This window comes from Phalangium opilio, unplaced genomic scaffold (assembly GCF_054372755.1).
Source record: "Phalangium opilio isolate 3A_F unplaced genomic scaffold, DU_Popi_V2 ptg000002l_1, whole genome shotgun sequence".
NCBI classification, from domain to species: domain Eukaryota; kingdom Metazoa; phylum Arthropoda; class Arachnida; order Opiliones; family Phalangiidae; genus Phalangium; species Phalangium opilio.
The window spans coordinates 11506843-11578931 of record NW_028324144.1 but is presented as its reverse complement, the minus strand read 5'-3'; the positions used below and the strand labels follow the sequence as shown (position 1 = coordinate 11578931).

Here is a 72089-nt window from a genome sequence, read left to right as displayed (position 1 = left end):
CCAAAAAGTTTTATTCCTTATAGGAAAATATGAAATATAGGATTTTGTGAAAGAAAAAGGGTGTTTTATGGGAAATATAGTACAGAAAATCCTCATATGTGAACCAATTTAGTTCTAAACTGTGTAGAAAAGTCTCAACGAAAAAAATCAGATTTTACTTCGAAAAAAAACTTATTGAAAATACTATGTGTAAAAATTCCAGAGCGAGCGAAGTTAGCTCCGCAATTTCGCTGTCTTTAAATTTTATCTCGATGAAAGAGCCAAATTTTGACAAATTGGCATTTAACTATACGAAAACTTTGACTAAGTCAAGAGTATAGGATATAAGACTAAGTCAAGAGTATAGGATATAGGACTAAATCAAGAGTATAGGTTATAATACTAAGTCAAGAGTATAGGATATAATAGAGACCTTTCATGAAATTATAACATAATATGGGATAGGTTCAAATATATAGTATTTTATAGAAAATAATGGACCGCTGGGCTCCCTGCAATATAAATAGACTCCGTTTGGTTCAGCACAAGACTCCTGGAGAATTCGGTCGCTCCAACCTCCTATTTGCAGTCACTGATTGGCGTTTCTAAGCGATGCCAAGTGGTTGGTATTAAAAAATCCAGCCTGAAAACATTTGCGCACCTCCGTTCTGAATATAATCTTGCTACATCCATATATATAGTAGAAAATGTTTATGAGGAATTTAGGCTATACAGGGTGTTTCTGATAAGTCTGCCATAAATCAAGGGGCGTGTTCTTTGGGTCAAACTGAGTGGAAAGTGTCAAAGAACATGGGGTGTACAAGAATTTGCAACGAAGATATGGCCCCCCAAACATTGGCCCCTAAAACAAGAAAATATTCGAAAATGTAGACTAAAACAAATTCAGCCTTATCAACTTGTTTAGAAATAATGAGACAATTTCAATAGTTTCCCTCTAACATCGTTATTGAACTTTCACCTGGCAGAAGTGTATTAAATGAGTAGAAGTATGCCTACTCTAGTAAAGTAAATTCAAAGTATCATGGTACCTTTCGGTTGGTATTACTTTTATTCTTAACAAGTTAACATGGACGTTACAGGTATTGTTCAAAATGTCCACCAACGGCGTTAAGACAAACATGAACCCGTCTTTCGAAAGATTCTTGGACATGTTGGAAGATTCCTGGCATGTTCCTGATTGTTTGACAACCTTCAATAATTCGTCTTCGCAAGTCTTCCTCATCGCGGACTTCATTCTTGTACACGATGTCTTTGAGATGACCCCAAAGATAGAAATCACGGACTTCATTCTTGTACACGATGTCAAAAAAATCTTTGAGATGACCCCAAAGACTTTTTAGCAAACCACCGTTTATTGTTTACGTTTGTGAATAAAAAACAATGCTGACAGTCATGACGCAAACGTAAAAACTAAACGGTGGTTTGCTATAAAGTAACGCGATGTTGTTGATAACGTCACAGTATCACTTCGAACGAACGTGTGGTAGTACAGTATGGCGTATACCAATGCAGAATATGCAGACATGCATCTCATGTATGGACTGGCGCAGGGCAATTCAGTGGACGCACAGCGGCGATACCAGGAACAATTTCCGCAACGACGCATACCAAATCGTCGTACGTTCGAGGCTGTTGACAGGCGCTTGAGGGACATCGGACAACTACAACCCAACAGCGTTCGAGAGCGAGACATTCCAGAAGACATGGAGGAAATCGAGGAAGACGTCCTTGCCATGTTCGATCAGGACCCCTCGACAAGTACCAGACAAGTTGGACGACAATTACATGTTAATCACGTTTTGGTCTGGCGAATTCTCCGCGGACATCAGTTTCACCCGTATCATATTCAAAAGGTGCAAGCTCTTAACCCGGCAGATTATCCAAGACGCATCGACTTTTGCGAGTGGTTTTTGGCCAGAGTAGAGGACAATCAATTTCCACGGGTCCTTTTAGTAACCGACGAGGCACATTTTTCCCGGGATGGAATTCTGAACTATCAAAACCACCACGAATGGCGCCAATTAAACCCACACGCAACTAGTGTTAGAAGTCACCAACAGCAATTTTCTTTAAACGTATGGTGCGGCATTGTCGGTAATCATTTACTAGGTCCGCATTTTCTTCCACCCAGACTAAATGGTGAAGCATATCTCACGTTCTTAAGAGACACTTTACCTGAACTACTCGAGGACATACCGTTAGCATTACTTCGTGACATGTGGTTTATGAACGACGGGGCACCCCCACATTTCAGCCGTGCAGTTAGAGAACATCTTAATGCTACGTTTAATTTGAGGTGGATTGGGCGTGGAGGACCAGTTGCGTGGCCAGCCAGATCTCCGGATTTAAATCCGTGCAATTTCTATCTTTGGGGTCATCTCAAAGACATCGTGTACAAGAATGAAGTCCGTGATGAGGAAGACTTGCGAAGACGAATTATTGAAGGTTGTCAAACAATCAGGAACATGCCAGGAATCTTCCAACATGTCCAAGAATCTTTCGAAAGACGGGTTCATGTTTGTCTTAACGCCGTTGGTGGACATTTTGAACAATACCTGTAACGTCCATGTTAACTTGTTAAGAATAAAAGTAATACCAACCGAAAGGTACCATGATACTTTGAATTTACTTTACTAGAGTAGGCATACTTCTACTCATTTAATACACTTCTGCCAGGTGAAAGTTCAATAACGATGTTAGAGGGAAACTATTGAAATTGTCTCATATTTCTAAACAAGTTGATAAGGCTGAATTTGTTTTAGTCTACATTTTCGAATATTTTCTTGTTTTAGGGGCCAATGTTTGGGGGGCCATATCTTCGTTGCAAATTCTTGTACACCCCATGTTCTTTGACACTTTCCACTCAGTTTGACCCAAAGAACACGCCCCTTGATTTATGGCAGACTTATCAGAAACACCCTGTATATTCTATATCGATATAAATACAGACCTAATCGTAAATAGTGAAATAGACTAAAATAACTCTATTATTTCAACAACAAAAGGCCATTTATATTTTCCTTATAGGGTAAAAAGAGTGAGCGTGGGGGACCAGTCTCGGCCGACTCACAGTGGCACCCAAATTAAACGCAGCTTCCCAGGGGGGGGCTGAGCCCCCTCTCATTTTTCCCCGTGGGGGCTCAGGCCCCCACTGCCCCCACATGATCGACGCCCCTGGCCGAGATATCTTCTTAGACGCGCCGGTTCGAGATAGAATTCTTTTTGACTGCCGAGGAGCACAGTCTCTCCCCGCAGATTACTCCGAAATTATGGACCGCGTTGTATAATTTTGCCGCGATATCCCAGAGTGGAACGCGTTAAGTATTTTTACACTTTTTCTTCTTTTGATCTCAAATAAAATCAGTAACCTGAGCGGAAGGTATGAGTAATTTCTCTAATTAAGATTCCCAGTCGGATTAGGCTTATTTAATTTTAGAATCCCCGTTTTAAAGACTTAACGTTGTCACAAGGTACCCCTTTGTTAATCAGGGCTACCTAACGTCCTTTAACGGAATTCCCCTTTAGCGACCGGCCAAATTTAATTTCTCCCAAGGGCATTCTGTTGCAAGTTTAATCGTCCTTATGTGCCGCCCACTCACGGCATGGGCAAATAGTTTAAACACCGTGTTTAAATTGAAGCGAAGTTGTGCAACGATACAATATTCGCTTAGCATATTGCTAAGATTACGATTAAAAGGGTTTAAGGGGAAACCTCACTACAAAGAGGAATAAATATAATCACGTGGTCCGGGCTCGTTACCCTTTCTTTCTCTAGCGGGGTAATAGTCTTTACCGGGAAGTTCCCGGATACTGTTACCGCGCTTATGAGATGTGCTCTCTCTAGCGTGGAGCAATGGTGTCAGGCGGTTAACCTCACCGTTAATCCTGATTAATCAAAAATGCCTTGATGTCAAGTCCTAAAAAGTATCGATAAGACTGAGGTTATCACTTGACTGAAGGATCAGATATTAATTTTTCTTTTTTATTGAAACTTAAAGGCATGCTTAAGAAAAAACAACGTTCCATTACCGTTTTCCGTTGAAATAACTTATTTTACAGGTAATCAATTTCAAAAATTTACTTATCTCGGGTTTTCGGGCACAATAGCTGGTTAAATAAAAATCTCTTCATACTCTCGACTAGGAGTAAGAATCTAGTTTTGCATATTGGATAAACTACTGGCTATCTAATTTAGTCCTTGCCTTTTTAAATAACGTTAGTCTGCTCTGCTTTCTGTGTGTTGCTGTCTTCTTGCAAATTGCAATCATGGTGACTAATAAAGTGAATAAACAAGTTGGGAAAACCAAAATATTACCTCTCCGTGTCGAGAAGATTATATAAACTTAAGTATCCAATGAAAACGTCGACCTTTTTGCCCTCATCCTTTCCCGCGCTTTGCGCTTCCGCATTTCATCCTTACTCTCAACATTATCTTCCTCCATTTTACATACAAAAATCAAATACTCACAAAAAGAAGTGGCAAAAACCTGCTGGCTCTTTACAACCACTTAATTTGACTTAATATCCAATTTCCAACAACAATAATATACCGGTAGTTTAATTGACAACCTACTAGCATCGAAATTCTCATTAAGAATGGCTCCCGCGGATAAAAAAGGCCAATTTTCAACTAGGTGGGCGTTATCTCATTAGATTTGAAAAGTATCATTTGTCTTTTTTACCAATGCCTAACCGTTTGGATTTTTTTAAAGCAATCTTAGCATAAAAAAATAGATGTTTTATATTCTTATTAAGAATAAAACAAGAGGATAAAAAAGGTCTGTCCTCTCGTATTTTTTAAGCTTTTATCATGATTACTCTATACAACAGTAACAAGGAGTATAAACCCATTAGTGGAAGCAGTATTTTTTTTCGAAACAATTTCGCTTACGTTTATCCTCTCTAGACTTCGCTAAAAACGTATTACTCCTACGTACAATATTAATAGACAGGCAAGGATTCATACCGTTAAAGAAGGAGCGCAATATTATCCATATTTTCATTTCATATACAGAGAAAAGAAATTATTATGTTTTTGAGAGGAGCTTCCCATTTTTGTTGTTGTTTTGAAAAATATATCGCAATGCACGGGCCTTGATAAATAAAGGAGGTAATGAATGAAATATATCACAATGCACGCGCCTTGAAAGATATAGGAGGCAATGAATGAAATATATCACAATGCACGGGCCTTGAAAGATATAGGAGGCAATGAAGGAAATATATCGCATGCACGGGCCTTGGTAGATATAGGAGGCAATGATAATCTCTCTCTTTGCACGAGAGGTTTATCTTTAATAATTAAATAAATATAATTATTTTTAATTATTTTAATCTTCAATAATTAACATTAATAATAGTTAAATCGTTTAACATAAAGTTATACCTATTATCATCTCAAACTTTGCTAATATTGACATTTAAAGTGAAGGGTACCCCTCTTGCCCGCTTTCTTCAAATTTTGGGGTATATATACGATTCGTTTCCATTATAATAGTAGGGAAAAAGCGCAATTGCGAAAACCTTTGGTGGCCGATCCCACCTTAGGGAGGCTAGACGTTTCTCGTAACCCTAGCTGATCGCCGCGTATATCCTAAAACCAAACGATGATAATGGAGTAGAAGCCAATGATACAGATTGGTGTCTATGTGGAATAGACGGAAGACCAGTGGATGGTGGTGTTTAGGAGCCAGTATGTACAGACTGGTGTCCAAGTGGGATGGACAAAGACCAGCAGAAGATGGTGGTGATTAGAAGCCAGTATGTACAGACTGGTGTCCAAGTGGAATGGACGAAGACCAGAAGATGGTGGGGTGATTAGAAGCCAGTAAGTACAGACTGGTGTTCGTGTGGGATGGAAAAGACCAGAAGATGGTGGTGTGAGAACTCAAGTAGAGGAGCCATTTCCGTGACTGTGAAAGCAGTTCGGAAATGGCGAACACGTTTGCTCCGATACGCAAACTGCGAACGCGGTCACGTGGGTGTAACAACGGACAGACAGACACACAGACAGACACACACACACACACAGACACACACACAGACACGGCCGTTACAGAACCTCTCCTGGACTACGTCACACGGAGAGGTAAAAAGCTAAATGGATTAGTGGAAAACGTGTTGTCTATTATAAATATATTAAATACACAATAATTACAATAAAACTACAAAAACATAGGTTACTATGGTGCCATTTGAACTGTGGCACCATAGGCAGGAGTCCCAGTGTGGGAAATAAGGATTTTTTTAAAACTGGACCTGTGGCCAGTAGAGCCTAGGTATTTTAATTAAAAAACTGGCCACGGTGCCACCAACCACTTTTAGCCTAAAAAATCAGGCTTTCGTAATTTAGGGCCAAATTATCTATTCTGGACAATATTTGCTAGGGCGTAGGCTTAGTAGGTTAGTTTTTATAGTTATGGGTATTTAAAAATATTGGAGTCTTAAATTAAGAACTATAAGTCTTTATTGAGTAATGCTAAATTAAAAAATTCGGCCCGAAGGGAGGGAGTTGACACTCCATTGCTATCTTCCCATAGACTCTAATACAATCAAAGGCAGCAGGCTGCCTTTCCCTAGAGACCAGACCCAAACAAGACTACCGAGAGATTATCTTCCCTTTAGCCATGCTTTAGCTAACTGCAAAAATCACTTCATCTACAGATTCTACACTGTGTAGAGAGTAGACAGACATACGAAACCCACCCATAATCCCACTCACACATACACAATTCAGGCCAAACAAGCAAACAGCATAGAAGCAAAGACGAGACAAACTTAGGGATTAACATAGTATTTATTTAATGATCTAAAATCTTGAGGGGGAAAAGTTTGAATTAATTAAGTGGCCACCAGGGCCAGTAGACCCCAAAGCGTTTAATTTTTAAACTGGCCCAGGTAATTTTTAAACTGGCTATTGGCCTGTGAAAGTGCCTTATTTCCCACACTGGGCAGGACTTCTATCCCAGCAGCACTGCTAGCAGACGCTACCCCGCTTTGTCGCCAACTTAATGATAACGCGCATGCGCGACCGTTAAGCCGATCAAAAAAAAAGTATTCATACTTTCCTCTCATTCAGAAGACGGGGGGCAAAGCAAGGAGAGAGAGATATATTTAACCAGCTATTCCATTCCCCCAAAACATTTTATCATTACATTAATTACTTTTGAGAGAGTACGTGTTTGGCATTGAGTTTTAAAAGGTTCCCTCATTTGTGCCCGTCATGCTTCGCAGTGGATACGTTTTAAAACAATGGCGGAAAATTAAGTAGGGACAGTTGATTTTTACTCGTGGTTATGAAAAATGATGTAATGTCTAGTGTACTTCAGTCAACAGTCATACTGTTCATTCTCATAGCTCAGGACATGATTAATGCTGCTCACTATTTCTCTCTAGATTCAAACAATGGTTAGAGACCATTCAGTGCCGCAGGTCGCACATGAATATATTTCAACTACAGTTTACATCAATTCTCCGTGGTCGTACTATTAGCGGGTTAAGCACTAATTTGTTCAGAACATGTCTCGAAAGTGTGCTTGTTGTTAGTTTTTAAAGCAGTGTTGCCAATGTGTGGGTAATTTCCCACATCGTGGGAGATTTAGGTTTGGTTTTAGGCTCTGTGGGGAAAAAGTAATATTTTTCCGAAATCAATCAAATGTCGGAATTTTCCTGTTCAAGGGTTAATAGTGCAAAATTTTCAAATATGCACTAATTTTAACTGTACAGTTAAAATTAGTGCATTTTCGAAAATTTTATCCGGTTTATTAATTTCAAGCGACATTTTGAAATAAATTCAGAGATTTTAAGTTTGGCACTGAAAAAAAAAGAAAGCATATTTTGAGAATTTTAAAGCTTTATAGCATTTGTACATATTGTCGAAGCCATGCGGAGTGATATTCCATATTAAACTTAGTATGATAAAATAAGTTATTTCAACGGAAAACGGTAATGGAACGTTGTTTTTCTTAAGCATGCCTTTAAGTTTCAATTAAAAAGAAAAATTAATATCTGATCCTTCAGTCAAGTGATAACCTCAGTCTTATCGATACTTTTTAGGACTTGATTCTAATCAAGACATTTTTGATTAATATCTGCTCCTTCAGTCTTCATTTTAATTAAGATTGTTAAGAAACTGTTTTACATTTTCAAAATCTACACTAAGCAGAAACATATAAAAAGGGGACCGTAACTTTAGCTCAATCAGTCATTTATTTATAATGATACTCCAAAAAATAAAAACGTAACTCATTGAAAGTTTGTATTCTTATTGTAATTAACATAATACAATTTTTTACAACCCTTTATTGAAACGCTAGGCGCTCCCCTAAAAATTCCACAAATAGGACCAAATTGACAGTTTTACACAATTTTTTAAAACGCTGATTTATGTCTGTTTAACCTTTAGCTCAAACTTTTCATAAGCCCAATATGAAATTCGGATATCCTTAAAACTTCTCAAAGACGATCCGAGATTATCAATTTCGAACTGTTTTGTAGCATTAACTAACGTCTGTTTGATATTAAGCTTATAAACCTTAAACACGATCGAAGTGCAGTCCCTGCTTGACTGTATGTACTTCGAGAACGTGCTCTGTTGTTTGAGACGTATTGTCGTTGAAATGGGCGTGCGTTGTGTTGCTCCCGTCGTGACCCTCTGTAGTTGTTCGTTGTTATGGCGTCAATCGCCGAGCAGGTATTGTCGGTTGTGGTGAAAGCGGATTTGGTGGGATTCATGGCTTGTGCCTGTGCTGTAGACGTCTCTTCTGATTGGGCAATTGCAATGGCTTCCGGTAGTGTCAAGTTGTTGATTTTTAATAATAATCGCCGTACCTCTGGATTGTTTGTGCCGACGGCTATCTGTGTGGCTATCAAAGAGTCTTTCAGTGTGCCCAAATTGCATCCTATTGCTGTTGTCTGCAGTTGCGTGAGAAAGGAGTCGAACGTCTGATGCGGAGCTTGTTTGCAGGTTATGAGGTTGTATCGAGACATGGTAGTGCTTGTATATGGCTTGTAGAACGTGTCAAATGCCGCGTATATTTGATCTAGGGTGCGATCCGCCTCTGGGTCCGGGAACGGTAAGGTTTTGTAGATCCTGAGGCCTTCCGTGCCTATCACATGCTTGAAAACGTTAATTTGGTGAACTCTGTCTTCACTTGTCAATTTTGCAGCAGCGGCGTAGAGCTGGAACCGTTCTTTGTATTCCGCCCAGGCTTCAGCTGGTTTAGATCCCGGTATGAAAGGCTCAGGGCTCTTAAATGCAGTCGTCATGTTGTGTCTTCTTTTAATGCGCTCACACAGACCCCACTTCTGACACCATGTTGTAGTTGTTTTGTATTAAAATTGAAAACACCGATGTAGACTTTAACTCAAGCTTTATTCTATTCTTTTCATACCCGCGATCAAAGAACATCTGATTTAAATCATGTTTGCCAGGTCTAAAGTCAGCTCGTATCCTGTTATCAACGGGATGTCTATTTTCTTATCTTAACAGTTTTTTAAGCCGACTTTAGACCTAACATATACAACAACAATATAGTTAGGGTAATGCCGACTCAATTTATAAGGGCTACCCTAAAAGTCCACAAAGGTGATCCAAGATTGTTAATACGCCTAAAAAGTGCTCTCTTCAAAATATGTAGCCGGGGAAAAGAGAGCGTGATCGAGTGGGCTATGCTAGTGGGTATTATGGTAGTAAGTAACGGGGGTTGGGACTCCAGGCATAGCCCGCTCCATCACGCACTCGACAACGCAAAGCAACTCGCGCCAGCGTGGGAAATAAGGCGGTAACACAGGGCAAATGACGAGTTTAAAAATTGCCTGGTACAATTCAAAAATTAAATCGGAGGGGGGTCAGTGGTCCACGAGACTACTAAAAACTTCAAGGGTAACCAGAGTCCACACATTAAAATTCTAATATTTTAATTATCCACTTCCTTAGCTTAGCAGACGACGTGCTCTGGCCAATGGTCACGGACCAGTTTATTTATTCCAAGTCAGGAAGGTCTCTGGCCTAATGTCCAGTTTAAAAAAATCCTTATTTCCCACCCTGACTCGCGCTATAGACATAGAGCAAGCAGCTTGCGACGTGTTGCGCGTGATCGAGTAGGCTATGGTCCGGTCAAAAGAAATCTTCAGTTCAGCGTTGTAAATAAGGCGGTGGCACAGGGAAAATGACCAGTTTAAAATTAAATCGGAGGGGGAGCAGTGGTCTACAGGACCACTAAGGAAATTCTAGGGTAACCAGAGTCCAGACATTATCTCAACTATTTTAATTACCCACTTCTTTAGTTTAGCAGACGCCGCGCCCTGGTCAATGGTCATGGACCAGTTCATTTATTCCAGGGCAGGGGGGTCGCTGGCCCAATGTCTAGTTTTAAAAAAATTCCTATTTCCCACCCTGCTTCAGTTGGGAGTCCTGGAGCTCCTAAAGTCCAGAGATGCATATGACAAGGATTCATCTATCTATCTATATCTATATAAATCAAAGTTCTGACTGACAGACTGACTGATAATCAACGCCCAGCCCAAACCGCTTGCCCTAGAAGGCTGAAAATTTGCAGGAACGTTACTTATACGAAGTAGCCGCATACTAAGAAAGATTTTTCCAATCCGCCGCCATCTTAAAAAATGGCGACCAGAAATGTAAAAATTCTTCTCTATGCAACAGAGTCCGCGCGTTTCAAACGATTTCGCAAGTATTTAGTACACTGGTTTTCTTTGACCTATAGGTGGGTTGAATAGTCTTTCGTGTTCGATTTGTTGCCATATTTTTAAATGGCGGCCAAAAACTTAAAACCGTTCTTTATAGAATAATGTCCGCGTGAAAAATAATAAAAAATGTCCCGTCGGGCTGACGGGCAACGCCGAGTGCCCTCGCACCTAGGGTGCTACAAAAATATCAGTCATCAGTAAAATCTACTCATTCTTTATATCATTTTGATGGAAGTTCTTATTACACGCGAGCGACGCCGCGGGTAACAGCTAGTTTCTCATAAACAAGAATGGCCAACTCTGTTGTGTTAGAGACAGCCTGGCAGCCTGGTATTTGTGTACTTCTAAGTCAGCTGGGTTTTCACCTTTAAAAGTTAATACAGCCCTTTGAATTTAAATAATTAGAAATGAGAAACGTTATTAAATGAATGAATCTATACGGTTGCAGTTGTGTCGAAATGAGAGCAATTAAATATGTGTCTTTGATATTTAGCTCTGATAAATTCAGAAACTTAATAAAAAGTAGTGTTATGTATTTAACCAGAATTTATTTTATTGAAATTTATTAATAATTATTTAATTAAAAAAATTGTAATACTATTTTATGTTTTAAATTTTAAAAATAAAATTCAAAACAGAAAACATAGGGCAAAGGTTATATCGTATTATAAATAGCCAGTGGGATTGATTTTAGCTATATCGCAATTAGAGCTCGACATTTTCTATCCATTATCTACAAATTAGTAATTAATTTGAATGAAAATAGGTGGATATCTTTTATTAATTGGGAAATAATGCACACACTTTACATTTAAATTTTAGAAGTTAATTTATTATTTACTTTTTGTATGTAATATTCAGCATTAATTTCACTAAGACAATAAACTAATTACCTACGAGGAATTAACTAGTATATATGTTTAAAATTATAATTTAATCGTTTCAAAACTAATATGGTTTTGAACCGGCTTTTGTAATTTAGTTATTAAAATTTGTGATTATCGATTGGTCAATATTGAAAATCAACCAATGGTGGAACTAACTTTTTTTAAACTCAATGAAACTGAAATATCAATGAATCATCTACTGAAAGAGGTATCAACCTATTATTTTTTTTTCAAAAGAAGGTAAATAAGGATTAGGTGGCTTGCTGCTTCAAACAAGATTTTTAACCATGAATAGAATATTTTGCTAATTTTAGTCAAATTTAGATATTCGGTAATCGAGTTGATATGAGTAAAGCCGTTTTTTCTCATGTCTATTTTAAACTTTAATCACAGATTTCACTTACCATTTCACAAGCATAATAAACACTACTGAAGGGCGCAAATCTATCTGTGATCGGTAATGGTGACCAATATAGCAATTTGCCCAATTAATCAGTTTGAACTTCATTTGCACATTTCTATTTGTTAATTTGAAATGTTGCGAGAAATTTGAATGGAATATAAGTAGATATCTCTTTCAGAAGATAATTTTTGATGTTGATATTTAAGATTCATTGAGTTAAAAAAATTGGTATTGGTATTTCAATTAAGCTTTGATATCAACATCGTTTAATTTACGATATGGGCTTATGATGGTAGTCTGTTTATAAGATTAAATCGTTACTTTAAGTGTCACTAGACAGTATCTACCTCCAAAATCGAGGGTTAGTAACTTTGTAAGCATCTCCTAGTCACAGGATATCCGAGGGTCTATTTCTTATATCATAGCTATAGCTATACCATTTTGCTTAACTGGCGCTGTCAAATTCCTTTTAAAGCATAGATCATATAGTATCCACCCTTGATTTTCATTTCGCAACACATATTGGATTCGTAAACCTCGACACGCACCATTAAAAGGCAAAAACAACACACTGACCGCATACATTATTAGTAAATAACATTTCTCACTACAGCTGTTTTCGGGGCTGAAGCGACCAAGGCTTAAAGCAATTTCACGGGTTTCACCGTCTTAAAAAAAGTGGCAAGTTTAGAAATAGATTGTGGGACAATAAAAAGGTGGAAAATTATGAAATTAGGCTTATATTAAAGCTTGAAACCTACTTTATATTATATTTAAAATTCATCCATCAGCAAATCCTCAAAAAATATGAAAATGACAACGAAAAAGGATCCACTCTCAAATTTTTTCCCCTTAAAAAAATGGCGGCCACAAACGGGGTAATATTATCACGGCGGCAATATTAAAGCAGTCTTATCTCACTACCGATAGGCCATTTCAACCAAAAGGCATTAAGAAAAAACAATCGGATTAATATGACGCAACTATACGTAAAAAAAGGCCAATTATGGTCGCGCTGATATTTTCTAGTAAATCAGTCTATCCATGCTTAAATAACGCAGATTGGGGTAATTTTGAAAACTTATAATTAAAGATACTTAAACTTAAAATTAATCAATGAAAGCTGGAAAGCACAAAAACTAAATATGAGGCTTTCGTTTAAAACCGTTTTCAAATCAAACAAACGTATAGTTATATCATGACGGCTACAACAAGATGGTTATCTGTAAAATATTTTCCCATGTTATTTCTATGGGAAAATTTCGAGGTTTTCGTCAAAATCTATGATTATTTTTATGGAAATGACAACCACCCTTAGCAACTTTATTTTTTATAAAATAAACTATTAAATGGATCTCTTTGAAATTTTAACCACATATTTTGGGCCCGAATGGTAGCTCTGTGGAATTTTTGCAAAGCAGTTAATACGATACAAAAAAAGTTATAACCAATCAAAAAACCATCCTTATACATTAAAGTCAGTATGAAGTCTTATCTAAGAGAGCCATCGCTCTCCTAGAATAAAACTGTCCTTGTTCCTTTTACGAGGAAGAATACTAAGGATCTGTTCAATGATATCTCTTTCTTTGGCCAGGTCCTGACAAATTCCTCCGAGGTGAAATACCTGGGGGTGACCTTTGACTGCAGCCTCACATCTTGATCGGTGTATTAAGAAGGCCAAGATGCTCTTCTGGAGGACCAGAATCTCTGTCGGCCAGACTTGGGGCCTCAACCCCAAGGCTGTACACTGTCTCTATACTGGGATCATCAGACCCATACTATCTTACGGGGCACTTGTCTGGTGGACAAGGGTCCGGCTTAAGACGGTGCAGGCTGCCCTGCGCAAGCTTCAAAGGCTTGCCGGCATTGGTGTTACGGGGGCCATGAGATCGACCCCAACTGCTTCCCTGGAGGTGCTCCTTGACATGCTTCCTCTTCATTTCTTCATTGAGGAGGAAACTGTCATGGGGGCCTACAGGCTCAACATTAGTGGCTGCTGGGTTGCAAGACTTTGGGATTACAACCATACGAAGCTCTTTCGGGAGTACGCCGCACTTGAGCCGTCGCTAACGATGTGCTCTGACAAAACCGTTACCAGTTTTGATTTCACTAAGCCATTCAGGATCCACTTCCCCAGTCGGGCAGAGTGGACCAACCTGCTGCCTCTTGGCACTGGGGGTGAAACTATTTGGTTCACCGATGGTTCCAAGACTGATTCCGGCGCTGGCGCCGGCTATTACTGCCAAACCACAAGGGTCGGCTTTTCTGCTTGCCTGGGCACCTTCGCTAATGTGTTCCAGGCGGAAATTGCCGCGATCTGTTATTGCGCAGATTACTGTATTAACAAAAGATATACCGGACGGACTGTGAGAATTTATTCTGACAGTCAGGCCGCCCTCAACGCGCTGAACCAGTGTCAGATTACCTCTCAACTGGTGCGCAGCTGCCTTGATCTGCTAGCGCGACTGGCATCCTGCAACAGGGTTCTGTTGTACTGGGTGCCAGGGCATAGCGGATATCATGGCAATGAGCAAGCCGATAGATTTTCGAAAAGGGGTGCGGAGGCCAAGCTCTTGGGGCCGGAGCCGGCCGTCCCCATCCCCTACAGGCACGTCAAACGGTGTCTGCATGACAGGTTGACTGTCATACAAAACCAGCTCTGGCATAACATGGAGGGCCAGAGACAGACAAAACTGTTAGTCAATGGTCCCTGCAGGTCTCGTGCTAGAGACCTAATCTCGCTCAGCAGATGGGATATTAGGCTGGACACCGGTCTTCTGACCGGGCACTGTCGGCTTAATAGGCACCTCCATCTGATGGGTTTTGCCGACGACCCTCTCTGTAGGTCGTGTCAAGAGAAGGAAGAAACATCCGCTCACGTACTTTGCGAGTGCGACTGCTTCGCCTCGCTTAGACTAGAATATTTTGATTCACACACTTTGGAACCCTCGCGGGTCTCCTCTATTACGGTGGAGCGAATTCTTCGCTACGCCGTGGCCACGGGTCTATTCAAGGCCTGAACACGAGGGTGCACAATATGCCTGTGGCATCGGTGCTAGGGCGCGAGCCCCCCTACTCACTAATAAAAAATAATAATTCTCTAGCGGGGTAGCGTATAAAAATTAAAATACTAATGGTCAGTATGTGTCTAGGGGATTTTTATAGAGGGAATAATTAAACGACATTGAGAGTTACCAAGGTCATAACATTTAATTGTAATCAATCACTAACAAACTAATAATCACTAAAATATTAAGCATGCACGCGATAAAGAAAATAATATTAAAAATAAAAATATTCATGCACAATGAAATAATAAATTTATAAACACAAAATTGTCATGACCCATTCTCTTACTTCTCGTTAAGCGATATATATTAAGTATGAATGTAGAACATAATCCCCCGGACATAATCCTCCCATTAAAGAAGAAAAGGACATAATCCTCTCAGGTAGGAGACAAAATCCCCCGGACAATTTCCCCCCGAATGGATGCCGAAGACAAAATACCCCCAGCCCTAGGACAAATACCCCCCAATAAATGTAAAAAATAATATTTTGGAAAAGGCGTACATTTGTTGGTCGCTTTAATTTCCTGGGTTTAGTGAACAAGTGCTAAAATAGGCATTGTCTTTCATAGAAATATTAAAAAATATTAAGCCTGTAACTATAGGCCAGTCTCTGAAGGGTGGGAAATCTCAATATTTTAAAAAGTAATGTTACTTCGGAAGAAAATAAATGTAAAAAATGATATTTTGGAAAAGGCGTAGCATTGTTACAATATTACAAACCAAACCCAACCCAACCCAACCCAACCTAACCTAACCTAACCTAACCCATCCTAACCTAACCCAACCCAACCCAACCTAAACTAACCAAACCAAACCAACCGAACCAAACCAACCGAACCAAACCCAACCTAACCTAACCCAACCCAACCCATCCTAACCTAACCTAACCTATCCAAACCAAACCCAACTGAACCCGAATAAAATCAAAAAGTTGTCAAACTGAATGTCAATATTGAATGTCAGTGACACAACCAATTAACAATTCGAAAGCAAAATTATTTCGTATTTCCAATTTTTCTCCATTATTCACGCTATAACTAATTATTAATACGTAAACCTATTTCTACCCTAGAAATGAATGAAACTGAACGAAATAATTAGAAATAATTCAAATAATATTATGATAATAGTCACGTACCTTCGGGGAATCGAACCCACCATTCTTCTATCCGCTGTTCAACGCCTTATCCACTACGCCACCAGATCATGAGGCTTCCAGTGTTTTAGATAATATTGATATTGTATTTTTTATTGTCGGGGGATTATGACCGGGGAATTTTGTCTAGAGCGTGGGGGGATTTTGTCTAGAGCGTGGGGGGATTTTGTCGAGCGTGGGGGGATTTTGTCAAGAGGGTGGGGATTTTGACTAGAGAGTGGGGGGATTTTGTACTCTTAACTAGGATGGGGGAAAATGACCGGGGGATTTTGTACGTTTTTAAAAATGGGGGATTTTGACCGGGGATCTTTTTTCTTGGGGGTATTTAGTCCGTTTACCATTTAGTATTGTATCTCGTTAGGCGAGATACACTATACGAATTCGTAAAGAAAAAATAAATGCATTCATTTTGGTAACGTTACGGTTTTGGCCACTGTTCGAGGTGGGGTGCACCGAAGTTGACAAACACGAACGAAGAGTTCTCAATTGTCCATAATACGTCCGCAGGAACGACGAAAGGCGCGACTCGTGAGCGCGAGCGTCGAAAATGTCAGAGGATGGTTTATTGAAGTATAAACATAAATTAATGCGCCCGAACTTAGAACTTAATGTGGCCGGTTAGGGCGTCATGGTTTCTTGGGAGCTCCAAGGGGCAGAGTCTCCAGTGGCTGGAACATCAGCTGGTCGTTCTGGTCGGGCAGCGCTTCCTCTGGAAGGTCAGGATACGAGTCTTATTTTGCTGAAACCAGGGTCGAGCTTTTATTGGTAGGCTTGCGGTAGTTCTTCTCGTGTCACGAAGAATGACGTGGCGTGGCGCTCTTAGGTAGAGTTCGGGGTTTTCACCCTCGCGCCTGGTAACGTCGTGGCGACGGCTTGGCAGTGTCGCGTTGGCGGGGTATCCCCGCTCTCGGGCCGTTCGCGTTTTCTGTGAATTACCGTGGGGTGAACCCCAGTCCAAAATCTATTTACACATACTATACTACAACTATACATTATATACAAAACTTTTAAAAATAATAAAGACATCGAAAAATAAAAATACCTGGCAACTCTTAATAAGCGAGGGGTAAATAACCTAAACCGGATGATGCGAGGCGAACGCTATTTTTCCCAGATTATTATTATTAATGGATAGGGGGCTAGCGCCCTAGCACCGATGCCATAGGAGGGGAAGGGGACGGCCGGCTCCGGCCCCAAGAGCTTGGCCTCCGCGCCCCTTTTCACAAATCTATCGGCTTGCTCATTGCCATAATATCCGCTATGCCCTGGCACCCAGTACAACAGAGCCCTGTTGCGGGTTGCCAGTCGCGCTAGCAGATCAAGGCAGCTGCGCACCAGTTGAGAGGTAATCTGACACTGGTTCAGCGCATTCAAGGCGGCCTGACTGTCAGAGTAAATTCTCACAGTCCGTCCGGTATACCCTTTGTTAATGCAGTAATCTGCGCAATAACAGATCGTAGAAATTTCCGCCTGGAACACACTAGCAAAGGTGCCCAGGCAAGCCGAAAAAAGGACCCTTGTGGTTTGGCAGTAATAGCCGGCGCCAGCGCCGGAATCAGTCTTGGAACCATCGGTGAACCAAATAGTTTCACCCCCAGTGCCAAGAGGCAGCAGGTTGGTGCACTCTGCCCGACTGGGGAAGTGGATCCTGAATGGCTTAGTGAAATCAAAACTGGTAACGGTTTTGTCAGAGCACATCGTTAGCGACGGCTCAAGTGCGGCGTACTCCCGAAAGAGCTTCGTATGGCTGTAATCCCAAAGTCTTGGAATCCAACAGCCATTAATGTGGAGCCTGTAGGCCCCCATGACAGCCTCCTTCTCAATGAAGAGATGAAGACGGAGCATGTCAAGGAGAACCTCCAGGAAAGCAGTTGGGGTCGATCTCATGGCTCCCGTAACACCAATGCAGGCAAGCCTTTGAAACTTGCGCAGGGCAGCCTGCACCGTCTTGAGCCGGACCCTTGTCACGAGGTATGTGACCGAGAGCAATGCAAAGTCTATAGATCTTGCATAGCGGTGAGGCGATGTGGTCTAAGCCCTCCTGCAAAAGCAGGGGGAAGACCCCATCAGGTCCCGGAGACTTGTAGGGCTCAAAACAGTTGACAGCCCACCGAAGCTTGGGAATCGTGACAACCTGTCTGGCTACAAGCCAGTCCTCCCTCTTAGCCCTGTGCAGAACAGGGTGGAGAGAGTCAGGGTTTGTTGGATTGATTAAAGTAGAGTCAGGAAAATGGACCTCCAGCATGTGCTTGAGAGTCTCAGCCCCAGACTTAGTATACACACGCTCCTGCAGCTTAATAGTATTAAGCCGATGTGTGTTGTCGTGTGCTAGGATCTTCATGACCCTAGCCGTGGCAGGGACATTGGATACTTGCTCACAGAAGGTCCGCCAGGAGTCCTTCTTAGCAGCTCTAATGTCCCAGATAGAGAAGTTCAGAGAACTAGATAGCCGGGGCTTCTAGTGGCCACGAAGAAGCCGGGTTTTAAAGGGTTTTGGGGAAAGCCTCTGAATTGGTAACCGACGCCAGCATTGGGATTGACCTTTTCAGATGTTTCCCCGGGAAATTTATTATTGTCGGATTAAATATGTGTAGTGTAGGAAATTTTTTAAAAGGATAGTGAATAAAATAAAGGGATAGTGGAGAAATATAAATTATTCAGATTTTATCGTTACAAAATACTCAGCAGCTTTATTCAAAAGTTGTGGGCGTCTTTATTATACATATTATATTATAATTTCAATTTGCTTAATTAATTAATCTCCCAACCTTATTTGAATTTGTAACCAGATATTCTGTTAACATTATCGTAATGAAATTCCTGAAAGTCCCCGCTAATGCTGAGGAATTGATATTCCCTAACCTTTTCTTCAATTAATCTTAGCACATCTGGTGGAAAGGTCTCGGATAGCGGACTACAAAAATTGGGACGAGATTGGCGATAACAATTTTACACATTTTCAACAGCCACTGTCAATATGCGATATTATAAAGTATGTGTAGTCAGAATAAGAGGCGGAAGGCATTACTAACTTCCGGGTCTATACGCGTGGATTGTACTTTTCAGTTATCCATTAAAGTAATCTTTAATCTTCTACATTTTATATATATCAGCGATTGTGCATTCTCAGTGGAATTTTTATTATACTTTTAGAATAACTCCACATAATTCATCTTAAAAATTAACCTTTGCAAAAAAGGTGGAATAAAAGCATTGAAAGCGAAATGCCTACGATTTTGTTTTTGTTGTAAAACACTTGCGTTTACCAAGGTCAGAAGTACAGAGGCTTTTTTCCTCTACATCAGTCACTGTTTATTCCAAAAAGTTGAAAACATCATTAACTGCTTCGAAAACGGCGAATTTTAAAAGTAAAACGAAACAATCTTGATGGAATGATTTTTTAAAGTGAACCAATAATGTTTTAGACCTCATGGATATTTTGTGGGGAGAAAGCGAGGGGTCGGTTGTTTAGGAAAAAGTGTAAGGGATTTCGAAATCCAATTTGATTTCTTAATGCTTCATTAGATTTCATTTGATTTCGTCGGATTTTGGATGATTTCAAAATTCGATAAAAATCCAACGGATATTGTCGGATTTTGAGATTTCTCCCGTGATTTTGTCGGATATTGCAATTTTTCTCTTGATTTCATTGGATCTTGAGGTATTTCCGGTGATATCCTCGGATATCGCGGGTGTGTACGGGATTTCGTGAATGACCGACCCCTCTGGAGAAAGGCTATTTGACCAGCTCTTAATTACCAATTATCTGAAGTGGGCACGTGACAAGGGACCCCGATTAACGTACATTTGGGGTTTTCAAAGGCTCACACTGACAAGAAATAAGTCATCTTCTGTAAATACTTATGCCTAAAAGCCTAATTCTGACTATCTTCAATTGAGATCCACTGTCTTGGATTTGTTTTTAGAGAGCAATGTATTCTTTATACGCTTGAGATATTTTCATCTTGTAATTTGATATTTTAGCCTATCGTATCTTTCGTCAAATTGAAACGAATTATTTTATTCATTCAAGGAATATCTTTACAATATTAAATTGTCAAAGGATTTTGCTCATTACGTTCATCATATACAGGGTGGAAACCTTCGCCGTCGTCCAGTCGAGATACTTCCCCTTACGCATTGGTGTTATGCAGTGAAATTTTAAGGGATTTACAGGCGCTATTGGGATCAGTTAACTTCTGTTCCACTTAATATCAAAGGTTTCAGTTTTGATGTAGAGAAATGAAATGCATAAGTGTAATCAATGACGGATTTTGATTTAATTAGGAAAGAAAAGATGTCACTTGCGGAAACCAAATAGCCCAAATTGATGTTAATCAAACATTTCCAAATTTAACACATTAAACTCTTCAAATTCATTTTTAATAACAAAGCATTAAATTAAATGTTCAAAATGTCTTCCGTCGACATTGACACATTGCCGACAACGGAATTCCCAGTTTTTTGTCTCAGTACTGACACAAACGCCACGATTTAATGTTAAATAGTTAAAACATAAACATTCATGACTAAAACACTCCCTTGGTGAAAAAGCAGCCGACGACTCCAGGTCGAGGAGTACGAGCGGGGGTTTTTTTTTCGACAAGAGAGAGCGCAACATTCGGATTTTTTGCCGCGCAGGCGAAATGAGAAGAAATCGCTGGATACATTACGCCTATGGAGCCTGAGTAACTTAAGGGGGCTAACATATTATTAACTCATGGTGGAACTGAAGTGAACTGATCCCAATAGCGCCTGTAAATCCCTTAAAATGTCACTGCATAACACCAATGCGTAAGGGGAAGTATCTCGACTGGACGCCGGCGAAGATTTCCACCCTGTATAGTCTGTAATCAGCGATTCAAAGATTATCATATAAAATGAAATACGAATAAGGACATATCATATAAAATGAAATACGAATAAGGACAAAATATATGTTTATCAAAAATATTTTTCCTCTCTGGTCTGGAATTTTGTTATTCAGCTCTAATGTAGATGAAATTTAAATTATATACCACTTGTTTATGCGAGTGAACTAGCTCAGGGATTGTAAATGTAGAGTTTCAAAACCTCATAACAGTTTGCTGAGAAACGTTGAAAGCATTAATTAGACGTTAGATATCTCCACAGCGACTAGTGTGTTAAACAAATTGCTCAAAGTTAGTTTTATTCTTCTTCAAATGGGCTCCTTCATATTGAATGACTTTTGTAAATCTCCATTTTGGGTATGTTACGTGTTTATTACTACACCATGGATCTCCCCTTACAAAAATCTTCTTTAGAACTCTTTAGAAAATTCCTTGGGAAATTTATTTAGAAATCCTAAAGTGGTTCTTTGGAATTTCCTTGGGAAATAACTTTGGAATTTTCTTGGGAAATATCTTTGGAATTTTCTTGGGAAATATCTTTGAAATTTTCTTGGGAAATATCTTTGGAATTTTCTTGGGAAATATCTTTGGAATTTTCTTGGGAAATATCTTTGGAATTTTCTTGGGAAATATCTTTGAAATTTTCTTGGGAAATATCATTCGAATTTTCTTGGGAAATATCGAGAAGATTATGAGATAAATTAATTTAGCCCTCTAGAAACCAGGATAGTTCTCACATGCAGAACCATATCCCAGTACCGGGAATGCAATTCTTATATGCTGAACCAGTCTACACCCCTTATAGCGAGGGAAGTTCTCGCATACAGTGCGAAACTGCATATAAAGTCACACATTTAATCGACTTATCACATCCGAAAACGGCAGAAAGGTTTAACCTTGTGCAAATGTATGGGGTACTAAGTCGGTTTTGGAGGCTTCAATGGCCAAGCAGTAGACAGAGATGTTGTTGTTAAGTTTAATAATGTATTTTCACTGAGAGTTTTTTGAGTACCAGAAACGCGTTTAACCAAATTTTATCTACAATATTTTTAAAAAATATTTATTTTGGACTCTAGTTACACTTGAAATAAAGATAAAACATGTCACGAAAGAATTAATTTTAAGTTAATTTTACTTTTCAAAAGTGAAAGTTCGTATAAACAAAATTTCGACTGCCAGCTCATACTCCCTGTAAATCTAAACATCACGATTATAATTACGCATATTGTACTTTTAATCTAAGTTATCCTTTGCATAAACACCACACGGGTTATTAAAGGCAAAAAAAATGGGTAAATATGATAAACAATTTCAGCACTTGCTGAGCCTTAGCTACGGGACAAGCCTTCGTGAAACGTTTTTAATTTCTTAGCCTTTAAGTCAATGTCTATGTAAGAAAACTTTAGCTAAACAATTTGGGTAAAAAAATTTGGAGATAATTGTATGTAAAGCATAATTGCAAATATGTCTGGCCCTATGAAATTCATCTCTAGAATTCTGAACGAATTTCATTGAAAAAAAAACCCTAGACCTTCTTTGGAAATTTATCTCTAGAATTCCAAACGAATTTCGTTGGAAAATAAACCCTAGAGCTTCTTTGGACATTTATCTCAATAATTCCTATCGAATTTCTTTGGGAAATTAGCCCTATACTTTCTTTGGAAATTTATCTCAAGAATTCCTTAAGAATTTCGTTGGAAAATATTCCATAGACGTTCTTTGGAAATTTATCCCAAGAATTTCTAAAGAATTTCTTTGGAAAATAAAACCTAAACCTTCTTTGGAAATTGATCTCAAGAATTCCTAAAGAATTTCGTTGGAAAATATTCCCTAGACGTTCTTTGGACATTTATCTCAAGAATTTCTTTGGAAAACAAACCCTAGACCTTCTTTGGAAATTTATCTCTAGAATTCCTAAAGAATTTCTTCAGAAAATAGTTCCAAGACATTCTTTGGAAATTTATCTCAAGAATTCTTTAGGAAATTCCAAGGAAGTCTTTGGAAATCGTTTCTTTAGAAAATGATCCCAAGGGCTCCGTAGGGTTCCAAAGAAATTCCTTTAGAACTCTTAAGAAGATTTTTGTAAGGGTCTGCTGATGCGGTTTCCGTTTAATTATGAAACCTGTAATTATTTTTAATAGGACCGCAATTTGACTTGGTACACGGATGATCCAGACTTCACTCCTTGTTTTCAAAAGACCATCCTGGTCTGGGTACCATGCGCATCACTTTGGTTATTCCTCCCTTTGGAAATTGCACTGATCGCCAAGTCGGAACGGCGAAGCGTCCGTTGTTCTCGCCTTTCAATTACGAAAAGTGTAAGTCCTTATTGAGCGAGGATCGTCGTTATACGGCACACAATGCGCTGTACATGATGAGCTCGTTCCGGCACCAAAAGTGGATGAGAGGAAAAGTATGAAAATGGCCAAAAGTCGCGAGTCATCAGAGTTTCGCCGTAGTTGACCGTTTTATTGGCGTAGCTATACTGGGCCTGTTCACTTCCTTAAAAGAGCTCTTGTGTAAGTTGTGTTAATTCGCGGTTAAGCGGTTACCGTCGTCTGCTATTGTGTATGCTAGAACTTCCTCGATTTGTGTTTGTAGTCAGGACAGAGTAGCTGGTAATGTTTTAAAAAGTATTTGAAGGTATAATATGGATTTTAGTAAGGTATCGAAGCAATAGAAGAGCACATAAAACTAGATACGTTTAAAACAAATCTCGGTAATTTAGCTATAGCGCGAGTAGCTTGCGTCGTGATGCGCGTGATCAAGTGGGTTATGGTTAAACCAAGGAGCATAAATGTCTAAACTACTTTCAGTTGCGAGTTTGATAGTCCATCAGTCACTAGTAGACTAAGTAGTTATTGGCGAAACTTTGATGTCCGCGTTTTTTAACACAGGCTCTATGGCCATTGTCATACTTTCCCTCTCATCCACATTTGTCGGCACTGATTATTCCTTATCTCGGGAAATTATATTAAAGGCGAATGTTCGAGAAGTTCTTAAAACGTCGGTACTAATTTTTATATGTTGTTTCAGCTCTCGGTTTTGCTACTGGCCGCAATTAGCGTCTTAAAATTTGGTAAACAAATATACCACGGCAATTTTCAAGTCGTTGACAATCTGGCAGTCGTTCTCCAATTTGGATCTTACGTAAAACAATTTAATAAAATTCGTATCTTACGTTCCGATGAAATAATTTGAGCTCGCGGGTCACAGATCTTGGCGTTATTCCTAATAATTTACGGAAGAGGGGGTGGCACGTTGTTGTCCGGTATCCTGACAATGTTTTGGTTCCTCTTAACTCTAACGCAAACTATCACACTGAGGTCAACTATCATGAAATACTATTTACAAGTACGAAAATGTTTCTTTTACATTTTATAATAGTGATACGGGAAAATAAAAGAGAAAAAATATTTCAGAGCAAAAAAGATGACTATTCCGGGCTTGTTATTGAGTCGGTAATTTACCCTTTAGTAGTAGTTACCCTCGTGTTGCATACACTGAGTGACACCTCTCCGCACTACGAAAAACATACGTGCGCAATCGAAGGCAAAATGGTAATACTTCATATATTCGACACCGAAGCTCTAGTTCTTTAGCTGGGCGTTATAGATTTAGCTCTCACCATGGTTTTAGTGTCATACGTATGGACAGAAATGCATACATATATTATCAGTCACTGTGCCCCAATAGATCAAATGTTAATTTCTATGCGGTGTTTTTTGCGCCGGGCTCGAGTACTATCCGTCTCTTAACTCTGACGTTTTCCTACCTGTAATTTCATTGCTAACGAGCAACGTGAGGTCAACATTTAGCGCCATAGATTTTCGCCATGTAAAATTGGTATAGTCCCAATGGACCGAATCCCATTCGACCGAAACCGCTTTTTGGTTTTTTATGGTGAATATATTTAAATTTCCAGCACAATGGCGGGTTTCTGCTGAATGGGAATTTATTTGAAAGAATAAGTTAATTACATGTCTGTGACGATTTCGAATCACCGCCGCAGCATGGTAGAATATCTGGGTTTTAATTCAGAGGCTCGGGTTCAAACCCAGAGAAGGAAATTGTAAGTTAGGTTAGGTTAGGTTAGGTTAATAATATTTTAAAAATCATTTAACTATTCTACGCCTTTTCTGAAAATTCATGTTTAGCTTCATTGACTTCTCAAATAATATGCCTTTTCCAAAACATTACAGTTATGTTTGGTTAGGTTAGGTTAGGTTTGGTTTGGTTAAGTTAGGTTAGTAATATTTTATAAGTCATTTAACAATGTTACGCCTTTTCCAAAATATTGATGTATTATACCTTCATTGACTTCTCAAATAATATGCCTTTTTCAAAACTTTACTGTTATGTTAGGTTAGGTTTGGGTTCGTTAAGTTAGGTTGGTAATATTTTATAAATCATTTAACTATGGTACGCCTTTTCCAAAATATTCATGTTTAGCTTCATTGACTTCCCAAATAATATGCCTTTTCCAAAACATTACTGTTATGTTAGGTTAGGTTTGGTTTGGTTAAGTTAGGTTAGGTTAGGTTTGGTTAGGTTACTTCTATTATTCGAACCTTACAGGAGGGATTTGGTTAGGTTAGGTTAGGTTACTTCTATTATTCGAACCTTACAGGAGGGATTTGGTTAGGTTAGGTTAGGTTACTTCTATTATTCGAACCTTACAGGAGCGATTTGGTTAGGTTAGGTTACTTCTATTATTCGAACCTTACAGGAGGGATTTGGTTAGGTTAGGTTAGGTTACTTCTATTATTCGAACCTTACAGGAGGGATTTCTACAATTATAGTAACTAGTTTTATCCTTTTTCTTATTCAATTGAAACAAGTAGCCATTATTAATGTAAAGAAAGCCGCCTTTATTAGCAATTCTCTCCATTATCAATCACTCTTAAAATTAAATTTTGCATTTCAAACATCACTATATATATATACAACGAAAACTGTAGGGTAAAAAAAAAATTCCTTAAAAAAAGTGAAAACGTTTGCTTTTTAAATTTTGATATATATTTTCCCAAAACCGCACATTTGGGCTGTTTTCGGTTGAATGGGAAACGCGTTCGGTCGAATGGGAAACGCGTTCGGTCGAATGGGACACAAGGGTAAAATTCGTCATACACCTAAAGACGATTAGAAAACTGATGAGCAGTGACTCTTATAAGATGTATGTAAGCCTGTTATTCCACATATACAATTAATTTTTCCATTAAAATGCCTTAACAAAAATATGATTATTTTAAAACATTAAGAAATCGAGAGAAGAAGACGCATCGTTTTGTTCACGCGTTGTTCATTCTTGGCTTACCAGGTAAATCTGGTTCCGTTCTTGCGTTCTCATTTATTGCCCATACTCGAAGAAGTCATTACAGTGCATCTAATTGTAGTTTAATTCTAACTTTTAAGTTTTTCTTTTAAATTTCTAACGAATTGTAGCGCCCTGTGGAAAGGTTGGAAGAGAAACCTGGAGTTGTCGGATGTGTACGACTTGAATGACTCGGAGCAAGCGCCGACTGTCTCGCGCCTTTTCGAAAAACACTGGAAGCCCCAAACTGAGAAAAATAGTGTCATCGATGAAATGGAAATGAAAAGCTTTTCGGAAGAAAGAAACAGAACCAAAAATCACAGCAATTCAATCACTTGGCCCTTGTTTAGGACAATAGGACCTTGCTTAATAGCTGGATTTTTCTTGCAAGTTCTGTCCGACCTAGTGTCTTTCGGTCCTGCCCTTTTGACAGGGTAAACAAGTTCACTTTTTCAGATATAAAAGTCAAATCGTGACATCATATGTGATAAAAAATGTCTTAGTGGACAAAGATTCGAAAAAGTAAAAGATAAAAGAACGAAAAGCAATGACTGAAGGTCTCTTATAGCGATTTCCACTGGCTGCACTAGAGCACTCTAAGTGCACTCTCGGCGCGTTTTCGTCCGCCACTGGGAACACGAGTGCAACACGCCCACAATCGCGTTCTCAACTGACCCCAAAAACTGCCCGAAAATTGCTCTTTTGTGCTCTGAAAAATTCGACGGAGCGACGGTGCTCGAGTATGACGTAATAAAATTAAAATGGCGGACCACGCGGTATCTCATAGAAGACAGGCTTTCGCTTACGCTTATTTATTTCTGGAATCATCTTCTGAAAGTTCTGAAGATGAAGATACGAGGTTTTATCATTACTTTAATGATATTATACGCCTCGTTCTCAAACCAATAATTATATCAGAGACGTTGTCGATCATTACTCAAAATAGATTTTTTGTAAAATAATTAAAATGTTAATTCTACTAATTGGTTTCAGCCCATTTGTGTCAAGATATACACACTTTATTTCAATTTCGCCTCCGCACGGCGCCAATTTTGACTATTCAGAGCGCGCTCGGAGCTCTCCATTGTGTTCCACTGACGAAACTATTATCTCCAAAACTCGCTGAGGGTAGTTACGCCATCCTAACCCTGAGAGCACTCTTTGGAGCAGTCAGTGGAAATCGCTCTTATAGAATTATTTATGGGAAATCACTAATATAAGATTAAATTGAAATAACAAGAACGACATTGTAAATGGATTTCACTTAAATTGTGAAATTAAATTCCTTTCTCGCAGCCAGTTCTACTAGCAGCAACTAAGGAACTAAGTTGGTTCTTTGGACATACTGAAGCTTAGAAAATGATCCATTTACCTCATGGTTTAAAAAACCCGGTTTTTTAAAAAAAAAGCCCAGCCCACCGGGTTTTTTTTTCGGTTTTTTATCTTTAGCAGCTGTGTGCATGGTAAAAATTGTGATTCAAACGTAACTGCAAAATAAAAAAGTCTCAAAATGCCTCATAAAAATTAATAAATAATATTAAATGGTACTTTTGAAGTGGAAACAACAAATATCTTTAAAATGAACATATTCTAGCATTCAAATTCATCAAAATTGTAGATCTTAGTGTTGGGTTTTATTAAGTGGGTTTTTATTGGTTTTTTTATGGTGGGTAAAACTCAATAAAGCCCGCGGGTTTTTTTGGGCTGGGTTTTTTCAATTCGAACCTGATTTACCTGAGCAATGGCATTTCCTGTTTCTGTGGGTCAGCTGTCCCAATGTTTTCATTCCTTTGAATATTTGTTGTTTCTAAAAGTAGTTGAGATTTCAAATGGTTGGCCACGCTGCAAAGAACAGAGTGAAACAGTTTACTCTTTTGTGTTTTCAGTTCCATTATTGATTACTCGGTGAGCGAAGATCCTTTGTGGAAGGGGATTTTCTACGCTTGCCTTTACGGTTTGGCCGGCCTTGCGCAATCTTTGTTGCAAGAAGGCAGCGCCATTTTCCACACCAAACTAGGACTGAGACTCAAATCCGCCACCATGCACGTTCTTTACAAAAAAGTAAGTTAGTATTATCGTGATAGTGGGACACTAGTTCATTAATGAGATTCGTTGAAGCAGACATTTCTCTTGACGAGCAGCGATCGACATGACCTGACAATGGGGGAAATACTGAACACGATGTACGTTGACACGAACAGATTCCAAATTCTGTCGCCGCAACTGGGCCTCTTGTGGTCGGTTCCGGTACAAACAGTACTGTGTTTCGCTTTCATGTATCAAGAAATGGGTTACTCAGCCTTTGCTGGCATTCTACCTATTGTAGTTCTTCTTCCACTAAACTATCTCAGCACTAAGAAATACAAAGAATTGCAGGTAAATATTATCCATGCAACTAAACACCACTATACCTTAATCGGTACTTTACGCTTAATTTCTCACACTGCGTACAGTAGGGACCGTAAACTCGGTTAATACAGCAAGTAGAAATGGGGACGGATTGTGGGGGTGAACTTCGCGAGCCTAAACTGGGAGGAGCGGTGTAGAACGGGGGTATAATTGATTCCTCCTTGTCACGTGGGTTACTGTTTCTATATTTAGTCGCTGTATTGAGCAACTACAAACAAGGTTTTCACGAGAGGGCAGTTCATAGTGCAAGTTTGCGGAAAATTTAATGCCGGTGAAGTGATAAGCCATAACCAAATTTTCCCTTTCTTGATGTGGGAGTTAAGATTTACGATTTTCAGTCCAAAAAATCTCAAACAATTACTTTTCTGATCCTCTCTGGCTCAACATTAGCGAGCTTTGATTGTAGTATCTATAAATGCAGTAAGGTTTATTGGTAAATATCGACGTTCTTGGAACTCGCATGTTTAAGACACTGCAAAAAACATGCAAGTGGATAAAAATTATTTGAAATACGTCACAGGCGACACGTGACGCAAAAATACAGAGACTCCATATGGAGTGGAACAAAACACCTTGTCCTTGTTTTGCGCGAAATTGCGGTAGTTTTCGAATTAAATCGAAAACTACTATATCGAAACAGGCAATAAGTCAAGTGCCTGTGACGAACTTCAAACAATTTTTCCACCCACCTATGCTTTCTTTTCGGACTTTTAAGCTTCAACCGCCCGGCTAATGAGCTATATTCAGGCTAAAATAAATGCTTTAGTTTGTTAATAGTTTCTTTAATTATCTCGTTTATTAGATAGAGCTGATGAAGCTCAAGGACAACAGAATGAAAATTATCATTGAAATCTTGAACGGAATCCGCGTCTTGAAGTTGTACGCATGGGAGAGATCATTCCAGAGAATCGCTCTTGAAATCAGGAAGAAAGAAATTGTACTCATGAAGAAACAAGGCCTCTTCCAAGGAATAAACCTATTTATATCTGCTCTCATACCGATTTTGGTAAAAACGTAAAATATTTACTAGAGTCGAATTAATGCATAACGATATAGTGTTTGAATTGTATTATATTATTATCGATAATGGGGCACCTTGAGCTGTAGAGTTTTCAGCCAAGTATTATTTTCTTCTCTAACTTTCTCACTCGACTCAAAAAGGTCCTTGAAAACTGTAGGCTTTTGCGACGATTAAGAATTTCGTTAACACCACATTTCAGCAATGAAATAAGAACACGGGTTGAAGTTGGTTTTACTTTTGTCGGTCCCATGTCTTTGTCACTCTTTTCATTAAACTTTAGGCGTAATCCCTTAGGGCATACACACTCATTAACTATATATTGATTTAAATTCCTATAGATATTGTTTCTAAATTTTCAGATTACATCACCGTGTTACGCCATGTACGTATTACTTGACGACGATAACTTTCTCACCTCAAGGCAAGCTTTCGTTTCCTTTCAGTTGGCACGATTATTAGGTACATCAATGCTCACTTTTCCGGATTTAGTAAATACCCTAGTTTTGGTAAGAACTGTGTCAGGGAGGGTCAAAATATAAATAGCTTTTTGCTTCTTCTACTTAATTTATTAACCGTTTTCTGGTAAACTAATATTTGAATGTTTCTTGAGTTCTGAAACTTTTTATGAATTTGGTGTTTTTACCACTCCGAGTGACGTCTGTCTGTCTGTTGTTAAACCCCAGGGGACCACGTTCGTGGTTTGCAAATCGCCGCAAACGTGTTCCCAAACTCCGAAGTGCATACACGGCTCCCGGAAATCTGGAAAATTTTATTCCAATTACACTGGCTAACAGCACCATCATATGGGCTCTGTCTGTCGCGACTGCCTTTTAAACCCGACCATATTCTTGGACACCAGTTCGTACTTACTGGCTTCTAAAGACCACCATCTTCTGGTCTTTGTCCAAACCCACATGGATACCGCTGCTGGCCCATTGGGCCGAATCCCATTAGACCGAATGTCCCATTGAACCGAATCCCGTTGGACGGAATATAGCCAAAATGTGCGGGTTTATTATCTTAAAATTTTCATTGCTATTAAACGATATATTTTTAACGCCGTATTTTAAAACCGAATTATAAAGTACCTCTTTTGGTTTAAAGAAAATACCCTTGTCCTTAAGCTTGCGTCTTTCAATACGCTTTCCTATATAAATAATGATACTGTGATGGTCAAATCCCAAGTTTAAAAGGATGCCTCTATTGTAACCGAGCCGAATCAAACCAACCTGAAATGACCCGTAAAACAATCAATATTTTGGAAAAGGCATATATTTATTATTCAAGGAACTTAATAAATGCAGCGTTAATTGTTCCAGAATCTTTATAAAAATAATTTGTTGGAAAAGGCCCTCTTTATTATGCAAGGACATCAATGAAAATAAAAATATTTCGGAAAGTCGGTTATCCTTCCACTTCTAAACCTAACCTAACCTAACCAAACCTAACCTTACCTAACCCAACCAACACTAACCTAACCTTACCTAACCCAACCAACACTAACCTAACCTTACCTAACCTAACCCAACCAACACTAACCTAACCTTACCTAACCTAACCCAACCAACACTAACCTAACCTTACCTAACCCAACCAACACTAACCTAACCTTACCTAACCCAACCAACACTAACCTAACCCAACCAACACTAACCCTAGCCTTACCTAACCCAACCCAACCCAACCAAACCTAACCGAACCAAACTTAACCTAATCCAACCCAACCCAACCAAACTTAACCGAACCAAACTTAACCTTACCCTACCTAACCCAACCTAACAAAACATAACCTAACCCAAACAAACCTAACCTAATGTAACCTAACCCAAACAAACCTAACCTAATGCAACCTAACCTAACCTGATTTGACCTAACCTTAACCCTCTAAAATGTCACCGTAATTATAATAAAATTTACGCAAAATATTTCAAATACTCAAAGGTCATTATTGCAATAGTATTTTTTTTAATTACTTTATAGATTCCCACACTGTCTAACGTAACTGCAATTAAGTTCAAATGAAATTAATAATCAATTGCATGAAACTATTATTACGTAGTTTACTTTTTCTTTCGGGGAATCGATCCAAAGACTGTCGCACGGTAGTCCGATACTCTTCCACTGCGCCACGGTTAGACGAAAGTTCCTGTCGCTAAATTAACTTATATAGCCTTATAAGTAATAATAATATTCCTAATAAAAAAAAATCCCAATAGGCAGAAACCGCACAAACGGCGGGATTTAAAATCATATTTCAGATAAAATCGGTCGATTGGGAATCGGGTCGAATGGGATTCGATCCAATAGTAGGACACCTGGATACCAGTCTGTACGGACTGTTAAAAAAGTCTTTGCGCGTTGCAGTTTTCGCACATATTTTACTATATTTCAAAGACTATTAACAAAATCGGATTTATGAACTAAGAACGTCGGATCGTAGCTTTAGCCTCTAGTACCATCCTCGCATACACACAAATTCTGTATATAGTGACTTCTAGAGATCGAAAATGTCATTCTTATCTCTATTTTAGGGGTTAAATATTTTTTACCGAAATTGCGCCAGTGGTAAAAAAGCAAAGTGTACAACAATGCGATATAACTCCTGATTTAGTGGAATTAAGTTTTAAAGTGAAGAATATAAATAATTGATGTTTCTATTTTTAAGTATCTAGTTTTTCTTCAACATCAATTATTTATATTATTAACTTTAAAACTTAATTCCACTAAATCGGGAGTTATATCGCATTGTTGTTCACTTTGCTTTTTTACCACTGGCGCAATTTCGGAAAAAAAATATTTAACCACGAAAATAGAGATAAGAATGACATTTTCGATCTCTAGAAGTCGCTATATACAGAATTTGTGGGTGGAGTCAAAATATAAGCAGACGAAGTTTCTCAATAAAGTATGCTAGGATGGGTAGTGAATTTTCCATGTTCAACGTTCTTCTTACATAAATCAGTTTTTGCTATTCAAGCTAGCGCTCTGAAATAAAGTGCGTAATAATAGTTTTGCATTACACTTTCATATTGTATCCGTTTCACAGCTGTCCTTTGCATACTTATACCAGAAACCGGAAGTGTCAAAATTATCAACTTTGAAAATATTTGATTCTCGAGGTTGTAAATGTGATTTTTGGATTCCTTGGGGTCGATTCATATTTCAAAATTTTTCACCAAATTCAATTCGGATGAGTAGGTCACGAGTAATCACCTTTATTGAAAATATGGCAACTTTGATTAGGGCGGCGATAACTAATACTCGAGTATTAAATCTTTGCCGACATAATGCTTGTTAGATATTATGGCGCTTTAAACATATGACTGTTGTTGTGGCGCAATACTTTGAAACAAATGAAAAGAAAAATGAAAGACGGTAACAATGTTCTCAACTGAAAATAACAGCTTACAGCTAAAATTAGCCCGAACATTAAAAACTTGTAGTTTGTCTCCATGCGATCTTGGCCTGCTACTCCTTTCAATTATTTTGTATGGCAAGAACACTAACTTTGGGCATCGAGGCGTATTAAAAAACAAAAATGCAGTTGTTTGCTCGATCATTTATATAAATATATTTCGTAGGGCGTGATAAATGCAGTTAGGGAGTCATTGGGATGTTAGGGAATTTTGTGTTTCAAGACTTTTATTATGAAAGAAAGAAGACATGCCTGTTTGAAGAATTTTTGGAAAACTTTTAATATTTTTTTCAATTAACAATACTTCCTTCAAGTTTCAAATTACAAGACTTCCTTCAAGTTTCAAATTAAAGAATGTTCGTTGCCTTTATTGAACTATTTATTACAAACAAGACTGTCACTTTCAGTTTCAATTGTTGCTTAATATTTTATTGGACCTCCCCTAGCCCTTGAACACATTTCTAATCTTTTACTGAAAGACATACATACTTCTAATATTATGTATCATTCCATTGTCATCGTCCTACTCTAAACGAAAGTTTCGAAATTAAATTTGGCATCATTTAATAATTGCATGATGAAACATTAAGTACAAAACATTTTCCCCGCAGAAAAGTATTGAATTTAGAAGAAAAAAATTCGTGCAGGATTTTCAGTTTGACCTTCCCTGTAGTTAAAACATCTTAAAATGACTAAATTTCACTAAGTTCTTCATTACAGACACACGTCTCGGTAGTAAGAATTTCAAACTTGTTGAGCCGTGGGGTAACCAAGCGTTACGTGAAGCAGATGGGTAGCGACGCCCAATTTGGTAAGTCAGTTAATTAGGGACTCTCCGGAAGCTATTTCTACACACGCTCAAAATTATTTGTGGCAGATACATAGATATCTTCTTCTTGAAATCTTTAAGAAGCCATTGAACCCATAATAATATCTGATTGAAGATGGCTTGATACACTGTTAAGCCGCCCGCTCCTCCTTCGCTTTTCATTGGCTATTGACATATATATGACAGCCATCGATCCTAGATTTATTTACACAGAATGCTAAGAAAACGTTTTTATTTTTGCACACGACATCATAGAAAATTTGTCGAGGGGTAAGCCACTCTGCAATCTAGTCTTTTTGGGGTGTACGCTGGAAAGCGTATTACGCGGTATAACGCGAAAATACAGTCGGGATTACCTTTTATTTTTATTTCAATATTACAACGGATTTTAGGTAAATCGCCTCAAGTTACGGCATTAAAACCTAGAGATGGGCCGATACCAGTTTTAACCGATACCGATATCATTCGATCCTTGGGAAACGGATACATACCGATACTGATATTTTACCCGATCCTTCGAATAAACCGATATTAAACCGATACCGATATATTAACCGATATCAATAAGAAAATAGATGCTATAATATAGGTTGTAGAGATGGGCCGATACCAATCCCATATCGGTATCGGTACCGATATGGGATCGGTATCGGTCCATCTCTATTAAAACCTCCAAAGAGGTAATACCAGGGGAATACGCGAGTGTCTGCTTCCTCGAGCGCGGTGCGCAGGGTGAGTGGCGTGCGGCGTGCGCCTAGGCTCCTCGCTATCACGGTGAATTGACATTATATGCGCAGATATCATTGTATTTTTAGCTTAAGAGGATACTGAGAATCAATGACGGAGAGAGCAGCACTCTTATTATATTATGTACGTATGGCACCACGTATTTTCAGCTTAAAATGATACTGACACTCAGTTGAGAACTTGAGACGAGCAGATTGAATCGTGGATTCGTTGCAAGTGGCGGCAGTGAGCAAAGGCTTAGAGTCGATTGAACGGATTCGTAGCGGAAAGTATTCTGTTGTGATTATTTTAGTGTTAATATCCTTCAAACACATCAGTGTGGTTTAGTAACAAAGGCTTAGAGGGCCGATTGAATTATGGATGATATTATTAGTGACAGACTAGCATAGTGAGCCAATATCGTAAATTAACCGAGGTCAATATCAAGCTACACTAAATTTTCTACTTTGATTTAAATATTAAATTTTCAAGCTAAGTATAATTTTGGTGATCTAAGTGAGACAATTTTTATTCATATTATATTTATTTATTTATTAGTAGCTCCTTAGAAAATTGCGTCAAGTGTTTATTTACTGTTTTAAGATGAATTTCAGCTTGACCATTGACGACAATTGTAAAGCAAAACTGAATGAGGCCTTTTCCCCACGTTTACTGTGCCGCTTCGTCACATATCTTACATTATCACACATAATTATAACCTAAACCTCGGATAACCTGTTGAGATTGTTTCAAAGTTCGTAACTCTCGATTTTGAAGTTATATAATGTCTAGTGATACTTGAAGTTCCGATTTAATGTTTTAAAGAGACTAGCATCGTTAACGGATGTCAATATCAAAGCTTAATTGACTTATCGATGTCAATTTTTCTAACTCAATGAATCTAAAATAAAAATATGACCTTTAATATTTAAAAGTATTCAGGGAGCATTTTTAAAATATTAATACAAAGACGCAGTATTCGTGTCGATTAATTAAACAAATTGTCGGTAAGTGTCCTCATAAAAATGGCCATTTGATAAAAGTTCCCATATATAAACTAGTTCAAAAGAAACGAAAACTATATTTATATTTCTCCTTTACATCACAAAACGTTAAAAAATCTATTTTAGAGTAAAAAAACTTCGAGAATTAAGCAAAGAAGAAGCCAATTTTTGTGTCAGAAAATGAATAAAATTTATTTTCTTTTGAAACTTAACATGAAAAATTGAAATTAAAGAATAGTTTGATATTTTTTCCAGTATATAATTGTTTCATATTGATATTTTAGTTTCATTGATTTAAAAAAAATGGTATTGGCATCGGGTAATTTACGATATTTGCCAATTGACCATCATTAATAGTTTAAGTAAGTTCAATTATACGGTTCAAAACCTTTAGGAAAAGCTTAGTTTTGAAATGAGTAAAATTCAAATTTTAAATTAATAAATTAATTTATCGTACGTAATTAAATTATTGTCCTAGTGTTATTTATGCTGAAATGAAATTACGCAATGAAAGAGGAAGTAACGTGAATTTGGGATGGGTAAATGCTTGACGGGAGATTCAAATGTATATTTGAATTTGGCTTAGAGAAATAAGAGAATACGGTTTTAAGCAACCAACCCTAATGTTTAGATTTGGATCATTTGGTTTTGGGATCCTAATCATTTAAATTTTTAGAGAATAGTGTTTTTTTTGGAAGTGTTTTGCTTATTTCCTTACTCGCGGATTTCCTAGAGGCTGGAAATATTTGGCTTATCCGTCCCTTTTAGCCCAGTCATTTTAGCCAAAAAATGGCATGACCTAGAATAAATTCAAAAAGATTTGATATTTGGCAATCTGGTAGATTTTGAGATGCTCTTTCACGTGGTGAGTTGTCCCGCTTTGTCCCGCTTATGCTTTCGCCGCCATCTTGGAAAATGGCGGCGAAAAACCATAAAAACAGCTATAGATTTCTTTGTGCTCAAGCTACAGTCTCGGGACTAGTTTTAATCGATTTCTAAGGATATCTTACACCTGAAAACAGTTTTAATATACTTACTTTAAATCAGTTAATTGTCATTAAACGTTAAGAACTTAGACCCTCGAGAGGACATTTTGAAAAAAAACCCTAAATATTCAATTTTTTTTAGGTTCTTAAACTTGATTTAATCGATTTCTAAGGATATCTTACATATGAAAAGCTTTTTTATATTTAGTGATTATTTAATTTTCATTTTAAGTTAAAATTTTAGACCCTCTCTCCCCGGAGTGGAAAATTACCAAAATTACAAAATTTTTCCAAGGCTTTTTATGATCACGCTCGATGCAGAACCTTCAAGCGAGTCGTTAAAGTAAAGAATTGGCCTACATGTGTGTAGTTTAGGCCTCTACTTTGAAATGGCATTCAAAGTTGCAAAGAGGAGCTGACCTGGAAAAGTATTTTGAGTATGAACTAGCACCTATAGCTCCGTCGTTGTTTGATGAATTTTCATTCCGAAAAACAAACAAGGCAGTTATGGCGCAAATTCTTGAACCGTACCAGAAAGTCCCCAGAGTAATTAATGATTTCAATCAGATAGTTTTAGATGGAGGTTTTCTAATCCACCGTGTAGTATGGCCTCGACCTAGCACATTCGGTGAGATCTTTACTCTGTACGTGGAATACGTGACATTTCATTACGGACCAAATACTATTATTGTCTTTGATGGGTATAATGATAATCCGTCCACAAAAGGAGAGGAGCAGCGTAGACGTAGTTTCAAAGCCACGGCAGCAGATTTAATTGTGGAAGAGAATATTACCGTCTCGACATCTCAAGAGACATTTCTTCGAAACTCCAAAAACAAGGCAGAACTAATAAAAAATTTAACAAGAAGACTAAATACTTCTGAGTTCCTTGTTATTCAAGCTTCCAGTGACGCCGACACTTTAATAGTCTCAACCTCCATTAACTTAGCTTTGAACGATATCAATAAAACGGTAGCTGTTGTTGGAGAAGACACGGACTTATTAGTTTTGATGTTGGCCCTTTGGAATCCCAAGAACACTAGTGGCAAACTCTATTTCAGCAAACCGGGGCATGAAAACATTGCAAACAAAGTGTATGACATAAAAACCATTCAAGAAAACTTGGGACAAACTAGAGAAGTGTTGCTGTTTATACACGCAGCCACTGGTTGCGATACAACATCAGCATTATACCGTAAAGGCAAAAAGAAAGCTTTCAGTCTAATTCATAAAGATAATTCCTTGCGAGAAAAGCTTACTATTTTTGGACTTCCAAATGCTACCCATAAAGCTGTAGAACAGGCTGGTGAAACATTTTTACTATCGATGTATGGAGCTTCTGACAGCGAGAGCCTGAACGCTTTAAGATACAAATGTTACGCCAAAGCTACCGCGCGTTCTTCAATCACCTCAAACTTTGACCTGGCCACTCTTCCACCAACAAGTGCATCCGCCAAGCAACACATGTACAGAGTGTATTATCAAATACAAGACTGGCTAGGCAATCAGCTGCTTCCTACAGACTGGGGATGGAAACTTGTTCGAAATGAACTGAAGCCAGTCATTACAACACTACAACCTGCTCCAGCAGAAGTCCTCAGCATGATAGCCTGCAAATGCAAAGATGTGTGTGATAGGAGGTGCGATTGTAGAAAGACTGGCTTGGTGTGTTCTTATTTGTGCAAAAGGTGCAAAGGTATATCTTGTACCAATGAAAGCCCTGCTGTTCTTGACGAAGTAGATTCAGACATAGAACTGTGATATTAAAATTTTAACTACTCTAGTCTAAAACAAAGGTGTAGTTATGAAATGTAAATAAATCTACATATAATAAATTTAATTTGCATGGCGTTACTTACATAAAGTAAGATATTTTGATGATTAACATATATTAAATAAACGGCATCGTGTATGAACATTAAAATCTAAAAAAACTGAAATATTAGCGGTTTTTTCCGAAAAATTTCCTTTCTAGGGTCTAAATTCTTAACGTTTAATGACAATTAACTGATTTAGTGTAAATATAATAAAAGCTTTTCAAATGTAAGATATCCTTTAAAAATCGATTAAAACAAATCTAAAAATAAAAAAAAACTGAATTATTTAGGGTTTTTTTCAAAATGTCCTCTCGAGGGTCTAAGTTCTTAACGTCTAATGACAATTAACTGATTTAAAGTAAGTATATTAAAACTGTTTTCAGGTGTAAGATATCCTTAGAAATCGATTAAAACTAGTCCCGAGACTGTAGCTTGAGCACAAAGAAAACTATAGCTGTTTTTATGGTTTTTCGCCGCCATTTTCGAAGATGGCGGCGAAAGCATAAGCGGGATAAAGCGGGACAACTCACCACGTGAAAGAGCACCTCAAAATCTACCAGATTGCCAAATATCAAATCTTTTTGAATTTGTTCTAGGTGTTTTCGTATTTTTACTGAACTATTTTCAATCTTTGCTTAATTTGAGTAATTATGACGGTTATATTTGAAGCAGGGACGGAAATAAGATAACTTTGAGACACCCATAGGGGTCACTGCCTCACTGGGCCCATGTTTTATAAATTGATTAGGTGTGCAAAAATGTTATGGTCTCGCCGGGACCACATTGTTACATTCGGTTCGACGCTCATAGGTCGTAGAAATTTCAGCGCAGGTGGCTAGCTACGTCGATCTCGCATGGTTTGTAGGTTCAAATACATTAAGTAAGACGTTTCTCTTTCAATTTGGCAGAAAGTCTAGAAAATGACCTGTTAAAAATTCCAAGTAGAAAAATCTTTGCATTCCTGGTTGTGGTTAAAAGGTATAGAAGCGCGAACTTGAGCATGGAGTAAGAGACAATTGAAGGAACTTCTCCAGTGCTTAACCCACCCATCCCAAGAAAGGTTATAAATAAATATATCCTAATATACATTATAATAATCAGGTTTATTTCGATAGTAGATTTTATTCCGCAGTAAAAAGGAATCCTGACTTAGCACAATAATACATTTTAGAAGGAAACCCCGCAAAAAATTAACCATCTCCTTTAAAAATCTTTTGTGTAAAATAAGCCAATCAGCATGTCATTCTTGAGGAGGAAAGCCTGAAGTCGCTTTTAGATTTTTTCCAGATATTTTTGAACTCACAAATGGTAAATTTAGCCCAATGTTTCCGTCAATTCATTTCTGTGAAATTTTCAGCAATTGAGATCCAGAAAGGAACGTTTCATTGGAACCTGGAAGACGAAGCAACTGCGTCTCTTCAGGACATAAATTTGAAAGTGTCCTTCGGCTCGTTGGTGGCCGTGGTGGGTCCGGTGGGTTGTGGCAAGTCTTCGCTCTTGTCTGCTCTGGTTTCCGAGATGCAGAAGGTGGAGGGGGAGGTGAGAGTGGCCGGGAGAGTGGGATACGTCACTCAACAACCCTGGGTACAGAACACCTCGCTCAGACAGAATATACTCTTCGTCGACGACATGGACGAGGAAAGATACAACAACGTGATACTCGCATGCGCCCTACAACCGGACCTCGACCAGCTACCTGCTGAGGACGAAACGGAGATCGGTGAAAGAGTATGTATTATTGAAACCCTGAAACCAGAAATGCTGTGAGAAAACAACAGACTTATGAACAAAATTTTGATTCTCGCTGAAGTGGCGTCGGAGGAATAAAAAGGAAAGGAATTTAATGATTGAAAAAATGTAGTGGAATCTGGGTTTTGAAATCCTCTGCAATATCTATTTATCACGGGGAAGTAGAAATGAAGATGTGTTCCCACTTTTTAACTGGCAACCTTGAATCTTAACTCAAACAAAGGGAGTAAAAGAAAACTTATTTATCGCTTAACACTTGGCAAGTGGCTTTAGTGTTTCTGTAAACTAGCACTACGGCCCTCTCGTAAGAATTTGATAAGGAAAAAAAGAAAAGCTTTTAAGTTCCGTTCTCTGTAGTTGCGAAATTAGTGCGAAACCTTTTTGAAAATAGTAAAATTTGTGTCGGGGAGAGGCCTCAAAATCAGGGCTGTTGATTTTTTGGATTTTAAAAAAAAATCACTAAAATTCATTTAAATCGTATTTTTTTTATTTAATTTATTTGATTTTTATTAGTAAATTACCAAAACTGAAAACGTTTGAGTAAAAATTAACCAAAAGCAAAATAATCATGACATTTAAGAAGCTATTACATATTTTCTACAGAGTTATTATTAATTTTACTATTCAAATGCTGGTACAAAAAGACTAGCTTGACCGCAATTTAATTTCCTAGACTATTTCGAATCTTGCTCCAGTTAAAATTGACCACATGAGTGGCAAGACAAACAGGAGTTCTGGGAAAAACTTAAACTGAAATCCAACTGAATTAAATCAAACAACCCTGCTCAAAATAGTAACTTAATATCAAAAATTTATCCAATAGAGGGAATACTTTTTCAGCACACAATGCATCCCCTTTTCTACGGCTCCCAGATTTATGGCACTGCCATTTAATGACGTATTCAAGAAGTATAGAAATAAGGACCAAACGCGCGTGATTCATAGGAAGTAAGGATATAGTGTGTCCAGCATGCATAGGGTTCGAAAATTACGGTAATTTTGGAAAATGGTAAATTACGCCGTAATTTACCGCGTAAATTACCGTTCATGGTAATTTACGAAAATTCAAAAATTAAATTATATTGATCGTTTTTAAGCTAAATAATGAAAAATGTCACTTGAACACAGCTATTCTTTTTATAGCATAGCATCTTACATTATTTAAACACCGAGTTTTGATGTTTGCAGCTCAAAATACTTTTTAACAGCAACATCCACTTTCTTCTTCTTACCAATTTTGCGAATTATTGCTATTTCACGTTTTTAGAACAAAATTCTAGAGAAGGGCCGACACCAGTTTAAACCGATACCGATATATCGGTTTAGTCAAATTTCGGTGCCGATATTGGTATCGGTATTGGCCCATCTCTAGAAATTTCTAACAACTACAGCTTTCCAGCTGAAGCAAGCGAACTCGACAACAAGAATAGACGAGAAAATCAAGTTTCATTTCCTTAATAAAGTTTTTCCTACGCTTGCCGTTCGACCTTTTATGACTTACTCATGTCTCATGAGAAGAAATAAGTGTGCATGCGCGGGTAGAGCAAAATATGGAGCTTTTAGACCATTTTCCAAGTGAAGGAAATGAAAATTCGGTGGTAAATTACCACCGTGGTAATTTACGCTGGTAAATTACCACGGTAATTACCAGGGTAATTACCGTTTTCGTAATTTACCCGAGAAAATCGTAAATTACAGTTACCGTGGTAAATTACCGTGTAAATTACCATGGTAATTTACCGATTTAGAACCCTAAGCATGCAGCGTGGCTTAACATGAAAATATTATCAAGTTCTTGGATTCGTTAATAATTATGAGAATTGTCATGCTTCCGCGCTCTTTACATAAGCAATAGATGTTATCGAACACATGCCCAATGAACACCTTACATATAAGGTCTGTTTCACGGAAACTCGGAAAATAGACCCTAATATATTATAATGCGCTGTACACGAAAAACCATGTTTCATTCATAGTTCCATAGGTTGCTGCTTCCATTAGTAATGTCGTCGTTTACTAATTTGACATGATAGGGTATCAACTTGAGCGGTGGTCAAAAGCAAAGGGTCAACGTGGCAAGAGCAATTTATCGCAATGACGATGTTTATCTCTTTGATGACCCTTTGGGGGCGGTTGATCCGCACGTGGCCAAACATCTCTTCAACGAAGTCATCGGACCAAAGGGATTACTTCGAAAGAAAGTAAATAATGCTACTCTTGTATTTTCCATGAAAAAGCTATGCGACCATTAATCTAAATGAGATGTCGACGCGTATAAAATTGTACGCGGTCTAAGGCCTGAACACAAACTTTTCTATTTTGACAAAAATATATATGCAAACGTCATACCCTCTCTTTCTTAACTAAAAGTCATCCCCCTACTAGGCACGTACAGTATACCGTCTTACAAGTGTGTGCATACCTCCCCTTTCTACCTCAGTCTACACCCCCTCTCTAATGGCATTAGTTTATATAAATGAAAAAAATCATGTTGAATTTAATCAATATATTTGTCCAATAAAGATTAAAGGCTTTTTCAAAATATTCGGCATTCAACATCATGAAGGACTTTGATTCCCACAATTGGTCTTGGGAACAATCTATAAGATGATAAATTTCATAGATGACCCCCATTTAAATTGTGCAAAACATTGGGACGCATTAGGGTTAGGGACTCGATAACTTTCAAAAAACTACGAAAATAACCTTTTTTTTCGTTTTAGTTAGGATTGTAGAATTTTATGAAGAATATTATTTTAATTGGCCATACTGCCGGATGTCACCCCGTTCGTGTAAAACAACACTCTAAGAAAGGGAAGTGTTAAAAACGTGTTAAAAGGGTTTAATTTAGGGAAAAACCTTTTTACCTCTCCGAGTGACGTATGTCACGGAGAGGTTCTAATTTCGACGTGTCTGTGTGTCTGTCTGTCTGTGTGTGTGTCTGTCTGTCCGTTGTTACACCCACGTGACCGCGTTCGCAGTTTGCAAATCGGAGCAAACGTGTATTCAATTTCCAGACTGCATTTACAGTCCCGGAAATTGTATTCCACTTACAGGCTATTACTCCATTGCCTGTCTAACAACTCTGTTCATTTGTCCACCCCACATGGACACCAATCTGAACTTATTGGCTTCTAAACACCACCATCTTCTAGTTTTTCGCCCATTCCACATGGACGGACACCAGTCTGTACTTACTGGCTTCTAAACACCACCACCTTCTCGTCTTTGTCCATTCCACATGGACACCAGTCTGTACTTACTGGCTTCTAAACACCACCATCTTCTATTCTTTGTCCATCCCACATGGACACCAGTCTGTACTTACTGGCTTCTAAACACCACCATCTTCTATTCTTTGTCCATCCCACATGGACACCAGTCTGCACACCTGGCTTCTAACACCACCATCATCCTTAAGGTTAAGACATGCGCGGCGATCGGCTAGGGTTACGAGAAACGTCTAGCCTTCCATTGACGGGGTCTTCCGCCAAGGTTCACGCAATTGCGATGTTCTTATCCATAGCTGCGATTCGAAACCCTTATATACTACCTATTTGAGTAAGGCGACGCAACGGGCGTATGCTTCATTTCAAACGCCAATATTAGTCAGGTCTCTCAAGAATGTTTAATTGTTCTTTTTTAAAACGATGTAACGTTCAATAAGGCGAATAACTAACGAAGAAAATATTAAATATTAATTATATTTATTTTAATATTTAAGATAATCTTGTTTCTCAATTCAAAATTAATACGGAAAGAGTTAAAAAGCAGTCTATGTTATTGTCTGTGTGTGTCCGTCCGTTATTACACTAGTGCCGCAGTGCGCTGCGTTAGAAGTTCGTTTTGTTTTGATGTGTAAAGAAATCCTACAGAACCATAATATTTCCTTTATCCTTAATATAAAGTGAATATGATGAAATATTTTTCGTAATTATGATGCATTTAGTGCTTTTGTAGCTTTAAAGCTCTGTTTCATTTTAATATTCCAAAGAGTTTTACTAATATTATTATTTGAAATGGCTGTTTATAAATTACTAAAGCTATACTACATCTGTATATAGAATAATCCTTGGTTTAGTAATTTTATGAAGAAAGCTAAGAACTAGACTCCGGCGGGTATATCTAGTACTACTTGCAATAAGCTTAGTGAAATATAGAGTAAATAATTGAGGCCTGAGGTGATGTAAACTTTGGGTTTTGATTTTCGTGTCTGAAATGAAGAGACATAAACGGTTCAGAGTGAGCCGAAAGTTAAATACACTCTTAAATAATCAGGTTAAGATTTTATAATAGAAGAAAAGATCATGTTGGCAATTAGATTAGTAGGGCTAAGCTACAGAGTTTTTATTCTCTTTATGGTGCGCATTGACTATCAGTGCGTCTAGCTACAATTTAGCTTTGGTATTATCATAAGTTAATTATTTAACGTTAACACTCATGTTGGCAAACTAAGAATATTGTTGAGGTGAGACGAGACGATAGTGTTTACACTGCTAACCAGTTGTGAATGTAGCTATCAGAATATAGGGTAAACAGCTGAAGCGTAGACTTCATTTCCTGTTCTTTTTGCCATTAACTGATTTCCATGGGTCCAAGATTTATCCTTATTGGATGTAAAATGTCGTCTGCTTTACTGTATATTCGCTATGCTTGGAATACTGCTTCAATATTTCGAAAATTTTTACTTCAAAAAAGAGAAATAATTCCATATCTAGGTAAATAACTTTGTAGTAGTAGACCTCTTGACTCGGAGAGGTAATATTTTGGTTTTCCCAACTTGTTTACACCGTAAAAACACCCGAAAGAGAGTTTTTACCTCTCCGTGTGACGTAGTCCAGGAGAGGTTCTGTAACGGCCGTATCTGTGTGTGTGTGTGTGTGTCTGTGTGTCTGTCTGTCTGTTGTTACACCCACGTGACCGCGTTCGCAGTTTGCGTATCGGAGCAAACGTGTTCGCCATTTCCGAACTGCTTTCACAGTCACGGAAATGGCTCCTCTACTCGAGTTCTCACACCACCATCTTCTGGTCTTTGTCCATCCCACACGGACACCAGTCTGTTCTTACTGGCTTCTAATCACCACCATCTTCTGTTCTTTGTCAATCCCAACATTGACACCCGTCTGCACTTACACTGGCTTCTAACACCACCATCCACTGGTCTTCCGTCTATTCCACATAGACACCAATCTGTATCATTGGCTTCTACTCTATTATCATCGTTTGGTTTTAGGATATACGCGGCGATCAGCTAGGGTTACGAGAAACGTCTAGCCTCCCTAAGGTGGGATCGCCACCAAAGGTTTTCGCAATTGCGCTTTTTCCTTACTATTATAATGGAAACGAATCGTATATATACCCCAAATTTGAAAAAAGCGGGCAAGAGGGGTACCCTTCACTTTAAACGTCAATATTAGAAAAGTTTGAGAAGATAATAGGTATAACTTTATTTTAAACGATTTAACTATTATTAATGTTAATTATTGAAGATTAAAATAATTAAAAATAATTATATTTATTTAAATATTAAAGATAAACCTCTCGTGCAAAGAAAGAGATTATCATTGCCTCCTATATCTACCAAGGCCCGTGCATGCGATATATTTCCTTCATTGCCTCCTATATCTATCAAGGCCCGTGCATTGTGATATATTTCATTCATTGCCTCCTATATCTATCAAGGCCCGTGCATTGCGATATATTTTTCAAAACAACAACAAAAATGGGAAACCCCAACTCAGAAACATAATAACGTTTTTATTGGATACTTAAGTTTATATAATCTTCTTGACACGGAGAGGTAATATTTTGGTTTTCCCAACTTGTATTACCTTGAGTTATTGTGGCCAATTTAAAGTGTAAATTCGGTGTAAAATAACACTTCTAAAACACCGTTTTGAAATTAAAAATGGAAAATTATAGTACTACGGGTTTCTTAAAAAGGTCTTTCATTTTCATTTATGTTTTAATATTGAAGTCAATCCGAACAGTAAAAAATTAATGAAAAACTTAATCTTTAAACATTTTTTTAAAGATGATATTAATGAAAGAATATATTTTAATCCTTTAAATAAAATTAACAAAGAAATTCGTAATCAGGGGGTATTGTACCTTTTAGAAAACAATGCTAAACGTGTTAGGCGACACTCTTAAAAACGTTATGCGACACTCTTGCAGTGGCGTCGCTAGGCCTTTTATGGAAGCTATAGCGCCCCCAAATTTCAAAGTTAGCCCCCTCAAAATAATCCGCAAACTATACCAAAAAAATTGCTCGTAGCCCCCTAAAATTCTGTAGCAATATAGTGTATAAAAATTATAATGAAAAGTTCATTAACTTTCATCTTTGTAGAGATGAATTTCAATATCAAACAGTAGTGGGGACTCAAAGCAAACGAAAACTAATCTGATAAAAGACGAGTGAAATTCATTCATCCACAATTGTCTCATATAGTCAATAACTCGGTTCCGTACTCTTTATCAATAAAAGTTTGTATATCTTTAATGTACGAATAATAAGATTAAGCCCCCCAAATTTCAAGCCCTAGCAACGCTATTGCACTCTTGAAAGTGTTATGTGGTACTCTTAAAAGTATTGTGTGACACTAAAGAAACGAGACTAGGTTAGGTACTGGTCTCACAGTAGAGCGACTATTATTATTATTATTATTGGGGAGAGGGGGGCTCACGTCCTTGCACCGATGCCAGAGGCATATTGTGCACCCTAATACTCAGGCCTTGAAGAAACCTGTGGCCGCGGTGCAGCGTAGAATTCGTTCCACCGTTATGGACTATAGACTCCAGCTTGAGAGGCCAACATGTGGGGCACATGCTTTTGTGACATATGTCTTATCTTTATTTTGAGAAAAATTAAAGTAGAAATTGGATTTTTTTAAATATTGTAGAGTAGTTTAGGTCAAACGCGTTTCTGGTGCTCGAAAAACTCGCTTTGGTCCCATTGAAACAAATTCCCATTCGACAGAAGTGGTTTTTTGTGGTGTCCCATTCGACCGAACGTAGCCAAAAGGTGCGATTTTATTTATAATATAGTCCCATTGGACCGAAATTTTATTGAACTGGATCGAAGACCTAGTGTATGGTTTTGCATTAAATATATTTTTAACCTCATCACGGCTTATTTTTGTTGAAATGAATGTGAGTTGAAAATGTGTTATTGCACTTACTTTAACTACGTTTTACCTACGGTGAACCTAACCAAACCAAACATAACCTAACGCAACGTAACCTAACCTAACAAACCAAAACCTAACCTAACCAAAACTAACCTAACCTAACAAAATAAACCTAACCACACCAAAACTAACGTAACCCGGTCCACGACCATTTGGTCTCGCCGTTATGGTCTTCCCGATTTGGTCTCGCCGCTTTGGTCTCGGGACAAATGGTGGCAGCTAATTAATTGGAGAATATTTTGGAAAAGGTGGCAGCTAATTAATTGGAGAATATTTTGGAAAAAGTGGCAGCTAATTAGTAGAATGTTTTGGAAAAGGTGGCAGCTATTTACTAGGAGAATGTTTTGAAAAGGTGGTATCTAATTAATAAGAGAGTATTTTAGAAAAGGTTTCAGCTAATTAATAGCAGAATATTTTGGAAAAGATGGCAGCTAATTAATAGGAGAATGTTTTGGAAAAGGTGGCAGCTAATTAGTAGCAGAGTATTTTGGAAAAGTTGGCAGCTAATTAATAGAAGAATATTTTGGAAAAGCTTTAAGCTAATTAGTAGGAGAATATTTTGGAAAAGGTGGCAGATAATTAATAGGAGAATATTTAGGAAAAGGTGGCAACTAATTAATAGGAGAATATTTTGGAAAAGATGACAACGAATTATTGGGACCATTGCTTTGGAAAAGATGACAACGAATTATTGGGACCATTGCTTTGGAAAAGATGACAACGAATTATTGGGACCATTGCTTTGGAAAAGGAGGCAACTAATTAGGTAACCAAATAATCACGAGACCAAACCGTCCAAAGACCAAAAAATCACGATACCAAATAGTCCCGAGACCAAATAATCACGAAACCAAATAGTCCCGATACCAAAAAATCACGAGACCAATTCGGCGAGACCATATTGTCCTGTTCCGAACGTAACCTAACCTAACCAAACCAAACCAAAACTAACCTTACATAACCTTACCTAACCAAACCAAACCTAACATAAACTAACGTAACCAAACCAAAACTAACGTAACCAAACCAAACCAAACCTAACCTAAACTAACGTAACCTAACCTAACCAAACCAAACCTCACCTAACCTAACCTACCCGAAACCATAATATTAATATTTTAATTAAAAACTTAAAGACATTGTTGAAACTACCATTTATTTCTAAATATCCTTTGCCTTGAAAGGAATGAAAGTGAGCGTTTTAATTAGTATCACGAAACGTTTATTTCTAATATTATTAACACACCTTTCGGAGATTCGAACCAACAATCTATCGCTTCGCAGTCCAACACCGTATCCACTACACTACCGCATCGCTGACAGCATGAGTGTTTCAAGTTACATTGACGTATTTTTACGGGCATATTCGGCCGAATGGGATTTCGGTCCATCGGGAATATAGCCATTTGGGCTAGAAATCTAAAAATCATTGCGGGATATTCGGTCGAATGGGATTTCGGTCCATTGGGAATTCGGTTGAAAGGGAACATACCAAAAACTCTTCGTGAAAAGAGATTATTAAATTTAACGAGTACGTCTGTATTTACTGCTGGGATATTATGGCGTCCAAGACCAATTTAATACCCGATGCATTCATACTATTTTAAAACTTTCTGTGTTTTTCAGAGATTATTAAATCTGTGAAAATGACGAACTTATCATGTAGTTTCACGATGGTTTTTAAGTCGATCAAGTGGCCAACTTTTTATGCAGTTTCACATTGCATGCGAGAACTACCCTTGCTTAAAGGGTTATAGCTCTGCGTGTTAGAACTGTCCTCTTAAGTTCTCTCAAGGTGAAACCTTGCTATGAATATAGCGCTATTTGCTAATAAATCAACCACTCTTAATGTTGTCATGCGACACTTGGAAAGGTGACATGCGACACTCTTAAACGCGATATTCAAACTCGGAACGGGGCTATGCTACACCTTTTAAGGAATTGCACAACACTCATATGAGAGTAAAAATTAACTTTTAGTTCAATATAAGAGTTAAAAAGGTGTTAAACTACACCTCTTTTGCACCATTTTATTCTTATCTTTGACACCTAATGCTCAAAAAAGTGTTATTAAACTCTTTCAGGAGTTTAAATGAATACCTGTAATGGTGTCAAATTTGGACCCATATAAACTACTTTTAAAGGTGTTAAAGCACACTCCATATTCTTAGAGTGAGCGCTCTCAAAAATATTTTTGGTGCCAACCCGCTTGAATGGGGGGGGGGGGTGTTTTCCCAAAAACTAGTCAGAAAACGGAGAGACGGGAACAACATTTCCACACTGAAGACGGCCTACGAGAGGGGTTATCGACTTCTGATAAAGCCTAATGAGCCTCTCACTTCTGAAAGTTGCTTGTGTTCGGAAATTCCTTGCTCTCTCGACGGTTACTAATTCAATTTGTTACAGACTAGAGTTTTGGTGACGCACAACTTGAGCTTCATCCGAGAAGCGGACGAGATCTTCTTCATGAACAACGGACGAATCATAGAGAGGGGAACCTATGACGAAATCATGAGTCGTCAGGGAATGGCCAGAGATTATTTCGCGCAACACATGAGCGACGAGAATAAAGAAGTACCGTCGTGAGTAGATTTCGAGCTATATCTATCTTCCTACAGCCAGTAGGGACCGTCCATAAACTACGTCACGCGAAAAAAAGCATTTTCTGACCCCCCCGTCCCCCCAGATCACGCTTCGTCACGCTTCTCTCAGACCCCTCCACTAAAAACCACGTCACATTTCTTTAACCCCCCCCCCTCCGCACTATGATTTGTCTTAATTTACAAATTTAATTTGATTAATTTCTTGAGTGATATGCCGCCCTCTCAGAAATATTTTGCTCGGCTGAAAATTCAAGTTGTCTTCCGTTTTAAGCTTTTTCCCTCTGATTGACCTTTAGAATTTTAATGTCTGGATGTGCTTTTTATAAGATTCAAAAAAGTTCCATAAAGTTTAGTTAAAGGGGCACACTTTTTAGGTTTCGACACTGTCACCGAAAACAGACTAATCGAGCTTGAGATTTAGAAAATTTGCCAAAGAATCGAAACCATTTCAATCGGTAGGGGCATTTGATTCATCCTCACAAATAATAGGGGCAAATAAACAGAGGCATAAGAGAGTTTACGCTGTTTATTTTAAATGCGCTATTTAAATTGGCTATATAAAGGTGTAAATAGTAGATAATTGCTTAAATGTTCTACTATTTTAGTGATGATGGAATAACAATTTTGGTAAATTATTGTAACGGTGGACTATGGAATGTTGTCTTTCTTCTTCTATAACATAAGAGAGCCAATCGCCCTCTTACTGACTTTGTTACAAAATCAATGCTAAATGTGACGTCACGCATCGAAGAACCCCTCCCTCCCCCTTGTCACGGACCGTCACAAATTTAGAAACCCCCTCCCCCCATAAGAGTGTGACGTAGTTTATGGACGGTCCCGTACATAATAGAAAATCGAAAAGCTTCAAGTCATAGAAATTAACTGTACACAAAAACCTGGAGAATTTCTTGGAGCGCAACCATTATGTTGCGTGTACTGTTTGTAGAGATAGCCCTTATTTGAAATTTCTTGAATTGATTCTTTCAAGTTGAACACTCTTTGTTAATTTATGAATTTTGCTAATTCAATTTTTGCAGTACATTAAGTAATGAAGTTCAGAGATCTCATCTTCCATCAAAAGGAAAAGTCTCTGGAGAAGATGAGGCAAAACTCATCACTAAAGAGACGCTCAAAGAAGGAATTGTACGTGCTCTTTAAAATAGGAGGGTTGTTGGGCTTCTTGAGAACTGAAATTCTCTACACACATTTAACCTCGTGATAATGTAATTGCGCATTTGCACTTTTCCAGATATCCGCATCCCGATACAAAAAATATTTTAAAGCCTATGGTATAACATGGTGTGGCATACTTGAAGTAACAGCCACAAGTTGTACCGTCTTTAATTTCGCGTCAGTGTACTGGCTGTCTCAGTGGTGCGCGGACACCAAGGAAGATTTTAAATATAACCCAGACTTAAAAGCAATCCGTATAGCGGTCTTAGTCGTCCTTGGTCTAGGCCAAGCCATTTTCGCATTTATGAGCGTAATCATCAACGTCTTTCGCTGTCTACAAGCTTCAAACTGTCTACATGGGAAAATGCTCGACAGCGTATGTCGTTCTCCCATGTCCTTCTTCGACACGACCCCCGTTGGACGGATACTCAATCGTTTTTCCCAAGATATCGACGCCCTTGACCAGCAATTACCTGGAATGTTAATCCTAACCAATTGGGGATGGCTATATTTAGTTATTTACCCGATAGGAATTGCAGTATATTTACCATTATTCATAATTCCCTGCATTGTTGTTGTCGTTGGATACCTTTTACTTCAGGTAGGAACTTGATTTCAGTCTCCAATTATTAGTATTTATTCAGTATCACACCCACTTGTTAATTGTCATGGTTTAACAAGAAATTAGTGTCGATTGAGTTTTTAATTTTTGATAATCTGGGAATTGGTTGCCGGTCACAGCTTGGAGAGCTTCAAATAATTCTATTTAAAAATAAAAAGTATACCAATAAACCCTAATAATAGTCAAGATTATTATCGACATTTTCTAAAGTTAACCGACAATTTACATAATTTTTTACCTCTCAGAGTGACAAGGACTTCACACTGGACGTTTGGGTGTGTGGGTGTGTGTGTCTGTCACCTTGTTTGCAGTTGCCAAATCGGATCATACGTATACGCAATTCACAGAGGGCAATATTGACTTCTACACCAATATCATCGTTAGGGTTAGGATACACGCGGCGATCGGCTAAGGTTAGGAATAACGTTTTGCCTCCCAATGGCAAGGCTTCCACCAAAGGTTCACTCAAATGGGGTTTTTCTTATACTTTACTGTGAGTCAATCGCCTTAGGCCCTACATATCGTAAATTCAATAACATTCTTAAAAAGGCATAAGCTGGAATTCAAACGTCAACAATAGCTATGTTCAAAATTATTTTAGGATTTATTTTTCTTAAAACAACTTAACTAGAATTAAGGTAAATTACTGAAGATTAAAATAATTTATATCAATTATATTAATATCATTATTTAAGAAAACCTTTTAATTTTGTCTCGACTCGGAGAGGTTTATTTTGGTTTCCCAATTTGTTACCTCTTCCAAAGGCGATGACGTCACGGTGAGGTATTACACAGGTCGTTTATTTGGGGTGTGTGTATGTGTTTAGGTCACCGCGTTCGCAGTTGGCAAATCGGAGCAAACGTGTTTGCAATATCCGGACCGATTTCGCAGTTCATAGAAAGCAATATTGGCTTCTAGTACATTATCATCGTTAGGGTTGAGATGTCGGCGGTGATCGACCAGGGTTACGAGAAACGTCTAGCTACCCAATGGCAGGCTTCCGCAACAGGGTCATTCAATATTGTGCTATTTCTTATGCCTTATCGACCAACTTATATAAAATAAATTTTTAAAGAGGCATACGCTTGAATTCAAACGTCAATAATAGCTATGTTTAAAATAACTTTAGGAATAAGGTTTCTTAAAACGACTTAACTTGAATTATGGTAAATTACTGACGATTAGGTTAATATCAATTTAATTATTTAAGAAAAGGCATTCGTGTGGGTAGATCGCCCTGCCGCCGTATTCTGCAGGCTTAGCCTTCCGCGTCCACTTGGATTATCGCCGCTTTTCGTTCCGTAGAAAACTGGATTCTGGCTTCTTATTGGCGGGTTAAGGTTCGAGGCGAAATTGGATTTTAGGCTGACATTGGATGTTTATGCGAGAAGGAAAGATTGTGGTTCGGATCAGTTACCTTTTCAATTGACACTGAACGTAGGGTGTAATGTCAGTAAACTCATTGGCAAAGGACAGTGCAATAGCCTTTAACCTCTATGTTTAGGTACTTTGCGCCGTTTACTTCGTGAACCTTCAAATAGCAGACTATTTTTCCCAATTCTCACATGTTTAGGGTTAGTGTACTGTATCTCGGTAACATGACCCTGGAATGGAAGTTTATTGAAGTATTGAATGCGTAACATAGCCGTTGGAGACCCTATATGCCTTTATCAAAGGGATATTCACATTCTCAGAAATTGAAGGCGTAACAGTTCTGATAAACATTCCAGTTCAATGGTAGAATGTATCATGACACCAAGTAAGAAGCTGTGAAAAACGATCGTAAAATCGTTTCAAGAGGTCAAAGAAGCCTTAAACAATAGATTTTCAGTTGCAATTCCCAGGTTTCACTTTTGTTTCATTTGTAATTTCTGTATAACCTGAATAACTACTGATTGTTTGTATCGAGTACCTCGAACGAACATCGATACAAGTACTCGAACGAATATCAATACAAGTACTCGTACCGAAAATCAGTTATACATATCGTGATGATTACCAATTACTCGACGAAAGGACACGCTCTATGGTATCACCTTGAATGAAGTGTATCTTGTTGATTGTGTTCAACTTATTTTGCCTTTTCAAATAACCATTTAACTAACGTAAAAACTGTTCCAGTTAGACGACACACCTCTTTATTAGGTGAACTTGCACTCTACTTTCACTTAAACCTAAGATGTTTTTGTTTGAAATGGTCATTTCGGCAAACGAAAAAGTCAAAAGAGAAGCCTCTTGTAATATGTCTGTTGCATATTCGGTTTCCATCAGTTCTATTCATACTTTCTAACTAACGTTGAAATTAAAATTATAACAAATTTACACACAACGATATTTCATAACATATAGCTTTATTTTCACCAGTTTTATGAATAAAAGTTATCGCTACTCTAATGACAAGAGACTAAATTCTTACCTTTGTCATATAATTGCTTATTTACAACATTGTAAATGCAAATGTACCTTTAAACAGCGTCTCTTATATTTTATACATAGAGGATGATGTTAGTTCATTTGTGTAGACATAAAGTAGCGGCAAATCCTGTATATAAAGTGTTGTGAATGTAATTTTAATGGGTATGCCCTCACATAGAGGGCGCTAAAAACACGTCTCATAGAGGGGACGGGGAGCCATAAGGAGAGAGCTTCACTCTTCTCCGGGACTCTAGACAGGACAGTAATGCTTTAAGAATTTAAGTACAATGTAACATCAATCATTTCAGTATCAATAATAAATATCAGTATTAGTTATCAATTATGTGTCTCCAATAATTATAACAACATACGTAACAAATGGCGACGGAGATGGGATTCGAACCCACGCGGGCAATGCCCAATGGATTAGCATTCCGTCATTCACGACTGAAAGAGTTAGCGAGTTACACGAGGAGCGGAGCCTAAGAAGAGTCACCCTATAGCAAGAGCTCCTTTGGACAAAGATAGGAAAAACAGGCAAGAAGACAGAGAGAACAAACACCTTCTACTTCGAGAGCCGAGGCTTAACAAAGCGTGGCCACATTCCTACGGAACAAACAACCTCAGAAGACAGAGAGAACAAACACCTTCTACTTCGAGCGCCGAGGCTTAACGAGACGTGGCTATAGAACAACTACCTGCGGAAAACACACCTCAGGAGGGGAAACCTTAGAAAAAGCTAAGTCAAACAACAATAATAACTTCTTATATGAAAATATGTCAGCTGAATCGGACGAAGAGCGACCCCAGAGAAGGAGGGGAACAAACCCGCCGTTCTTTGATAGCAAACGAGAAAACGGGTCTCAATACTCGTTGAGACTACGTTCCTTTTTCTTAGTAAATGAAGTTAAGGATGATAGAAAGGCCCCGTACTTGTTTACAATATTGGGCACAGAGGAACTCGCTCTTCTAACGAATCTATTTCTGCCTGCTGATATTCAAACAATAGCTTATGACGAGCTAGTGAAGAAATTAGACAAGCATTTCAACCCCACGCCCTGCAAATGCGTGGAAAGATTCACGTTCGCTAATCGGAGAAGACACCCAGGCGAATCAATTGCAACATACATGGCCGAATTGCGTAGGCTAACTCGTTATTGCAAATTCACAGGAGCACAGCTGAGTGAGCGGTTATTGGAACAACTCGTCATCGGTATCAACGATATCCCGATGCAGAGTAAAATCTTTGAAGAGTGTGAAAAGGACGAAAATGTCACTCTGGATACCATAATAAAAGCGATCCAGGGTATGGAGACTGCAACTCCCAATACCCACGAGGTAAAGCGGCAACATGGGCAGAACCCCAACGGCATCGTCAACGAAGGCGTCAATGCCATAGGCGCCCAAAGCTCGCATGTTTACAAACACACAACTCGTGGGCGCCCATTCACTTCTAATAAGCATAAACAGGTTCCGCAACAACCTGAAGAGTCCACACAGCAACAGCAGAAATGCGTCAGATGTGCCAGACAAGGCCATCTCCCTAAAGATTGTCCTTATATCAACAGTGTATGCTATAACTGTAAGAAGAAAGGACAGTTGTCAGCCGCATGCCTGGCTAAGGACTTACCACAGCTGCAAGCCCCAAATAGGGCGAGAAAGGAAAAGGGTCGATCTGCCAGATCTCATAATCATATCCAAGAATCAAGCACTCAACCATCCACCCTTGGGGAGTATGATTACCCGGTCTACAGCATCGGGGAAAGTTCCACTAACATGGTCACAACCTTCACACAAGACGACTATATAGTACCTCCGGCGGAAGTAATAGAATTTATGGTAAATGAGACGAGTATACCTTTTGACTTGGATAGCGGTTCAGGTCACTCGATGATCACCCAAACCTGGTTTGAAAAACTCAAGTACAAGCCTGAAATATCACCCTTTGAAAGGGCACCGTTACAAGCGTACACTGGACATCCTCTCCAGGTCGTGGAGCAGACCAAGTTAAAGGTTAAATACAAGGATAAAGTAGCAGACCTCCCAATCCTGGTAGTCAAAGGCCAAGGACCGAACTTATGCTGTAGGACGTGGCTTTATTCGCCGCTGAATATTCTCCCATCGATTTATGAGTCATCAAAAGTGAGCAATCTCACAGAGATTGAGGACCACAGGAGCAACTCCCGCCTACAGAATATTCTGGACAAGCATGCAGACCTGTTTACCTCAGGGTTGGGCAAACTCAAGGGAGTTAAAGTTCATCTGCATTTAAAGGAAAATGCTGTTCCCAAATACTGCAAAGCACGAACGGTCCCTTACGCATTAAAAGAAGCAGTGGAGGAGGAACTCCAGAGGATGGTGGACGCGGACATACTAGAGCCAGTATCATTCTCAGCCTTTGCCTCCCCCATCGTTCCGGTCAAGAAGCCTCAAAAGGTTAACAAAGAAAAGCCCCAAGAAGATAGGAAGCATTCAATACGCATCTGCGGGGTTTTCAAGATGACGGTTAACCCTAACTTAGATACGGAAATATACCCCCTTCCTCGGGCAGAAGAAATCTTCTCAAAACTAGCAGGATGCAGGTACTTTACGAGACTTGATCTAAAGGACGCGTATAACCAACTGGAACTAGACGACGCGTCTCAAGAATTTACCGTAATTACCACGTCGAAGGGTTTATTCAAGTATAAACGTCTACCCCAGGGGATATCTTCATCCTCAGCTATTTTCCAACGTCATATGGAAGATCTTCTGAGAGATCACACGGCGGTTTTGCCCTTCCAAGACGATATCTTGCTAGGGGGGCGCACGGAGAATGATCATCTCAAATGCTTGGATGAAGTACTAACAACCCTAAGAACAAATGGACTCAAATTGAAACTGGAGAAGTGCAAATTCATGCAGCAGTCAGCACCAAGTGGATTTTTGGGCCACCATCTCGACGCCGAGGGCTTACACCCCCAAGAGCCAAAAATGCAGGCCATCATGGAAGCGCCAGAACCCAAGACTGTCGAACAGCTACGCTCATTCTTGGGTTTACTGAATTACTACACTCGATTTCTCAATAACAACGCTACCAAACTTGAGCCACTACACCAGCTCCTACATAAAAATGTTCGTTGGGTTTGGTCAACTTCTCAGAGAAGTGCATTTGCGGATGCTAAAAGATCGATCAAAGAATCAAACCTGCTAGTCCACTACGACAGCAAAAAGAAAATTAGCTTAGCAACTGACGCCTCACCTGTAGGACTAGGTGCCGTCATTTCCCACCTCTCGAAGGACGGAATTGACCAACCAATAGCATTCGCCTCCCGCAGCCTCACTCAAGCGGAGCGAAACTATTCTCAGTTGGAGAAGGAGGCCTTAGGAATCGTATTTGGAGTCACTAAGTTCCGCGATTACCTGTATGGCACGAAATTCCTTCTACTTACGGATCATCAGCCGTTGGTATCATTACTGGGGGCAGGACGACAGATCCCACCTATGGCGGCAGCCCGTATTCAGCGCTGGGCTTTGCTACTGTCTGCTTATAGTTACGACCTCCAATTCCGTAAAGGATCCCTTAACAGAAACGCCGATGGGCTAAGTAGATTGCCACTACCAACGCCAGCCATCAATACTCCTGTACCTATGGAGTACGTGTTGCTCTTAACCGAAATGGACCGCGGACCTTTAAATGCCGCGCAGCTCGGCAAAGCAACCACCGAGGACCCACTTTTACAGACAGTATCCAAACACATGAGGGAGGGCTGGCCGCACAAGATACCAAAGCCTTTAGAACCGTACTTTCGTCTGCGGCAAGAACTATCTAGTGTCAATGACATACTACTACGAGGCAACAGAGTAATAATCCCAATCTCTGGTCAACATCAAATACTAGATGAGTTGCACAGCACCCATCAGGGCATAGTGGCCATGAAATGTACGGCGAGATCAAAACTGTGGTGGCCGGGAATTGATTCCCAAATAGAAGAAGTTGCGCAAACTTGCGCAATATGTCAAAACGCCGCACCCATGCCAAAGGCAGAGTACCAGCAATGGCCCCAAACGATTAAACCTTGGCAAAGGGTACATGCGGACTTCGCCGGCCCTATAGAAGGGAAATACATTTTGGTGATAATCGACGCTTAAAGCAAGTGGATCGAATTGGAAGTGACAACAACCACATCAACGGAAGCCGTAATTCGCACATTACGACAGCATATAGCCCGCTATGGCATCATGCCCACGCTCGTAACAGATAACGGTACTTGTTTTACCAGCGCCAGCTTTAAGGAATTCGTCACATTGAATGGAATACACCATCTCACGACAGCGCCGTACCACCCAGCAAGTAACGGCCAAGCCGAAAGAACGGTACGAACTGTCAAGGAGACTTTGAAGAAAATAAGCCGCGATCCAAAGGAGGCAGCCGATGCGTTAAGCCAAGGATTACAGACCTTTGTCAATGGGCCTCTAGAAACTCGTATCGCAAGATTACTCCTAAACTATCGGAGAACTCCGACAGCATCAGGAAAGTCTCCGGCCGAGCTCATGCTGGGTCGGAAAATTATGTCTCGCTTGGATTTGATCCATCCTAAGAATGCACCGCCACCTAAGGAAACCACGCCACACAGCGACTACGGGCTTCAAGATCCGATCTACGTCCGCAACTTTGGAAGAGGAAAGAAGTGGGTGGAAGGAATTATCCAAAATACAATAGGTCAAACCATGTTCGAGGTTACCACAAGTCTAGGAACAGTCAGACGCCACAGGAACCAAATCCGCCGACGACTAAAACCACCTAGCACAGAACCAATCACGATCAACGACACAGTCCGTGTTCCTGATATACCCTCATTAAGGTTCACAGAGCTTCCAACGCTATCACACCATACACCTGAAATACTCAATGCAACCCCAAGGGAAAAAGGTGTAGAACGAAAAAAAAACATCTCCTTCTGTAGAGCCACAGCCGGAGGATACATCGCTTTCGGTAGAACCACAGCCGGAAGATACATCGCGTGCGGTAGACTCTTCATTGGAAGAACCACCAAATTCGGAAGATTCATCAGGGAACCCTACACTTAAAAAGGTATCTACCGACCACAACCATCCCAAGCGGATCTTGCCAGCACGCAACCGAAGACCGCATGCTCGCTATCGAAGTGACGACGCATGAACAGTAGTGACATTAAAAACAACAAACCAAAAACAATTAATTTCAAAGTTCGCGTGTTATGCAAAAAAAACATTTTGGGGGAAGGTATTGTTGTGAATGTAATTTTAATGGGTATGCCCTCACATAGAGGGCGCTAAAAACACGTCTCATAGAGGGGACGGGGAGCCATAAGGAGAGAGCTTCACTCTTCTCCGGGACTCTAGACAGGACAGTAATGCTTTAAGAATTTAAGTACAATGTAACATCAATCATTTCAGTATCAATAATAAATATCAGTATTAGTTATCAATTATGTGTCTCCAATAATTATAACAACATACGTAACATAAAGAAATAAATGTGGTGTAGCATTAAACATTTACTATATTTTGAAAGATTTTCTAAATTTGATTATAGCAATTTAAAAATGGCATTAAAGATTGAAGCGTGGACGTCATCAATATTGACTGAAGTCAAAATCTATTGTCTCTAAAATTTATCCTTAACTTAAAACCGAAACTGTCATTTATACCAGTGTTTTTATCCAAAATCTGTAGCACATCAAAGACTCATTCGCATTAATATTGTTAGACACTTCCGTAACCAAATTTACCAGTTGAACGTACTGCAATATTTACTTTTCAACCCATCTATCATAAACCTTTTCTTAGAGTGGTGCTTTTCTTATATAACACGTACAGTTCATGGTACACTATACACCCGGATAGTCGATGGTGACAGTTTGAAAGTTTATACTCTCACTACCCTTGAGTGAACCAAATTCAGCAGCATCAGTAGGATATCATATTCACGTTACAATTCTCATTCTTGTGATTATGAGAATTGAATGGCTTTAAAAATGGACAGTTGGCTCATTCAATGCTCATGTTATTTACTAACGACGCAGAACGATTAATTAAGTCACATTAACCTTACATTACACCCAAGCCTTGGTGGAAATAATTTTCGATCACGAGCTTAAACGCCTTACACTATAAAGGACCGTTTACTTTTATTAAACTATATTGACATTGATAACCAAAGTCGGTAATGCAATTTCGCCTCGAAACCTAAACCACCAATAAGAAGCCAGAATCCAGTTCTCTACAGACCAATGAGCGACGATAATCCAAGTGGGTGCAGAAGGCTAAGCTTGCAGAATACGGCGGCCGGTATCTTCCCATTGCGCAGAATTCCTTTAGACCGAATCCCGCCAATGTTTTTAATGAATTTAGCCCAACCGCGGGTTTGGTATTTACAATTCGAACGACGCTATTTGTCGAATTTAGCGACCCCAAAAATGCTAGCGTTTTCAATACATTTTTACTGCCTGGGAAACTCCACTATTTGACGACTATGCAACAAAATGATAATACAAAGCACCGTGTGTTCTAAATATATAATATAATATAATTGTATAGAGAAAAAGTAAAAATTTAACTTGGATATTTGAGCATGGGTTAAGCATTAAACAAAACGCTTTCATCCAATGAATCGTTCTTGTTCAAAACCAGGTTAGGTTAGGTTGGGTTTGGTTAGGTTAGGTTAGTAATATTTTATAAACCGTTTAACAATGTTACGCCTTGTCAAAAATATTGATATTTATCTTCATTGATTTCTCAAATAATATGCCTTTTCCAAAAAGGTACTGTTAGGTATATAGGGTTAGGTTTGGTTTGGTTAGGAGGGCGTCTCTTCCTCTTTTGAGCGGTTATACACTCAAGTACAGTGAAACGGCTGGCTTAAAGTATTTTCATGATAAATATAACATAAAATTATAAATCAATATTAGCAATTGGTTTTATTACGTCATATTTTGCTGATTTATTACTATTTTGTTCTTATAATCCTTAGTTTTAAAATAATAATTTAGAATATGTTGGGATCTAGTGCTCATTTTACGTAGGCCTTAAATTATTTTAAGTTAATTTAATTTTTTCTTTCTTTTATTTATTTAAATTCCATCGGGAAAAATGACCGAATCATAAATCCGCCAAAGTGCGGGTTTTTCGGTGCAATTGGATTGTCCCATTGGACAGAATCGTAAATCCGCCAAAGTGCGGGTTTTTCGGTTGATTTTAATTCCGCGCAATGGTACTGAATCGAGTCAGAGAGATTTACCAAAGGTTCACGCAATTGCGCCAATTCTTATCGCTTATCGAGAATTGCCCAACTTATACATTAGAAGAAAGGGTTTATATTCGGATTTAAATAAGTTTAAAAAGGGTTTAGCAAACAGCATAAACTTCTTTGAGATTAAAAAAGAAGAAAAAGGGTCTTATTTGGATTTTGAAAAACATATTACGTATGTACTGAATACAAACTCTTTTACTTTTGAAAAAAGAACCTTTGATGGTAATGCTGCGATTTTAAAAACCATTTAGTTCCCGAAAATGTTTTTTGAAAAATTTAATTAACCAATTTAAAATACTATCAATAAAATGATAAGAAAATAATTTATAGATTCCCTATATGTATGAAACGTATTTTCATATCACAGCATTTGATTATACATCCCTTTTAGAAGAGCGAAAGAGGCATTAGCGCTATATGAGATAGCGCCACAAAAAACTTCCCCCACGAAAATCAAGAAACTACAAGTCTTTGAAATATCGAGTCTCTTAAAGTGTTTTGGCACTATTATCTTTTACTACAAAATGCTGTAGAAGGCACACGCGTCTTACCCAGCTTCTCCGGCGTGCTAGTGCCCACTCCTGTTGGATTTACTTCTGGAATTTAAGATTCCCCCGTATCCTTCGCAGCGTTTTTTGATGTCGAGCAATCGTCAATTCAAGCGGATATCAAGCTTGAGAAATTCCTTTTTGTTTTCGTACGTGGAAGGATCTGTTGCTGGCAGCAATGTCATCAGAGCGTGTGACGCCGGAGAGAACTTCGAGGGACACTTCCTGAAATTGATCGACGAATGCACTGCCGCTAACTACATGATGAACATGGCGCAAAGGTAGTTTTGTAATTGCGACTTTAGAGTCTTGCTTCATCAGCTAGTTTTTAAATTTGGAGCGAAAGCGTTGAAAAGCGTTGATAATACAATGAAAAGCGGGCATTTCTAGTCGCTACTAATTTCGCCCATTGAGTAAAATGCAATTTCTTTCCAGATGGCTGACCGTACGCTACAATATCTTGGGCAATTTCTTGATGTTTTGCACCGCATTTTTTGTAGTTTTGAGCAAAGGGACTCTACCAGCTGATTTTGTAGGATTCATCTTGGCTAATGCCGATCGGGTGAGTGCCACCATAACAACCTAGATACAACAAGGGCAGCGGCCGCTTGTCTAGAGCTAAGGGACATTGATGGGGGAGGAAAGTATTTTTCCCCATAGATGGGGCTCTTTTGGAAAAAATATTCGCGCGAAAATTTCAAATGCCAGCACTGTCTGTTCTTTCATTTTCCTTTTAAATGTTTCTGGAGCTAGGAATGAATATTTTATAAGGTTAATTCTTCAATGGTTTCGTATTTAATTTTTTGAAAGCTCCACATTCGTCAGTAACGTCTTTAGCATGGTTGTTTAATAGTGGCCTCAAAAACTTTTCAAATAATATTTTTGGAAATATATCATCACCACATTTACATAGTAATATTACACAATATATAGTTTATATAATATATAAGCCTTGGTCTAAAAAATTAGACTATTACCAGGAGAAGATGACAAAGGAGTCTCGGACGCTGGCTTCCATAATGTAGAGGGCAATGGGATCCGCGATTAACGTGATACTCTCAATGTTTTCCGACTAGTACAAGATGAGGGTAGTTTTAGGTAAAAAAATGTGCTTAAAATTATGTGTAAATAACTCGATTTAAAGCGTTTAAAATTAAGAAAAGTATGTTAGATATTTTGAAATTCAAACTAGCCCCGAAATACTGCCCAACTTGTTTTCCGCGTAGTGACGTTGCTAATGGGACTTTGATTCGTTGGTTGTTTGGAAATAGGTGAATGCAGGGAGTTCTAGAACACCTTCTCTGGGGAAGCGGCGCATATTTGAGAAAACCTTTGTAAACATAATTCTGATTTTTCATGTTTATTATTCTTTGTTCTCTTAACTCTTGGTTACGTTGTAGAGTAAGGATGATCGCGATTTGTCAAAATTGTTACAGGTAATGTCCAAAAGACCACATTTTTAGGCTATTTTTGCAAAGGCTTAGCTTCCATGTATAATATTGGTATTGCTTTATTTTAGCCAAATGGCCATAATCTAAGCTTTAACATTTTTTTTTTTGTAATTACACATAGTAAAATTATTACTTTGAATTATTCCTTCATAACTTTCAAAGCATCCGTATCGAAATGAAAAATATTAATTTGGCGAAAATGCAGAATAGTATGAAAACTACTTTTAGGAGTAAATCTACTGTACCTCCGAGGGAGAGGAGGGTCGCGGTAGTAATTTAGTTTTTTCGCTCGTGTTTTTGCCAAACGACTGTAGAGGGAGCAGTGATCAGAGCGGTGCCGAAAACTAATACTTTTTAAAAATATTTAAAAATAGTTAAGTTATTAAAACTATCAATATATATATTTTTGAAAACGTAATTTTAGGTTCTGATTTAAAAAAATTAAAGCAGGGATAGATTTATTTTTAAGACGGAATGGACAACGTTTGGCCTTTACTTCAGTCCGACTCATGGCCAAGTATCGAGCCTCTTCCTTCAACACGTAAAAATTAAATTATCTTATTGGCTCACTAAAACTACGTGTTGGTGACGTTGCTGACAAGCAGGGCCAAAAATACGTAATTCCTGTTTACCTCTGTCGCTATGACTACGACCCCTCTTGCGTTGGACCACGGCTAACTTAGTTCATGATCTAAGTTGGCCGTGGTTGTACAGATAAGCGTCTTCACCGGGGTTCAAAATGGAGCCGTCTAAAAGTGAGGGTCCGGAAATTATTCGGGAATTGTTTTTAATAGCAATTAAGAAGATAGTGAATTTGGTGCCGGGATAGTGAATTTGGTGCCGGTGTTTTGGATTTGGAGTACATCTGTAAGGGTGAAAAGTGTTCGCTAATTCTTTCTCAAGCCAATCATGTCTACTATCCTCATGATTTTGTAAACGAATTTGATGAAGTTAGCCAAGGCTTAGTGAATGGCCAGGAGTTTTGTGAGCTTAGTGTTTGGTTAAAACCTGTTCGTGTTGTAATATCTATGAAGACTTTTACTCAATTCTAACTCACTTTTAATTTTCTTGGGTCTTCCCCTTTTTATTCAGTTGCAAGCCCTATGTCTTGTGTAACTTCCATTTTTAAACAATGTTCTTTCAAAAATTACAATCCGAGCCCATTCCAGCTTGTCAGACGAAGGGGCAGCCGACGTTTATTTGTCCCGGATATACATACAACACCGTAACGAAAATAAGACCCGCCTCTTCTTTCATACCCCTCCGTCACGGGTAAGGGGGTCGTGGACTTGGACGCGCACCCGAATAACCCTGTTACCCATTCCGTCTTAAAAATATAAATCTATCCTTGATGAAAGCTTTTCAATAGTAGTCAAAAGATTGATTATATCCCTCTAACCAAAATCATTACACCAGTGCCACCTTTGGTAGGAAATTTAAAGGGACTGTAAAGAGGCATCGGCGGGTGGGTAAAAAAAATTTGAAATACGTCAGAGGCACGTGACCGAGGAGAGGCGTGGTTCAAAGAAGCTTAGTTCGTTTTATTTCGAAAACTACCACTTCATGGAATTGGCGCTGCAATCTCGCAAAAAACAAGGAGTAGATGCCCAGTTCCACTCCACGAGGAGTCTTTGCATCTTGGCAAGTTGGCATCATGTGATGTCTGTGATGTATTTCATATAAATTTTACCCACCCGCCGATGCCTTCTTTGCAGTCCCTTTAAGCTTTATTTTCCAACCAATAGCGTGGCTGCAAAGTCTCGAAAGGAGATTTGGGAAATCGCGTCTGGAGCCTCTTTTTTAAATAAAGTATCGTCTGTTTATAATTACTTTAATTAGCCCAGGATTAACGAATATTTATAGAGTTAAACAAGCTGCCCCAGCAGAAAGGACACTCGTGCTGGACATGTAAGATTATAAAAAAGTGAAACAATAGGGGCTAAAAAAGCAAGAATTAGGTAAAAATTTCTTTATTAGACGCCATACCTCCAGTTGTGAGAGTCTAATAAATATAAACAGTAGAACTCGCAACAGAATACAGACAACTTCTTCTAAAGACTTAAGCTATCCACTAGCACCAAGCCTAAACCACTGCACGCCACCATCCTTCAACCAAGGCACCATTGCGTGCTTCGGAGGAGGCGTAGTCTATGGGCACGTTCAGTAACGAAAATCTCAAGGAAATCGCTGTTTTCTTGATGTTTACTTGATGGGCTCGAGACGTCACAGTGACGTAAAACGTTGTTGTATGGAAAAGTGACATTTTGAAGTGAGCGCTGTTTTCGAAAATATAGTTGGGGAACTTGGGGAAACGTCTTACTGACCCTCAAAATGTCACAAAGCGCAAATGGCGCTATTCAATTATAAAAACGACCTCGCAAAAAACCCATTTTTTAAGAAAATTATGTCTATTTCAATGGTAGAAGTATTTTTGTAATGAAAACGAATACAATTACTATAGGAATAGCATTATTGGAATTTAATTTTTAAATCCCGCGCCAACCTTCGTGTGTCAAATGTTCAACAGTGAAGCGCTACGTCACGCCATCAAAAAAAAACCATATCGAATTATCGATTAGATGGTTTTTTTTTTATTGAGAAACTTCGTCTGCTTATATTTTGACTCCACCCACAAATTCTGTATATAGCGACTTCTAGAGATAGAAAATGTCATTCTTATCTCTATTTTCGTGGTTAAATATTTTTTTCCTAAATGCGCCAGTGGTAAAAAAGCAAAGTGGACAACAATGCGATATAACTCCCGATTTAGTGGAATTAAGTTTTAAAGTTAAGAATATAAATAAATGATGTTGAAGAAAAACTAGATACTTAAAAAAGAAACTTCAATTATTTGTATAATAAAAATTTAAAATTTTGATGCAACAGCTTCTGCAATATCTTAAAGTCTTTATTGGTACAACAACGGGTTTGGAATCAAATATAGTCTCTATAGAAAGAGTTGACGAATACTGCCATTTGGAGTCCGAGGCTGAGTGGGAGAAACCAGAATATCAACCACCTGTTGACTGGCCCCAACGAGGACAAATCATGTTCCAGGACTATAGCACCAGATACCGAGAAGGATTGGATTTCGTCTTAAAGGACATAGACATAAGGATCGAAGCTGGAGAGAAGGTGGGTGTGGTGGGGCGAACAGGCGCGGGAAAGTCGTCCCTGACGCTAGCGCTGTTCCGTCTCATAGAGGGGGTACGCGGTCAGATCGTCATAGACGGAGTGGAAGTAGAGGGATTGGGCTTGTCCGATTTGAGATCGCGGCTGACCATCATCCCGCAAGAGCCCGTCCTCTTCTCGGGCACACTCAGACTCAACCTCGATCCTTTTGAACAAAAAAATGACCAGCAACTGTGGGCCGCCCTCGAACACTCGCACCTGAAACCCTTCGTGGAGTTACTCGAGCAGGGACTGGATCACCCCGTGGCTGAAGGTGGACACAATCTGAGTGTCGGGCAACGTCAGTTGGTCTGTTTGGCTCGTGCTCTATTAAGGAACACCAAGATCTTGATCTTGGACGAAGCGACGGCCTCGGTTGACATGGACACTGACGATCTCATTCAAGAGACCATAAAAAAGGAGTTTACCAACTCTACCATCATCACCATCGCGCACAGAATGAACACCATCTTAGACTACGACAGGTTAGAATACCAAACTATTAAACAGCCTTACCAATGTCACTGCCTAATTTGATGTCTTTTAACTTTTTAAAGGGTGATGGTTCTCGATCAGGGCCGAATTGTGGAATTCGACTCACCATATTCTCTCTTGAGGAATGAACAATCAATGTTCTACGATTTGGCCAAAGATGCCAACATTATCTAAATTACCTTTAATTTAAGCACCTATGCCTTAATTTTAATGTGATACCCGAAGTTTTTTCTGGTAATACTTTGGAAGTTGAAGCTTTGTAGGGACATGCAAAGTTTTCCCTCTGCCTGACTAATGAATTAAAGTATACACAAGCCTTACCTCATCTTCTTATAATTTTTTTCAATATTAGCTTTACTATTTTTGAACAAGTTGGAAAAACAAAAATATTACCTCTCCGAGTCAAGAGTAGGCCTACTACTACAAACTTATTTACCTAGATATAGAATTATTTATCTTTTTTTTTTTTGAAGTAAAAATTTACGAATTATTAAAGCAGTATTCCAAGCATACCGAATAAACAGTAAAGCAGAACACATGTTACACCCAATAAAGATATGTCTTGACAGTCTTGTACACATGGAAAATAGTCAATGGGAAATAAAACATGAAATGAAGTGTATAACTTTAGGAGAGATATAACCTTTATGTGTTTGAAAAGGCCCAATTGTATACGCCTCAACTGTTAACCCTATATTCTCATAGCTACATTCAAAAGTGGTTTGCAGTATAAACACTATTGTCTTGTTTCACCTCAACGATATTCTTAGTTTGCCAACGATAAATATAACCAAAGCGGATTTCTGATCAGACGCAATGAAAGTCAATAGTATTGGTCCATTTGAGCGCCGCATAGTTCTCAAGAATCTCGCGGCGTTTTCCGCGGGAAAAATAAAATCACGTGATCGGCCGCCATTTACGGAGAGAGGAATTTTTTTTCGAATACCTAACTCGATCACGTCCGTGAGCGGGTGGGCCGTGGTTTTGGTAACTGATTATCGTCTGCTTCATAATTGAGAGAACTGCAGGGCACAATTATAAAATGGCAGCGTCCTAGCCTTATTCTTTAATTTTTTACTATATTTTGTTCCACGTTTAGAAATTGAGGTTTCCATTTTAATTAAATAGTATTGAAATAAGGCCAATTAAAGTTTCCGTGAACAAAAGTTAACCTTTAGGGATGTTCTGTGTCCAAATACGGAATGACTAGCAGCCGACGACAATCAGTCCAAAAAATACTAGGGAAATGTGTCTGGCAGCATTGCACCTCCGAAAATGGCGCTAGGTTTCGCCGCCGAAAATGAGCGACCGCCGTATCGGCGGCGTTACTTCAATATGGACCAGGACTATGCGCACCATAACAAGAACGAAAACTCCGAAGCGATTAGCCCCTTCACAGATTTAAATGCCAACATGTTGCACAATTATACACATTTTAAAAACAAGTGAGGACAAGAATGACAGAAAAAAAAAACATTTCCAAAGCTTTATTTTTAACTGACAATTTTCTCAGTTGAGTCTCATTTACGTCATCTGCATTAGGTTCGGAAATCTATACTCTACTTTTTAGAACTCAAAAGAAAGGCGCGGGTTTCATCATTTAACGAATAGGGGATAAGCAACATTAATAATTAGCAGCCTAGCAGGTTTATGCTATTAAGTTTCACTTACACTCAAATTTTTCTCTTAAACTTCCTATATTAAAAGGCGGAGTGTCGTAATTTTGTTGTATATCTGATAATCTGAGTGTCTAGTTATTAGTCTTTGGAATGGGAAGATCAGTGTTCTTTGTGACGTTCGGAATTGAAAAAATTAAAAAAACCCATCTTTTAAACCTCAGCGGCAAACACTATTTTACCCCAACATTATTTTTGCCGAACTTTTGCCGAATTACCCCAAATTCTAAAATAGTAGAAATCTCCCATGCGTCGTCTGCTAAAACATCCTAAATGACTTCTGGCTTCGCCTTCGGATTTTCGGGGTAAATTAGTGACAGTTTCGGCACTTTTCGGCACAAAAGAGTGGGGTAAAATGACTAAAATATAAAAATAAGTCGCAATTAAATCAAGCAAAAATTCAAATCCATTTCAGAAACTAAATAAGCTTAACTAATCTACCCTCTCCAAGGGGTCCGACGCTCCTTCAAATCTCGTACAGTAGAAGATTTTAAATCTTCAAATCTTTCAAATCCCAGAAAATCTTTCAATTCCCAGAAAATCTTTCAAATCCCAGAAAATCTTTTAAATCCCAGAAAATCTTTCAAATCCCAGAAAATCTTTCAAGTTCCAGAAAATCTTTCAAATTCCAGAAAATCTTTCAAATTCCAGAAAATCTTTCAAATCCCAGAAAATCTTTCAAATCCCAGAAAATCTTTCAAATTCCAGAAAATCTATCATTCCCAGAAAATCTTTCAAATCCCAGAAAATCTTTCAAATCCCAGAAAATCTTTCAAATCCCAGAAAATCTTTCAAATCCCAGAAAATCTTTCAAATCCCAGAAAATCTTTCTAATCACAGAAAATCTTTTTAAACCCAGAAAATCTTTCTAAACCCAGAAAATCTTTCTAATCCCAGAAAATCTTTCTAATCCCAGAAAATCTTTCTAATCCCAGAAAACCTTTCTAATCCCAGAAAACCTTTCTAATCCCAGAAAATCTTTCTAATCACAGAAAATCTTTCAAATCCCAGAAAATCTTTCAAATCCCAGAAAATCTTTCAAATCCCAGAAAATCTTTCCAATCTCACAAATTGCATAAATTTTAAAAAATCCAAAAAATAAATAAATAAATCGAAACATTCCCAATCTTTCAAACTTCAACCCATATACTCCCATAGTCTTTCAATCTTGAAATTATTTAAAATTTTCATTCTTCAAATCAACGTTCAAATCATTCCCAAGTTTTAAATCCACACAGAAAGTTATCCCACGTGACTGCTACATTTATTAAAGCGTTCCCCTATCTGACTAAATAAAGTCCGTATGTTCACGGGAGGGGGGAGGAAGCAGTAATGAAGGGAGTGCTTCCCTCCCGCGAAAGGACTTTATAGACTCTTCCATTTTTTAGCCTTGTGTCAAGCGTTCCATAACTTCCATTCCACTTCCCCATTTTTTACGATACCAAATTGACTGTTTTTAAAGGGGTGATAACTAGTTTCGCACGGAAGAAAGTTATAATATATGGCATGTTTTCAAAAGAGTTGTTTAAAATAACTAAGCCTACCGAAAAAAGGTCTTAAAATTAATATTATCATATTGATATCAAATTATTATCCCAAAACAAATCTTCAAATCCTCTAATAAATCTTCAAATTATCGAATCCCTAGACAATTTTTTAAATCTATATCTATATAAATCCTTACTGACTGAATGATAGACTGATTATCAAGGCTCAGCCCAAACCGCTTGCCCTAGAAGGCTGAAGATTTGTAGGAACGCTACTCATAAGTAGTAGGCGCGTACTAAGAAAGATTTTTCAAATTTGCCGCCATCCTAATAAATGGGGCCTAGAAATGTAAAAAAACTTCTCTACGCAAATTCCGCGCGTTTCAACGGATTTCACAAATATTTAGTACACTGGTTTCCTTTAATGATAAACTTATGCTTTAACCTATAGACGGGCTGAAAGGTCTTTCGGGTGCTCTTTTATGCCATCTTTTTAAATAGCGGCCAAAAACTTCAAAACCTTTCTTTATGGAATAATGTCAGTATGAAAAGCAATAGAAAATGTCCCGACGGGCTGACGGGCAACGCCGAGTGCCTTCGCTCCTAGGGTGCTACAAAAATATTAGTCATCAGTAAAATATACCCACTCTTTATATCGTTTTGGTTCTTATTACACGCTAGTCCTTAATAAATCTTCAAATCCGTAATAAATTTTGAAGTCCTTAATAAATCTTCAAATTCGTAATGAATTTTGAAATCCTTAATAAATCTTCAAATTCGTAATGAATTTTGAAATCCTTAATAAATCTTCAAACCCTTAATAAATCTTCAAACCCTTAATAAATCTGCAAACCCTTAATAAATCTGCAAACCCTTAATAAATCTGCAAACCCTTAATTAATCTGCAAATCCTTAATTAATCTGCAAACCCTTAATTAATCTGCAAACCCTTAATTAATCTGCAAACCCTTAATTAATTTGCAAACCCTTATTTAATCTGCAAACCCTTAATTAATCTGCAAACCCTTAATTAATCTGCAAACCCTTAATTAATCTTCAAATCCCCCAAAAGTCTGCAAACCCTTAATTAATCTTCAAATCCCCCAAAAGTCTTCAAATCCTTAATAAATCTTCGAATCCTTAACTAATCTTTAAATCCTTAACAAATCTTTAAATCCTTAACAAATCTTTAAATCCTTAACAAATCTTCCAATCCGTAACAAATCACAAATCAAAGAAATTTGCATAGATTTCAAATCTCGTACACATTTTTAACGAGTGACGGACCCCTCGACCCTCTCTCGCCCCGACGACTATTAAAATAATAAATTTTTCGGCAAAGATCAAAAACTCAACTAAACATTGACATTAATGTTAACTGTTTATTGAATCTCAATTTATGAGCTAAATCTACTCTGCTGAACCACAATCCAATGTTAATTTCAACTTAATTACGTTTAATTAACGTAAAATTCGACCAAAAACGTACATTTTGGGACAAAAATTAAAATAACTTTTAATTAAACTACATAATTAAGATTAAAACTAAGCTAGAAGTTGATAAACCCCCTTTTTTCCTATTTCACACTTAAATTAATTTATATTATCTTTAGAAA

General features: G+C 38.3%; 1 protein-coding gene and 1 long non-coding RNA gene across 2 annotated transcripts; one reads left to right on the top strand and one right to left on the bottom strand.

The window, feature by feature from the left end:
- The first annotated feature begins 21133 nt into the window (after positions 1 to 21133).
- Positions 21134 to 67635, top strand: LOC149719775 (ATP-binding cassette sub-family C member 1-like). The gene is made up of 21 exons (XM_089854193.1): positions 21134 to 21455; positions 23240 to 23416; positions 24135 to 24248; positions 24315 to 24452; positions 24521 to 24658; positions 26360 to 26418; positions 26544 to 26846; positions 28299 to 28473; positions 28534 to 28788; positions 29624 to 29827; positions 30202 to 30348; positions 33978 to 34068; positions 39977 to 40347; positions 42402 to 42569; positions 49965 to 50140; positions 51199 to 51304; positions 51411 to 51935; positions 62275 to 62474; positions 62629 to 62755; positions 66531 to 67300; positions 67373 to 67635. Exons 1-21 carry the CDS (start codon positions 21411 to 21413, stop codon positions 67482 to 67484), a joined length of 4401 nt encoding a protein of 1466 aa, XP_089710319.1. The 5' UTR covers positions 21134 to 21410; the 3' UTR covers positions 67485 to 67635.
- On the bottom strand, positions 44691 to 45154 carry LOC149719776 (uncharacterized). Its single transcript, XR_016375223.1, has 2 exons — positions 45057 to 45154; positions 44691 to 44974 (listed from the first exon to the last, which is right to left on the bottom strand). It is a non-coding gene; the product is annotated as an uncharacterized LOC149719776 (long non-coding RNA).
- Positions 67636 to 72089: the final 4454 nt, after the last annotated feature.

Coding starts and splice junctions, on each gene's coding strand:
- LOC149719775 (XM_089854193.1), top strand. CDS start 21,411: ATGGGCTCCTTCATATTGAATGACTTTTGTAAATCTCCATTTTGG. Junction 24,249..24,314: donor TTCTCCAATTTGGATCTTAC/GTAAAACAATTT, acceptor CGCGGGTCACAG/ATCTTGGCGTTATTCCTAAT. Junction 51,305..51,410: donor AGACGCTCAAAGAAGGAATT/GTACGTGCTCTT, acceptor GCACTTTTCCAG/ATATCCGCATCCCGATACAA.